Source organism: Cupressus sempervirens, chromosome 2, assembly GCF_028749045.1.
Source record: "Cupressus sempervirens isolate cs-2001-9-10 chromosome 2, ASM2874904v1, whole genome shotgun sequence".
Classification (NCBI taxonomy): domain Eukaryota; kingdom Viridiplantae; phylum Streptophyta; class Pinopsida; order Cupressales; family Cupressaceae; genus Cupressus; species Cupressus sempervirens.
The window spans coordinates 47,092,708-47,164,796 of NC_143119.1; the positions used below are offsets into that span (position 1 = coordinate 47,092,708).

The window sequence follows — 72,089 nt, forward strand, 5'->3', positions numbered from 1 at the left end:
CACATGGCATGTTGCACTTCCTCGTACAAGAATCTGTCAATCTATTGGCCTCACATGAAAAATAGGGGGTATCTAGGATTGTCTAAGAAAATTTTGGAAGTTGATTTTGGACGCCCTTTTAGGTTTTACACCTTCCTAGTTCAAATCATATTTCCTATAGGGTGGGTATGTGGGCTTGTCTGAGAAAAGTTTGGAAGTTAGTTTTGGACACCCTTTTAGGTTTTACACCTTCCTAGTTCAAAAAAAACTTCCTATGAGGTTTAAAATATATCATTTATGTATAAGTTGAATGCTTCAACTTATACTTAAGATATATTTTAATATATGCAACAAGTCTTTTGAGATAGGTTCTAGACCTATGAGCTAAGATAAAGATTCTAGAAAATTTTAGAGCTTCAAGATCTCAGACTTAGCCAAATTTTAGGAGTCAACTCTTGGCCTTCAACTTGGTGTTCAGTAGTTGAGTTGTGCTTACTTTGCATCCTTGACATGTGTGAGACCATGATTTGTCTCTACTATTTTCTTGTTTATGTTTTGGTCAATGGTGACGCTAGGAGATCTTTGGTGTTTGGTTGTTTGCATAGTCTTTTGTTGCGATCTTTATGATCTATGTATGATGATTGTCTTGTGCTTTTATACCTTTTATAAATTTTAAAAAAATCTTGGCTTATATTTGTCCTTGTTCCAAGGATCTCCAAGTGGGGTATTATATTTGGTATCAGAGCCCATGTTGCAAAATTGGGATCTTTGTGTTATGCTTCTACTATGGTTTTGTTTTCCATTATGTATTATTATATTATGGTTGCTTATTTGATATCTTGTTAGTTCATGGTTTTGACTCTTATGTTGGTGATTTGAGTGTTTTGATATTATCTTGTTGTTTCCATAGTGATGCCTCCTACACATAGACCTGGTGGCCATGGTGGTACCTGTAGTGGTAACCGAGGAGAACACTGTGAAGAGGGACATCATGAAGGTGAGGGGGAATAGGGTAATAGTGAACAAAATTGTGTGGGGGCGTTGATGCCAGTGCTTTGGGAGATTCTTTCTTAGCTTGGCCCTCGTGTAGAGGAATGCTGACAGGATCATAACCAAGAGGAGAGGTCCCATCATGGGGATTCCCATTACTCAAAGCATAGAGAGGAAGAACATGAACATGAACATTCTCGTACTCCACTAGGTGGAAGAGGGCACCATCAGGGTGGTAGGGACTGCAGCAATGAGGATTCCATCAGGTTGGATATCATGAAGTCTCTTCATCAATCCAAACTACCATTGTATGATGGTAAGGGAAGTGGTCTCAAGGCAGAAACTTGGCTATTGGACATGGAGCATTGCTTCACCAAATATGGGTACCAATTTGAAGGGACATTGTGCCATTATGCAAATGAGGGACCATGCATCCGTATGGTGGACTATTCAGAGTCAAAAGCTTTAGATTAGTGTTGTAGATCTCACCTGGGAGATCTTTGAGGAGAGGTTCCAAGAGAGATTCCTATCTCCTCAGTTCAGAGAGGCTCGTGCTGATGAGTTCCATACAATATGGAAAGGAAACATGTCTATGGATTAGTATGAAATTAGATTCTTTGAGCTTAAGTAGTATTCTTGCTACAATCATGATGATTTACTCCTGGCTCATCATTTCATCTAGAGGCCTCAAAGATGCCCTCATTGGAGAAGTTTATATGCATTAGCCTCGAAGTCTTGTTCTTGTCATAGAGAAGGCATCTATTGTAGAGGAAAATTTGGCTAGAGGTTTTAGTAGTAGATCTGTTTCTTAGAACCAAAGTGCTCAATTCAAGGTAGGATGCATAGTATTCTTAGTCCTCAGGGAAGGGCCAAACCCAATCAACACCCTCTCATGGTGGTTATCACAGTGAGGATAAGAAGAGGTTTTGGTATAAGGGTGACCAGTCTTTTGGTACCACCAAGAAGAAGGGAGATAACCAGAATTGAGGATAGAAATCTTAGTAGGATCCTCCTCCTCAGAGTGCTCAATAAAATTCTAGTAGGGGTAGTGCACCTTACCCTAGTGCTACTCAGGGTGGTCACAAAATAGGTTCCAGCTTCGTGGGAAACTATTTTTCTTGTGGAAAATTGTGATGCTAGTGGTACTACAATAGGAATTGTTTTGAGCCAAGAAGGTAGACCTATTTCTTATTTCAGTGAGAAGTTGAATGATGCAAAAATAAAATATTATGTTTATGATTAGGAATTTTATGTTATAGTTCAAGAATTGAAGAACTGGAGACACTATCTTCTTCCTAATGTGTTTGTTTTGTATAGTAATCATCAAACTTTCCAATATTTGAATAGTCAAGGAAAATTGAACCAAAGGCATTTAAAGTGGGTTGAGTTTTTGTAGAGTTACACATTTATTTTGAAACACAGGAGTGGGAAGTCTAACAAAGTTGCAGATGCTCTTAGTAGAAGACAACTTTTACTGACAGAAATGCAGATAGAGATGGTTGGATTCAAGGAACTCAGTACTTTGTATCCAAATGATTCTAATTTTAGTGAAGCATGAAAGGCTTGTACAAAACCTGTTACACTTGACAGAATAAAGTGGTTGGATTTCATGATCTAGGATAATATGTTGTTCAAAGGAAGCCAATTGTGCATTCCCAAAAGTTCAATGAGAGAGAATCTCATCAAGGAGAAGCATAGTGGAGGATTGGCTAGACATTTTGGTAGAGATAAAACTATAGCTTTGGTTGCTGAGAATTATTACTAGCCACAGTTACAACAAGATGTGACGAAGTCTGTACAAAGTTGTCGAGTATGTTAGATGGTGAAAGGAATGAAGTAGAATACATGGTTGTATCAACCATTACCTATACCAGAGAAGTCGTGGGAGGATGTTAACATGGATTTTGTTCTTAGATTATCGAGGACACAGCATGGGCCTGATTCTATTTTTTTGGTAGTTTATAGGTTTTCAAAGATGGCACATTTTATTTCTTGCAAGAAGACTAGTGATGTTGTTCATGTAGCAGAATTGTTTTTCATAGAAGTTGTGAGACTACTTGGTTTGCCAAAGAGTATAGTTTTAGATCGAGATACCAAATTTTTGGGTATTTTTGGTGTTCATTGTGGAAGAAGTTGAAGACAGATTTGAAGTTTAGTTCATGACATCATCCACAGAATGATGGATAGACAAAAGTTGTGAATCGTAGTTTGGGAAACTTGTTGAGATGCTTCATTGGAGATAAACCAAAAGGGTGGGATATGGTTTTGCCACAAGAAAAATTTGCATATAATAATTCTATTAACAAGAGTACTGGTAAATCACCATTTTAGATTATACATGGGAGTAGTCCCAGAAATGCTTCTGAATTTAGGTAGTTGGATAAAGGAGAGATAAGTAGAGCTAAAGTAGAAGATTTTGCTAAACATTTGAAGAACATCCATGAAGAGGTGGGGAAGAACATCATAAAGATGAATACATGGTATAAGGCTAAGAAAGATGTGAAAAGGAGATATAAGGAATTTTAGATTGGAGATGAAGTCATGGTTTATTTGAGAAAGGAGTATTTTCTAGTGAGTACATAGAATAAGCTAAAGATGAAGAAGTTTGGACAGTGCAAGATAGTGAAAAGGCATGATTCTGAAAATGCGTATGAAGTTGAGTTGTCTACTGAATTGAATATTTCACCAATATTTAATATTTTAGATTTGATAGAGTATTATGAAGGAGATGATGGAGATGAAGTTGCAAAAGTGCAATAGAATATTCCAACAGCTAGTTCGGCTACAAAGGATTGAGGAGATACTAGACAGTCATGTTGGTAAAAGTACATGAAACAAAACTTATGAAGAATACTTGGTCAAATGGAAAGGATGACCTATAGAGGATTCATCATGGCTAGCAAGGGAGGAGGTTAATTGTCTTGGTTTTCCACTGAACACCTGAGACATGACAGGGTCACTTCTCAAATTACCTCAAGTGTTTGACACAAGAGCATCCTAGGTGTAAGGGCAATCTTGCATCATCCAAAAATATTTTATTTTCAATCTTTTCAATTTTAATAAGGACTAGTAGATAGGGTGGTTACTATTTCTAGGAGCTTTCTATTTTTAGTAAGTTTGTCATATGAGCTCATAATGTTCTCATTTTATATAGGATGGTTCATTTTAGAGTTTTAAGCCTACCATAAAATTTTCATTTCTCAAGCATAAGTATCGGAGAAGTTATTGCAGATTTTCGGTGGACAAATTTGTAGAAAAATCTTCAGAATCACCATTAAAGGCCTTAGGGTGCCCAGATGAGGCCCAAAAACTTGACAGAATGGCACTAGCATGGCTATGAGCTTGTAGATCAAGAGCTATCATTTCTAAAAAGTGGTTATAATAGCCAATCAGAGCAATGGTTTATGAGTTATGACCTTCCCAAGTTGAGATACGCAAAATTTCTAAAATAATTGTCAAAGATGTATTTGGCTGACTCTATATGTTTTGTTAGGGTCTATTGGCCCTAGGTATTGAGTTTCATTGTCTAGAACCTTCCTCGGTGACATATAACTATATATTTAAGAAAGGCCCAAACATTGTCTAAGACAGCTCTGGGTGATAGTTCACAGTTTGTCTTGCAAATTATTGTACTGAAGGCACCCATGTGGGTTAGAATATTGTACCTGTGAATTTTGTAATACCACATTTGTGGTGCAAATAAGAAGTCCATATTTATTTTTCACATTTGTTGTTATTTCCTTGTTTCTGTTATGAGTTTATGGTATTAAGGGGAGCACCCTTCATCATACATCATCACTAGTGATGGAATTACAATAGATTCAGAGAAGATCTATGCTATCATGGATTGTCGGTACCCACTAATGTTTTAGAGGTTCATAGTTTCATGGGATTTGCAGGTTACTATTGTCACTTCATGAAGGATTTCTCACAAATAGCTCATCTCATCACTTCTCTTCAACAAAAAGGGAAGAAGTATGTTTGGTTAGACTAGTGTGAGGCATCATTTAATGCTCTTAAGGAGTGTTTGACTAGTACACTAGTCCTTGCAGTGCCTAATCCTATAGGTGATTTCATGGTTTGCACAGATCCTTCATTGGAAAGTGTGGGTGCGATGTTGAAGTAAGATGGTCGAGTGATTGCATATGAGTCCAGGAAACTCAAGGACCATGAGCTTAACTATCCCACTCATGATTTGGAACTTGTGGCCATGGTTCATGCCCTTGTCCATTGGAGGCATTTTCTTTTGGGACACAAGTTTGAGTTGCATAGCGATCATAGGAGCTTGCAGTATATCTTTACTCAACCAAACATAAATGCACAATAGCGTCGTTGGATGGAGTTCTTGTGTGAATATGACTTTGATGTTCATTACATTAAAGGGAAGTAGAATTTCATTGTGGATTCCTTGAGTAGGAGGTGACATGAGGTATTAGTGATGTCATTGGGAGTGGATTTGCAAGCTTGTATCTTGGAGGCTTTTCCTAATGACACTTGGTATCAGGAGTACAGGGCAAAGATCGAGTTTTTTCATACCCTTGAGGGGAGATTTTCACATTATATTCTTGAGTCCAATGGACTACTATGACACTTGGGGTGTATCTATGTAACCATGTCAAGTGATCTTTATACCCTAGTTTTGTTAGAAGCGCATCGTGCACCATATTTGGCACATCTAGGTGTTAAGAAGATGCATGTTGATCTGAAACAATTGTACTTTTGGGAAGGGATGAGACATGATGTTGCTAATTTTGTTGCTAGATGTCTTGAGTGCCAAAGAGTGAAGGTAGAGCATCAGCATCTAGTAGGTCTTTTGTAGCCACATACCATTCCAGAATGGAAGTAGGATACAATATCCATTTATTTTATCATAGGATTGGCCATGTCATCTTAGAGGCATGATTGTATCATGGTGACAATGGACAAATTATCCAAGGTAGCACATTTTTCACCCATGAGAGCATCCTACACACTCCATCTATAGCGCATGTTTTCTTGGAGGATGTTGTTCATTTGCATGGGATTCCTTGTATGATTATTTCAAATAGAGATCCAATACTTACTTCTACACTATGGATGTCTCTCCAACATGCTTTAGGCGTATAGCTCAAATTTAGTTTGGTTTATCATGTAGAGATCGATGGTCAAACTAAGAGAGTGAATAAGGTTCTAGAGGATATGCTTTGTATGTATGTTATGGATAGGCAGGTGAAGTGGGAGGACTATTTGTACCTTGTTGAATTTGCATACAACAATGGGTATCATAGTTCTCTTGACATGTCACCTTTTCAAGCCTTGTATGGTAGACCATGGCATACCCCTTTGAGTTGGGATTGCTTAGAGGACTAAGTTCTTTTGGGTCTAGAGATGCTTTAGGATATGGAGCAATAGGTTGTTCACATTAGGGAGCATTTGGTTACTGCTTAAGATAGGTAGAAGAAGTATGCAGATGCCCATAGGTTGGATCGTCACTTTTTTGTTGGTGACAGGGTGTTTTAGAGAGTGCATCCAAGGAAGAGCCCCATCCATTGTGGGAAAGGCTCTAATTTGGTACCACATTTTGTCAGACCTTTTGAAATCCTCAAGAGGATTGGTCTTGTTGCTTATTGACTAGAATTGCCACCTAGCCTATCATGCATCCACAACGTTTATCATGTTTGTATTTTGATGTAGTATATTCTAGCCATGACCCATGTTCTTGATTGGGATGCATTGCAAGTAGCAAATGGGCAGCTTACTTTGGAGCCCATTTGTATCCTACAGCAGTAGAGGTTGACCTTACGAGGTCGAGACATCTAGCGAGTAAGGGTCCAATGGGTCCCGAGTGATGACCTCTATGACTTGGGAGGATGCTACATGATTGAGGGGATTGTACCCCTACCTATTTGTTAGCTTCCAAGAGTAAGCCTATGCTAATGGGGGAGGATGTAGTGCCTCTCATGTTTATAGTTTGTACCTTGTCTATTTTGATTTGAGAGATACTTGATACTCTTATTATATGTACTCTGAGAGGACCTGAGGGTCGAATGTTATACTTTGATTTAGTGCCATACATGCTTTACTGCTATGATGTTCAGTTTATCATATTTGTATGTTGATGCCATTTTGAGATGATAGTAGATCTATGATGATATTTGATTATCTGGTACTTGGATATATATTTTCTGATTATGTCATGTGATGGATTTTATGCTATGGTGATTTACTTCATTCTTGTCTCTTTATGATTTATGCGAATGTCAGTGATGTAAATGAATTTTTAAATATAACTGAATAAATAGTTAAATTAGTTGTTTAATGCATTTATTGCTTTAGCTATGTTATTAAATGCAATTGCACTTGATCATGTGTTTTAGTGTGCAGGAATTATATCCCTGGCACTGGCACATGGAGTTAGTGATTCGGCTATTCATATTTTACCAATGTCATCCTTGTATGGTTGACGTGTCCTTATTTAATTGTTAAATTAAAACCTTTTGGTGATTATTGAATTCAAACTCATCTGCATTATGTGATTTGACCAGTGAGCGTATCTATGCATTTAGAGGTTCACATTGTCGCAAAATTTGTTAAGTGATTTTTCGTGATTTTGGATTTTTAGGCTTTAAATCTTCTCAAATTTAATTTTTGGCAACTTTTCCTTAAGTGAATTCCTGTTATGAGAAATAACCTATTTTTGTTTGGGTCGATTCAGAGTCTAGCTAGTCTAATTGGCTAATTTCCCTAATTGATTATTCACTCGAAAAGTGAATAAGTTTGGAAAGAGGAATTTAATTCCTCACTTTTTCTAGTTTGGAATTTAGAAATTTAGGGAGCTTTTCTAAAATCCTCTTCTGAAGGATTTAATTTTTGTTCATTTTGGGAGCTGTGAGCATGGGATTTTTGTGAGATCAGTCTTGTTGGATCTGGCTTAGGGAGACCTTGCTTTGCCGTCACTTTCAGTAGCTTCGACGGATTATTTATTTTATTATGTTATTTTTAGTTTCACCCCTTTTTGCTAACAGATAGGGCTTTCCTATTTTCTTGTTTATGCTTCATTATAGCTTTTATTTTTGGTAGTTATTTGTCTCGAGGCTAAGAACTAGTGTTCCCCTCCATTTTTTTGTTGATTCTAGCCGATTGGTCGAATATGAATATTTTCCCTATTCTTGGGATGGGGGTTTAGGGTTTTGTACCATTATGCTAGCTATTTTTGCATACAATGTCTGAACCCAAATATTATTGGATTTTTGGGGTTTTTGTACCAAAAGGTCAAATGGGTTTTAATTTTGAAGTTTTCCAATTTTGGGGGGGTTTTTACCTTGTTTTGTGTGTTGCCCTATTTTCTCAAGTTTTCATGGCATGAGTTTGGCCGTGGACCTAGATTATCTATTTGGATGTCGATCAGACCTTTATTGCACTTTTATGTTGCATTGGGATGCATGTTACATCCGTCCTCTCGAGTCTATTTTCAGTTGAGTGACTATTTGCCTTGTGTTCTCATCCAATATTTGTGTTATGATCTTCGTGATGGTGGTGCACCACACACAAGTACGTACGCAAACATTTGTCAAGTGACTTGCGAGTCTCAATCTTTCGTGGTACTTCCAGAAGTTTTGATCATTGGGGTTGGGTTGGGAATTTGCATGCCTTCAGGCACTCATCATTAGATGAGCATGGGTAGGGTAGGGTAGTATATGGAGGAGGCTTCTATCTCATAGCTTGGAAATCATGGTGCCATAGGTTGGCAGAGGGAGCTTTAATTAAGTAATAACTATAGAAAATATTGGGTGGTAATAAAACATAAGATAATAAAATGTGTGAGCACCCAATTAAGTTTGAGGACACAATGCTAAAGCCTTCCATCAAGGAGTTGAATTTGCATGATCTAAGCTTGGGCTTGTCGATGCCAAGAGACTCTCTATGATATTAGACCCTACTTAGTAATCCATTGAGTGTCTGACCGAGACCTGTAGTTTATGCATTGTTTATGTCTTGGTTTCAGTCATCATACTACTTGATGTGTGTGTTAGCCATGGATGCTTGCTCTGTGTGTGGTTGTGGTTGGATCATTATCTCCATCAGCATGGCAGGAGTGGGCCTGTGGGTTCCATGTGGTTGGGAGGTGTAGCTACCTATACCATTGCTAAGGACTAGTGTACAGAGATGGTCTTTTGTCCTAGTGCGACCATTGTTGGATGTTTTCACTTGGTGCTTCAAGTTCTAGAGTATGCTTTCATTGGGATACTTGTATATCATGTTTAGATGACGTTATTTATTGACACATTTCCTTATTTTGATTATTAGCATATGATAGATGATGTTATCTATATTTGAAGGATTACCTTATGCTTTACTTTTATCATGTTAGATTTCTTTATGCTTATGTTGTAGCATGTTTTAGTAGTGATGTCCTTTTATGATAGTACCAATGATCTGGTCAGTAACTTGGGACGTTATGCGTAGGGGATGGCTAGGGCCCATGATGGTCTTATGATGCTATTATGGTTGGGATCAACCACATACTTAGTTTGTTTGTACTATTCATTGCCATGCTATTTTTGTTTATTGTGATGTTGTTTTAGTACACTGCAATGTTTCCTTCTACACTTTCCGTTCACTGCTTGTTAGATGGTTAGTTGTTATTTCCATTTTTCAGTATTCATTTGAGTGTCTTTTCCTCAATATGTGGATTTGGTACTCCCTCATGTAGAGGAATTCATTTTCTAGTTTTCTTCCTTTAATGTTTTTTGGCTTGTTGTTTTGGATGCTCGCGTGAAATTATAGTTTCTTGTACGAGAATGAAAGTTCTTGCATGGTGTGTTGGGTTTCTTCACACAGGTTCTGGCACTTTCTCGTGTGAAACCCAACACCAGTTTTAGGTGTCTTGGTTGTTGGGGGAAGTACATTCTTGCACCATTTGGTGCACTTTCTCACACAGAAGGCAGATTCTCACATGGCGTGTTGCACTTCCTTGTACAAGAATCTATTAGTTTGTTGGCCTCATGCAAAAAATAGGGGGTATCTAGGCTTGTCTGAGAAAAGTTTGGAAGTTGGTTTTGGACACCCTTTTAGGTTTCACACCTTCCTAGTTTAAAACAGATTTCCTATGGGGTTTAATTTCTTATACTTAATATATATTTTAATATATGTGATGAGTCTTTTGAGATAGGTTCTAGACCTCTACGAGCTAAGATAAAGATTCTAGGAAATTTTAGGGCTTCAAGATTTTAGACTTAGCCAATTTTCAAGATTCATCTCTTGTCCTCAGCTTGGTGTTTAGTAGCTGAGTTGTGCTTACTTCGAATCCTCAATGTGTGTAAGACCATGATTGGTCTCTATTATTTTCTTGTTTATGTTTTGGTAAGTGGTGATGTTGGGAGATCTTTGGTGTTCAGTTATTTGGTTAGTCTTCCATTTTGATCTTTATGATTAGTGTATGATGGTTGTCTTGTGCTTTCATACTTGTTTTTTTTAAAATATTATCTTGGCTTATATTTATCCTTGTTCCAAGGATCTCTGGGCAGGGCATTACATCCTCATAGCTACCTTCAGTGCCCACATGCCTAGGAACACTACCTAAGGCACTCACAATTTCAAAAATCATGTCACTCTTCATCAACACAATCTCATATCTAAATGTTTCTCTAATCTTTTCGGAGATCCTTCCTCCACAACATCACTAAGATCATCAATTTCCCTAGGTTGCAATCTTCTTGAAGGCATCTTAAGGCCTGGCGAAAACACAACAACAATGCAACACAAATGCAAGATTTGATACCAAATCATAACTCTTTATTCATAAAATAACTAAGTATATGCAATATGCCCAACTGTAAGGCCTTCCGGGTTAGGGCCAAATACAAACAAAAATTATAATATTAGTTTTGCAAGATCCAACTTACAATCTTAATCCCAACTAGTCTAGACCCACAATTGGATAAGAACACTAAGAAGATTCCACACTTGTACCCTCAGGTCCACCAAGCAATCCTCTAGTTCTCAAGCCGCAGCCATAGCTCTTCAAAATTTGCATATACACTCCATCCCCTTCTCCAAGTTGGATGATAATAACTCTCATATCCCTCCTAAAGACTACACAAACCCCTTACTTGTACCCAAATAAGCCACAAGTCGACCTAGTTAATTGCACACTAAATTAAATCCCTTACATTAAATATATGTTGAGTAAAGAAAATATTGGGTGGTAATAAAAGTTAAGATAATAAAATGTGTGAGCACCTGATTAAGTTTGAGGACATAGTGCTAGAGCCTTCCATCGAGGAGTTAAATTTGCATAATTTGAGCTTGGGCTTGTCAATGCCAAGAGACTCTCCATGATGTTAGCCCCTACTTAGTAGCCCATTTAGTGTCTAGCCAGGACTTGTAGGTTATGCATTGTTTATATCTTGCTTTCAGTCATCATATTGCTTGGCGTGTGTGTTAGCCATGGATGTTTTCTTTGTGTGTGTTTGTGGTTGGATCATTATCTCCATCAACACAGTGGGTGTGGGCCTATGGGTTCCACATGGTTGGGAGGAATAGCTACCTATACCACTGTTAAGGACTGGTGTATAGAGATGATCTTTTGTCCTAGTGTGACCATTGTTGGATGTTTTCACTTGGTGCTTTAGGTTCTGGAGTATGCTTTCTCGTGATTTATGCTTTCATTGAGATACTTGTATATCATGTTTAGATGATGTTATTTATTGATGCATTTCCTTATTTTGATAATTAGCATATGATAGATAATGTTATCTGTATTCGTAGGGTTATCTTATGCTTTATTCTTATCATGTTAGATTTGCTTATGCTTATGTTGTAGCATGTTTTAGTAGTGGTGTCCTTTTATGGTAGTACCAATGATCTAGTTTATAGCTTGGGATGTTATGCACGGGGCATGGCTAGGGCCCACGATGGTCTTATGATGCTATTATGGTTGGGAAGAACCACATACTTAATTTGATTGTATTATTCATTATCATGTTATTTATTTTTATTGTGATGTTGTTTTAGTACATTGCAATGTTTCCTTCTGCACTTTCCCTTCACTGCTTGTTAGATGGTTAGTTGTTATTTCCATCTTTCAGTATTTGTTCGAGTGTCTTTTCCTCAATATGTGGATCTGGTACTCCTTGGTGTCAAGGAATTTATTTTCTAGTTTTCTTCCTTTAATGTATTATGGCTTGTTGTTCTAGATTCTTGCATGAAATTACAGTTTCTTGCACGAGAATGAAAGTTCTCGCATGGTGTGTTGAGTTTCTTCACACAACTTCTAGCACTTTCTCACACGAAACTCAACACCAATTTTAGGTGTCTTGGTTGTTGGGCCAAGTACATTCTCACACCATTTGGTGCACTTTCTTACACGGATGATAGATTCTTGCATGGCATGTTGTACTTCCTCATGTGAGAATCTGTTAGTCTATTGACCTCGCGCCAAAAATAGGGGTATCTAGGCTTGTCTGAGAAAAGTTTGGAAGTTGGTTTTGGACACCCTTTTAGGTTTCACACCTTCCTAGTTTTAAAAAAAAATTCTATGGAGTTTAAAATATATTGTTTAAGTATAAGTTGACGTTAATTTCTTATGATTTAGATATATTTTAACATATGCGATGAGTCTTTTGAGATAGGTTTAAGACCTCTACGAGCTAAGATAAAGATTCTAGGAAATTTCAGGGCTTCAAGATTTTAGACTTAGCTAATTTTTAGGAGTCAGCTCTTATCCTTTAGCTTGGTGTTTAGTAGTTGAGTTGTGCTTACTTTGCATCCTCGACATGTGTGACCATAATTGGTCTCTATTATTTTCTTGTTTATGTTTTGGTCAATGGTGACATTGGGAGATCCTTGGTGTTTAGTTGTTTGGTTAGTCTTTGTTGTGATTTTTATGATCTGCGTATGATGGTTGTCTTGTGCTTTTATACTTGTTTTAAAAATATATATATATCTTGGCTTATATTTATCCTTGTTCTAAGGATCTTTGGGTGGGGCATTACATCCTCATAACTACCTTCAGTGCCCACATGCCTAAAAACACTAGCTAAAGCACTCACAATTTCAGTAATCATGTCACTCTTCATCAGTGCAATCTCATATATAAATTTTGCTCTAATCTTTTCAGAGATCCTTTCCTCCACAACATCACTAAGATCATTAATTGCCTTAGGGTCCAATCTTCTTGGAGGCATCTTAAGGCTTGCCAAAAACACAACAATGCAACACAAATGCAAGATTTGGTACCAAATCATAACTCTTTATTCATAAAATAACTGAGTATATGCAATATGCTTAGCTGTAAGGCCTTTCTAGTTAGGGCCAAATACAAACAAAAATTAAAATATCAGTTTTGCAAGATCCAACTTACAATCTCAATACCAACTAGTCTAGACCCAAAACTGGATAAGAACACTAAGAAGATTCCATAATTGTTCCCTCAGGTCCACCAAGTAATCCTCTAGTTCTCAAGATGCAGCCCTAGCTCTTCAAATTTTGCATATACACTCCATCCTCTTCTCCAAGCTAGATGATAATAACTCTCCTTTCCCTCCTAAAGACTCCACAAACCCCTCACTTGTACCCAAATAAGCGACAAGTTGGCTTAGTTAATTACAAACTAAATTAAATCCCTTACATTAAATATATGTTGAGCCACAAGTCGACTACAATGCAAACTAAATACCAATACATAAATTCAATATCAAAAGTCATCTCATACACAACTTGGCACCAACAAGAACCAAGACCAAGTTGAGTGTCATCAAAACCAAGAGAAGCACCAGTAAATTCACAAGCATCACCAAGCTCATAGTGCAAACTAAGCACCACAGACCATGCCGACCTCCAAGACCATGCCAAGTTCCATAGACCATACCAAGCTCTAAGACCATGCTAAGCACAATAGTGAGTATTGAGCAACAATATTTGTTGAGCTCTTTAGTGATCGAGACCCTTCAATGACCAAGTACCTTAGCCAACACTACTTTCAATAGTGACCAAGCACCACTCCTTTGGTGACCAAGTCTACAACTTCTAAACCAAATACCCCCAACATGTAGGATTGCAAGGAATCCTAGGATGCACCTGCTCAATTTCATTGACTCCTAATAGGGTTCATTCTTTCAAATTAAACTTTTATATCAGTACATCATTTTATGGGAATCACTCCTACTAGGGTTTCCCTATGATCAAGGGTTTTACTAGTTAAAAATCCTAGTGTATTGTGTATGGTTATCTTTCTATGGTTGTTGAATCTCTTGTTTACATGTTTTAGAATTAAATAAGACACAGAGATTTGTTTTAATTGTATAATTGATTCACTCCCTATCTTAGTTATCTTGGTGGACTTTACTTTCTAACAATTGGTATCAGAGCATCAAGTCCATAAAGGAAAATCTTAACCACTTAAGGTGATCTATGATGAGTCATTTCAAAAAAGATAGTCTAAATTTTGATTTAGTTAACTATAATTATTGGAAAGAAAAGATGAGGACACATCTGCTATGGATGGGTCTAGATTTGGTTGATTACTAAAAATTGCAAGGTTGTGATCGAAGAAAAAGATCTCAAGGGTTGTGAAACAATGTAGAAAGATACATTCATGTACAAAATTCTTGCTAGAGAAGCACTATTATCAGCTCTTCTTGAAACTGAATTTGGTTAGGTAAAATCTTTGAGACTTGCTCATGAAATTTGTAATGCTTTACAAAGTACATTTGAAGGTGATAAACATGCTCAAAAAATTAGGTTATAGAGTTGGATATGTTTATTTCAAGATCCTAAGATGATGGAAGATGAATCTATAAGAAGTTATTTTGGTAGAATATCAGAGATTCTTACAGGTATTAAGACTTGTGGAGGAGAGAAATTGGAAGATAAAGTTGTATGAAAAATATTGAAGACTTTGACACCTATATACAAAAAGATAATACATATAATTGAACAAGTTATTCCTTGCAAATATAATTTTACAAGAGAGACTCTTCTTGAGAGATTACAATTAGCTGAAATGTGGATGAGACAAAGTGGAGAATTGCCTAGAGTAGGAATAGCTTTCAACATACTAGGATACATACCTATGTGACATAGTGCAAGGCATGAGAATCCCCAAAGGAGACGTCCTAACCCCCAAAAAATAACCACACAATGGAAACACAACAACAATGCAAAACAAATGTAAGATTTGGTACCAAATCACAACTCTTTATTCATAAAATAACTGATTACATGCAATATGCCCGGTTGTAAGGTCTTCCAGGTTAGGGCCAAATACAAACATTAATTACAATATCAGTTTTGCGAGATCCTACAAGATCCAACTTACAACCACAATCCCAGCTAGTCCAGATCCACAACTTGACAAGAACACCAAGAAGAATCCACACTTGCACCCTTAGGTCCACCAAGTAATCCTCTAGTTCTCAAGCCGCATCCCTAGCTCTTCAAAATTTGCATCTACACTTCATCCCCTTCTCCATGCTAGATGATAACAACTCTCCTATCCCTCCTAAAAACTCCACAAACCCCTTACTTATGCCCAACTAAGCCACAAGTTAGCCTAGTTCATTACAAACTCAATTAAATCCTTACATTAAATATATGTGGAGCCACAAGTTGACTACAACACAAATTAAAAATCCATACATAAATTAAATACCAAAAGTCAACTCATAGACAACTCGGCACCAATACGAACCAAAATTGAGCCGAGTACCAGTAAATTCATAAGCATTGTTGATCTCATGGTGCAAACCAAGCACCATAGACCATGTTGAGCTCTAAGACCATGTTGAGTTCCACAGACCATGTCGAGCACAACACTAAGTGTCGAGCAACATTATTTTTTGAGCTCTTCAATGACCGATCCCCTTCAATGAATGAGTACCTCATCCAACACTACTTTCAACAATGACCGAGCACCACTCCTTTGGTGACCAATTCCACTACTTTTAAACCAAATACCCCCAACATGCAGGATTGCAAGGAAGCCTAGGATGCTCCTACATCAAATACCCCGAGTTCGAAAAGATGTTCTTAGTAGCTGGAAGACCATCTTCTGGGATTCAACACATAAATCCCAAACTAGTTCTTCACATACGTATCCTCCAAGTCTTCAACGTGTACACTCTTTCCCTTGCTCTTCTTTTGCTTCTTTACATCCATCCATGGTGTGCTACAAGTCTACTTTCCATGCTAATCTCCAACCTTTTTAGAATCTACTAACTCAACTCAGCTACCAATACTTAGGTTCCTCCTACTGAGCTCTTTATTCTACAAAGGAATCAAGGAAAACTTCTTGCCACCTTTCTCAACAATAAACAAATCTTGACACAATCATGCACAACCCTGCAATCATACTGCTAAAGTCTACTAAGCAACACATGACAACTATTCATATCCACAATATCACACAACACTTGATCCTTATACTGCCCAAACTAGAAATTAACAAGGCATTGCTCCCTCACCTCCAAAGCATGCTCACCTTGTAACCAACATATCCTATAAGGATAAGGATGTTTCACTCTCTTTAAACCAATCTTCTAAACCATCTCCTCAGCAACAAGGTTATCAGTACTACCACCATCCACAATTGTCTTGCAAACTTTACCACCAGACTTACAACAGGTCCTGAAAAAACTAGTCCTATGACAAGAATCAAATGTCCTCTGACTAACCAATGCTCACCAAACTAGTAAACTCTCTCCTTGCTCAGGCTGACTATCTTGGATTGCAACCTCATTCACAACAATAGTTGTCCTACCATGCTGACATTCAAAATATCTATGCCCTTCTTTCCCACATTTGAAATAATTACCTCTAAACCCACCTCCACCTATCCTTTTGTTATGATCAATAGGTTTTGGTTCACCTTCTCCATTTGGTTTAGCTTCTGCCAAGTTATCCTACTTCTCCTTCCCTCTAGCATTACCTTGATTTTTCCTCTTCAACTTATCTTCTACCTTCAGAGAATACTAATAAGCATCCTCAACTAAAGAAATATTTAGCATACCAACCTCATCCTGAATATTGAATATCAAACTATTAATGTACTGAGCTACCTTTTCCTTTGACAAATTCTCCATGACCAGACTGAATAGTCAACTTGTAGAATTCCTCGATATAATCCTTCATAGTTATATCTTTTTGTTTCAAATTCTGCAACCTTTTAAACAACTCAAGTTCATAATTAGCAGGAATGAACTTATCCTTCAACTTAGTCACCATCAACCTCCATCTAGTGATCTTCATTTCATTTTCTTCCTCTCTGTCTCTTTGCAATTCTTTCCACCAAAGAGAAGCATGGCCTTTCAACTTATTTTATGTCAATGCCATTCTAAGTGGATCCTCAATATCCTCAAGCTCAAAGTAGTCTTCCAATTCACCAATCCAATCAATTAGGTCTTTAGGAGTCAAAGTACCCAAGAAATTAGAAACCTCCATCTTATGCTTTAGCTTCGACTAAGATCTAGGTCTCTTGATACAATCAATTATGTACTCACCACTAGATCTTGTAACTTCAAAGTCTTCGACAACTTCCTTATAACTACCTTTAGTACCCACGTACCTAGGAACACCACCTAAAGCACTCACAATTTTAGTAATCATGTCACTCTTCATCAATGCAATCTCATATATGAATCTTGCTCTAATCTTTTCTAAGATCCTTTCCTCCACAACATCACTAAGATCATCAATTTCCCTAGACACCAATCTTATTGGAGGCATCTTCCAATTTTTTTGTAAACCCTAAGCAATAGATCCACCAATCCAGAAGATCAATCAACTCCACTAGATCAACCTTCTCTAACCCAAGATCCTGGTACAAATTGCCTCAAATTTGGTGATTTGTCCACAAACATAGAAACAACCTTCACTTTGATACCACCTAATGCAGTACAAGGCAGGAGAATCCCCAAAGGATATGTCCTAACCCCTAGAAAATAACCACACAACAACAATGCAATACAAATGCAAGATCTGATACCAAATCACAACTCTTTATTCATAAAATAATTGATTACATGCAAATTGCACGACTGTAATGCCTTTTGGGTTAGGGCCAAATACAAATAACAATAACAATATCAGTTTTGCAAGATCCCACAAGATCCAACTTACAATCACAATCTCGTCTAGTCCAAATCCACAACTAGATAAGAACAACAAGAAGAATCTACGCTTGCACCCTCAGGTCCACCAAGTAATCCTCTAGTTCTCAAGTTGTAACCCTAGCTCTTCAAAATTGGCATCTACTCTTCATCCCCTTCTCCAAGCTGGATGATAACAACTCTCCTATCCCTCCTAAAGACTCCACAAATCCCTTATACAAAACTATGCCACAAGTCGGTCTAGTTCATTACAAACTAAATTAAATCCCTTATATTAAATATATATTGAGCCACAAGTTTTCTACAACACAAATCAAATATCCATACATAAATTAAATACAAAAAGTTAGTTCATAAACAACTCGACATCAATAGGAACTAAGATCAAGCCAAGTGTTAGAGAAACCAAGTCGAGCACTAGTAAATTCACAAGCATTTTCGAGCTCGCAGTGCAAACCAAGCACCATAGACTATACCAAGCTCCAAGGCCATGTCAAGATCCACAAACCATGCCAAGCTCTAAGACCCTATCAAGCACAATAGTGAGTACTGAGAAATAGTATCTACCAAGCTCTTAAGCGATTGAGCCCCTTCAATGGCCGAGTACCTTAGCCAACACTACTTTCAAAAGCAACCGAGCACCATTCCTTTCGTGACCGAGTCCACAAATTCTAAACCAAATACCCCTAACATGCAAGATTGCAAGGAAGCCTAGGATGCTCCTACATCACTATTATTGATCTCATATTGGTTTTGACAAGTGAGTGTCTACACACTTTAGTCATTTACTTAGTTCATGTCGAATAAGTAGTTTATGACGAGAAAACATGTATATAATAGAGCATGCCAAGTCCACAGTGAGTACTGAGCCACTCATGTGCCAAGTCACTCAAGTGTCGAGTAGACAGTATATGCTGAGTAATTTAGGAGCTGAGTAAGCAGTGCATACCGAGTGATACAAATATCGAGTCAAAGTATAGAGAACAATATATGCCGAGCATCATAGACTTCAAGTGTCGAGCAACAAAGTTTTGTTATAGTTGTTTGTAATGGCACAAACAACTATGTAAACCATTCTTGAGTTGACTTAAGGATTGAATTATGATATTCGAAGATAAGGATGAATCCTAATTTGGAATCCCAATGCATTACATGTAGCCAATCAGAAAAAGGGAAGGTTTAAGTGGCAAAATGGATGAATCACAATTGTTGATTCATACCTAATCCTAAGTTACCAAAGTCTTCTTAAGGAGGACAAACCTTAAACTATCTATGATGTAAAGAAGGTGTCCAAAGGAGTGAAGAGATAATTTTGCATGCGCAAATAGAGGATTCATGGTGGCTAAGGAGTTATGGTTTGAGATTGCATTGCAAAATCAGTTAAAGGAGAATAGAGGAAAGAAGATAGCATACAAAAATGAGACATATAATCAAAAGGATCAAGAATACATCAATATGGAGGTGATGTCATCAGGCAATCAAGTGTTAACCACAAGATCATTATTGAATCATTCTAGCAGGGTAAGACCTAACAGTCTTTGTAAGCCTTTGACAGGGCAGACCTTTCACAGGGTAGATCATGTCTCGTGATCAAAACATTGTAACCTTCATTGGATACACTTATTACTATAGTAGTGAAGATTTTTGGGTGTCATCCCCACCCCAATTTTACCTTATTGGAGGGTTTTTGGGTAATCATATTTGGTGTCATACATGTGTGAATTTTTACTCCAGATGAAACAAATAAAGGAATTTAAACTCCAAATGAATATAAAAGGCATGAAGGAAGACAAGGATGAAGAAGTAGTTAGTCCTTTTTATATAACTCAAGTCGAAGCCTTCCCTTTTCCATAAATAGATTGGGATTCTCTCGAGGAGAATGACTTGCAAGCCAGGACTGACCTAGTCATTATGAGGACTAAGAACTAGTTAAAAGAGAATAGGAAGTCTAAGTCAAGAGATGTAGAGAAAGCTCCACAAGAAACCCTCATCAACTCTAGTTTACTTCTGCCTATTCATAATACTAACAAAGGTGTCAGCTTTTCCTCTGTAGGTATTTTGAACCTTGAAGTTGAGGTTGAACCTAAGGTTCAAGGTTCAGTTCAACCTTCAAGACCAACAAGGTGGACTCGCTCTCACACTAAGAGAGAAAAGGCCCAAAGGGCTATTAAGGAAGATATTAGTATAGATCCAATTGAAGTCAAAGTTGTAGTTGAATTTTGAGAGAGAGAGAGAGTGTGTGTACAAGAATCCATGGATCAAGGTGATCAACAACCATCAAGAGATATCAATGCCCCATGTTCAATGATTACTAGTTTTCTCCCCCTATTTTATAAACCCCTCCGCCCAAAGGTACTCCCTTAGCACCAAATTGGTTTGATTTACTAATAAACAAGAAAAGGGGCTTAGTGTGCGTAAACATTTCAATGGAGGACATGGTTAGGGAGCATTTGGGAAAAATGCCCAATATTAAAAAGTCAAAGATAGAAACCATACTAGGGGTTGATGAACAACCATGAGACTAAGTTGCCAATGTGTTCAAACCATTTGAAGATAAGACTTTAGACAACATCACACCACATGATTACACTATAAAGAAAAAGGTTCTTAGGCCGGTTTCAAGAGCTGTGGATATGAAAATATTGGATGCAAGACATGCCAAGGTCACCTGTCACATCTAGAAGGACCGAAAGGAAAAGAAAGAGTTGAAAAAATCTATCTACCTACTAGTAGAATTCATCCATTATCCACATAATGCAAAACCCAAAAGTCAATCTCAAGCTTTCTCCATGATCGATGTGACTTCTCTAGCTAGCCAACAATTCATTGCCAAGTGAAAAGAGATAGGTCAGTCTCTCAAGCATTTGAAAAATGGCTTGAATCTGTTGTCTCCTATGAAATTAACTACATCACCCGCTTAGCTGAGACAAAAGTGAAAGATGAACAAATGATGACTAGTTTGGGAATAAAGCTTGGGGCTTGGGTTGAAGAAAAGGAGAAATGGGAGGATGTCGTGGTTCATATCATCGAAGTCCAAAAGTATGGGGTAGATAAGTTTCTAATGGAAAAATAGAACTCTGATATTAATGTAGACTTTTTATATGTTTCTAGGACTAATCTAGAATGGAGAAATATGGTCATCGAGCAATGCTTAGAGGAGTCTTCAAAGTTAGTTAAAGAACTTGACTACTTGAAGGAAATCCTTGATAAAGATGTGAAATGTATCAATGTCGAGATTTTAGGCAGTAAGGATCAATCTAATAAGAGTTTGAAAGAGATAGAAGTGGCCTATCAAGATAAGCTATGAGCTCTTAAAGACACCAAAGAGGTATCCACAGCGAACTTCACCATCATTGCTCTAACAAATTCAATGATCATAATCAGTAATGATCATTTGATTATGCAAATTAAGAAGCTAAAGCATGCTCGTAGGGTCATCACCATCTGGCAGTTGAGAATAGAACAACTAGGAAATTCGCAACATAAAGAGATCATGGATTTTGAAGTCACCTACAAGGATGGAAAGATGCTGGAGGAAACACAACTTTTGGACAAGGATAGCGAGGAAATCCAGTTAGCACTACAACTACTTAGCTTAGGACTAAGGCTTTGTTCGTTCAAGAATTTCAGTTTCTTAAGTTCATTTCTTTTTAGTTCTGGGCTTAGCTTTATCAACTCCAGTTGGAGTTAGTTTTATAACTATTTTTATAAGCCTTGCATGACTATATATTGGCAGACTTTTAATGTTTTTGGTTATGATACTCAGGTGATTTTTCTATAGGAACTTAAGTTGTTAAAGCAAGTTCAAACCGAATCGTTTTGGTGGTGCCATTTATTGGGATGAAGAAATAGAAACACAAATCTTTTTGTTTCTTGCGATATGCCATTTGTCATTTAAGATCATATGGTTTTGGTAATCTCGATTCATTTCATAAGGAATGCTTTCTTGGTTATGATTAATGATAGTGTGCTTTGTTCTATAAATGGTTCTTAATTTATCTTGTCCAACTGATTCGATCACCTCTTGTTCAAATTCATATTATACATTGATTAAGTCTTTTGTCTTAGTATTGAACCAACAACAATTTTGTAATACTTTTGGATAAGAGATGGAAAAGTGTTTTTAAAGCCTTAGTTATTTCTGGTTAAAAGATCTCACCAATTCAATTCTTTTGAAATAAAGGAAATTATTGTTCATCATTTAAGGAGGAAGTTGTGCCTCAAAACTCAGGGAGTTCAATCAAGAGAACTCAATTGTGGTGAAAGTTTTTCTTATTAATAATTTTTCATATTCCATTGTAAGAAGGAAAAATTGTTCACTAACATGATATAACGTGTAATCTGATATCTTAAGGATGTCCTATATTATTATTGTAAATTGGGAAAGCCTCAAGGACAAATCAATAATTTATTCTAGGGCTTGTTATAAAGGAAAGGTCATTTTCTTATGGATAGGTATCCATTGCGGATTTCGTAATCACTGAGATCATATTGTGATATGCAAGCTTGAATGCGAATATCTTTTGGATTAGAGCAGAGATTGGTGCAGTTGAGGGAAAGTGAACTTACAAGGAACTATATTTGGCAAGATAAGTTGTTGTTGGACAATTATTGTTGGATAGTTGTTGATGTACACTTGTATTATTCAGTGAGGAGAGTACTAAAGCTATTTGGATAGTGGGCCCATCTGTCTTCCCTTCAACTCCTAATAGGGTTGGAATCTCCTAATAGAGATTCAAAGTCTCCTAACATGGACTAAGCTGCATTGATTGTATTACATTGACTCCTAATAGGGTCCATCCTTTCACAAGGAACTTTAATATTAGTACATCATCTTGTGGGCATCATTCCCACCAGTGTTTTCCCTTTGATCAAGGGTTTCCCTAGTTTAAAAAATATGGTGTTATTGTGTATGGTTATCTTTCTATAGTTGTTGCATCTATTGTTTACATGTTTTAGAATTAAAGAAGATATTGAGAATTATTTTAATTGCATAATTGATTCACCCCCCTCTCAATTATCTTGGTAGGCTTTACTTTCTCACAATACCATCCATGGTGATAATGCATGACATTGTCTTCCTAAAATTAATTGCATACTTTGGATTTCTCACTCGGATTTTTTCTTTCCATAGTGTAACTTAATAAGGAAAGGAAAAAGCTTTGAAAATTGACTCTTTCAATTTACTCCAACAACTTAAGAAGAAGAAGAAGAAGAAGCAGGAGGAGGAGGTGAAGAAAAAAAGAGGAGAAGAGTGAGCCAAAGTGAATGAATAGGGAGGTAAGAAGAAAAAAAGGATTGAGACCATATTAAGAAAATATGGGAAACCTCTCCAATTTTGTCACCACAAACAATTAAGAGATGATAGATGAGTGTAAGATAAACAAACCAATCTATCCATGTTATGCAAAATCAAAACGCTACAAAACACTTAAAAGTGAGTCCTAAATGCATTGCCTAAGTGTCACTAAATAAAAAAACATTATACACCAAAACAACTTATGTAAAGAAAGATAAAATGGAGATATAACAGAAATTAACAAATAGAAAGACTTTCAAATATCGTTGACAAGTACAAATGAGATCAAATTGTTGTTCCTCAAATTTTACTTCATATGATTTCTATTACAAAATCCCAATGACATACAATAGACAGATCTAATTTTGTATATGTTCCACTATCACTTCTTTGGTGAAATGCTAGTAGCTTTTTGATCAATAGTCCCTTTCTATTAATAAAATAATATACTACTCAACAAATTTCCACTACAATATATCAAAGCCAAAGACTTACACAAGAAATCCTCCAAATTAAAGGATATCCTTGAAAATCCCAAAAAAAATGTCGAAGAGTGGTTTAATATCTTCTAAATTTGTTTGAAGTTGTTAAAGTTCATTTTTAGCTGCTTCATATGAGATTTTGCAAAGATGAGTGGTAGAAATAGAAGGACACTATGTGAAAGGTTGCATTGCATACAAGAACATTTGTAACAAAGGACACTTTATAGGGAACTAACATAAAAGAACTTTTCGAAGGGGCAAGATTGCACAAAGGGCAATCTTGCTTATGCAGATTCACAACAAAAGAGACAACCTAAAGATAACATAGTAATTTAACTAAGAGTTCTTTTAATTGTAGACATCATTAAAAACTTTCATTTCATTTCATAATCGCTTTCTTATATTTATAATTAAGGTAATGAGTTAACTTTATTGAGCCACTCTTCCCCATTTTAACACACCCGGGCTTAAATTTTACACTTCCTCTCGCAGGCACCACCAGTACATTTTTGTGAGAATTTTTTAGTCAAGGTCAAATTGGAGTTTGAATAAAATAGAAAAACCAATTCCATAGAAATTCGCACTAATTTTTTTGAAATCTAAAATTAAAATTTATGCGGGATATCCCCGAGGGCTGAGAGCTACCCGGCGCATATATACTACTTTCTCCCGCAGCCTGTTCATCCTAGCTTGAATTTTGATCAACTGTGCCTAACATGCAAGCATTGGCGTCATCTGATGCCATGGAAGAAGTTGCTGAAGCTGATTTGGAGTTGATAAATTCCATTGCAAGTGATGAAGAAATTCTTAGCGTAATATTAGCCTGGATTCAATCTCATCCACCGATTGCATCTGCATCCTCTTCTGTTTCTAAGGCCATTGAAGATAAGCTCAATGCCACCTCTGTTTCTTCTTTTGCAGTCTCATTTTTGAATTACATAAGGTCCCAAGCATTCCCTTTTCTACAGCCTGCTACAGATCTGTCGGACCCAAGTTTGACTTCGTCTAAACCAGAGGAAATTTTAGTGGAACAATTTCCCAGAGAGCAGAAGAAGACTAATCTCAATTTTGGAGATAAAATAAAGGTTTTGCAAGCAAGGACAAATGGAAGAGGGAGATCTGCTATGAATTCTACTATCAAGGCCAGTGTTGTGTCTCCGCCTGAAGTTAAGTATGAAGACGAGTATCCAGCACTTGGTTCTATTCCTTCCAAAGAAGCTAAGAAAAAGGGAAATCTCAATGCACCAAAGCAGGTAGGTGATAATGGTGTTTTTGAGTTCGATAGATTGTTTTGGTTTAGTTTGAGGTTTTGCGTCACCATTAAAATTATGTGGAGTATTCTTGGCCCACAATTTACTTTCTCAAGGTTTGTACGCATGGGCCACGCTGAAATGTACCCTATAATTATTTGCCTAAAACCTCGCCACATGTCAGGGGTGCCTGCCTTATTCTGGCTACAAAAATTTGATCTCGTATCATGCTCATTCACGAATACTATTCCCTATTAATTAGGTCAATATTCCACGGACTATCATACGTTAAGACAATCTGATTTTTTTCGTCCTGTGCTTCTGGCTCATATCTGATTTCTAAGGTGTTTCGTATGTTGAAGGCTTAACATGAATATAAAAGTAAGGGTAATGTTTCAGGTCACTTGATGTCATGGCCTGCGTTGGTGGCAATATGTGAACTATGATGTACAAGAATTCCCATCTATCATCCTACCACTATCCCTTGAAATGTTTCATACATCGAACGATAACATATTTTTTAACATTTGTTATCTGTTTCTCGGTCATGTTTCGTTTCTCAGGCGTTTCCCATTTTCAAGGCTTAATATAAAGGAAATGATAGTTTTATTAAATGTCACCTGATTTTTGGGATGCCTTATTATCATGGCAAGGTTTGAACTTCATCGTGCTCATACAAGAATCCTTACTACACTAAGTTATTAGCCCGTGGAATGTTTCATACATTTACTAAGAACATGTTTTTAACTGGCAATCTGCTTCTTGAAAATGTTCAATTCCTGAGTGTTCCCAGTTTTGAGGCCTGATATGAAGGTAAGGGGCGAAGGGTAAATGTTGTTTTAAGGTCACTATCAAGCTGAGATACCAATTTGTTGTATGAGAGCACATCATAGAAGTTCTGTACAACGGGATTGTTTTTTCATTTTAACTTTAATCTTATTCCTTGTTAAACAAGGAACCCAACCCTAACCTCTGAAGTCTACCGTGGAATATGCATGCATTCACCATTAGGTCAGCTCAGTTATACCATACAAACGGAGAATTTTTAAAAATGAATAGGTTCTCTATTTGGACAAGTTTTGCTTCCTTCCGGTGTCTTATATCCCACATTTGCATTAACACAGGAAGGATGCCCGATCGAACATCAAATTGGCAATCATCAATGTTGCTGCTAGACGTATCTTTTTTACTCTCTACTATAGATATCAGGTTAAGTTATGTGGAATGTTTAACAATGCCAACACCTAACTCGAACCATTCAATGTTCGATTGAGTTATGAGTTGCCTTATTATGGCAAGGGCAATTTAAACATGGGTCATTCTCTTACATGTCTCTCTCTAGCATTACATCACACCACATCCTCTTCTACACAATTTGTTGTAATCTAACCTCACTGCATCCAAATGAAGCCACTGACATGCCAAACTAGAGGTTGAAAGGAATGTGATATAATTCTATAATCTATATGTAATATCTACCTCTGTCACACTCCAGCATTGCGTCACACCACAGCTCCCTCTACACAATTCATTGTAACCTAACTTCACTGTATCCAAATGAAGCCATGGGCATGCCAAAGTAGAGATTGAAAGGAAATGACATAGATATGCAATGTCTACCTCTGTCACATTTCAATATTTTGAGGCTTGCCTTTAAGCCAAAGAATTCTCGATGATTGCTTTATATCTGTCTTTAGTAATTTTCCTTGTTCACCTTAACTAAAAGGAATGGCCTGAATCTCCTCTAGCTCAGTTTTGCTGCTGGTAAGATGCGATAGTTTACATCTAGTAGAATGAACTTCATGTTATTGACATAGGAGAGGTCTGATAACTTCTTGAAAATTCCAAAGACAAGAAAACATTGTTCTTGTAGCAAACACACAACCTGCAAAAGCATCCAAACTATTTAATATCTTATCTGGGCTGTTTAGTTCTAGGAAGGTACCTCTGTGAATAGACACATTTTTCAAGTTAGCTTTCTCAGATCTATTCAAACTGTAAGGAAGTTCCTAGTGTTTTTACTCTCTCTGTCATTTGGATTATGATCTATAGACATACTACAGCTCTTAGAAAGAAAGCACAACTTACAAAATCATGTAACTATTTAATATTGTATTATGGGTTAGTTATTTGTGGTAGCTGTATGGACAATCATTTCTGCATGCTACATTTCACAGTTCCATACAAACTGAAAGATGGCCTTCCCACTATCTTACTTTCATACTATTTGGATCATGGCCCTGGAAAATATAAAATGTTTAGTATTTTACCCAAGATTCTGGTGCTATTTCTTTTTTTCGATCCTTTAATTTGAAAACTTCCAGCTTTTGGCGAATCCCATTGGAAGTCTAAAATATTTTTGCTTGCTTGTGGAATTTTGTTAAGGGAAGTCGAAATGTCTGGTCCTTCTAGTAAAATTTGGTTAACTAATCATAAACTTGTTTGCGCATATGTACAGTCTAAATTTTTTGGGTTCTACTTGTTAATCCTAAATTTCAATTATTTTTTCCTGGCAGGCACGGCGAGTGAATCCTACACCATCAGCAATGCTTGCTGTGGACAGTTCTTTTGTTCTTGCTAATATACAGCCATCTAAGGAATCAGAACTTGATACCAATAAAGATTTAGCAGTGCGCAAGTCCCTTAAAGTTGATATGGATGTGCTCATGGACCGTTGCAGTCAAACTAGGAATCGCAGGCACCCAGATAGAGAGGGTCCAACTGAGGATATCAAAGCACAGAAGGCTTCACATTTGACAAGGCCAATGGATTCTTCCCAAACCAACATCATTATTAATTCAAATTCTAAGGTCAAGGACCGTTTGCCACAGTTTTCTGTTTCTGATGAAGAATCTCTGTTGTATTCAGAAGTTCCTTGTATGGACCCCAGCCTACATTCAAAGATGTTTTGTAGCAAGCTTAAGAGGTTTGCAGAAGTGCATGCAAAGCTTATCATGAATAAGATGGTCCCCTCTTTGATTGGGGAGCTCTACTTTCTACTGCAGCTTCTGAGTTTGGGGGGTGTCTGTAGTGAAGGGCATGATAAGCTCACCACCATTCAAGAGAAGCCAGATATAGCTGGAAATTGTTTCAAAGATGAAAAGAGTTGTTCATTTTATGCCTGCAAGACACTTGAGCAAGCAGCAAAACTCCTAGATTGTGGTATAATAAACTAATGGGCCATGCAGTGTTATCCCAAACATTGATGTTCAAAAAATAAGACAGTTAAATCTAAAAGCAGACACACACAAATACGGACCATGGAAATATTGTATCTTTGGGAATTTGCATGTTACAATTCTAACAAAACTTTTTATCGGTGTCTAATAACCTAATTGTTTTATTTGTCTAATTACATTGTATAGCTCTTTACTTTTGAGTTTTGTTGAAAGTTTGTATTCATTTTCTTTTGTAGTTGGAGAGCAACTCCTTGCTACTCTTATTGAGCAACCTGCGATTTTGTGTTTTTCACCATCTTTACTTCCCCGATTAAGGGGTGCTCTAGCAGAACATCAATCTGCAGCATTACGTTCTTTCAAGGCATACGAATCTGCATATGGAGCAAAATGTGCCTTACAGGAATCACCCAACAAATTGAGAGAGAAAAGAACACAAAAGCAACTGCCTATGGCCGTGCCTACATCCTCACCATTTCAAGCTGCTAGAGATTCTCGTAATAACTTCCGGACTATAGTAAGCAATTATTTGATGTTTGCAAGCTACAATATTTTTTTCGTTTTCCACATATGGCTTGACGATTCTCAAGTTGTATACTTGGACAGGCATTTCAACGAATATACAACAACCGGGAACAATGCAGGGATCATTTTTTTGAAATAATACGGGAGGCTGCCTCATCACAAAGTGCCTTTGGATTTGCCGCATTTGGCAAGGACAATGATGCCTACATAAAGCTACATGAAAGTGTGCAAAGTTTGTCAAAAACATTGATGGTTGAGAACTATCCCTGGTTTTCTGGTAAGTTAATGGAGTGTAGTGAGAAGGCTTTTGACATTCCAATCCTTCAATGGCGATTCATGCATTTTATAGCAGGGTCTAACATCTATTTTTGGTTTGAGCATTGCAGAACTCTTCATTGAGCAGTATTTGCAGGTAATAAGTATGAAGAAAATCTGTCCTTCAAAATTGTGTTTTTTTGTTTTCAAGTTAATATACAATACAAGAAAGATTTTTGAGTTTAGTTTTCTATTACTTGTCAATTTTCTGATCAGATGAATCTTGTCTCATAGGCATCTTCATATGGTGAAACAGACCCGGAAGTTACAGGTTTAGCACGACATAATGCTGCAAAGTTGCACAGGCTGCATGATCGTCTAACATCTGAATCTAGTAACCAGTCTCTGGTATTTTTGCCTCAAAGAGGATCTCAAGGGCCGGATGCTTCTGATAAATATCAGGTTCTTTTAACTGGTAATACTTGGAACAAAGCTAAGCTCTCCCAGTCTTCCAAGGTCCCTTTACCACAGGCAACCATCCAAAATTGGGAGGATGTTAATAGTAAGGCTTGTTTGTCTGAATTCTCAAAAGCATTTCCTCAGTCAACAAGGACATACATTTTGTTTCTTGAAGCAGCTGATAGTTATCGACTAAATAGCCAGTTGTTGTGCAGCATCAGATCAAAAATGCATAAATTAATAAAGTAATTTTTATCTACCTACACCTTGCTTACAATTTTGATGGTTTAAGTCTTCTGATTGCAGAATTAAGGTATCAATTTTCTGGATTCTATTGCAATAAGACTCACTACCAATTGAAATACAGGCTTCCACTTTACTCTCAGGATGTAGCAGATCTTGGGTCGAGTTTCACACAAAGAGTTCTTTCTCTAAAATCATTAGGCTGCTTGATGGGGTAGGCATTTGCAGTTTCTTGCTGCAAATTTAATGGAGCATTATTATAACTGTCTATTTTTTAGTTAAAGCCTCTGTAGTTCTGTTTCCTAAACCATTGATAATTGCTGTATTCAGATTCATTTTCTTTTATCCAGAGGCAGGATCATTGCCACCTATTCCTCCAGAGATAGGATGTGAGCTTTCTTGTTCAGAGTCAGATATATCTCAATGCCATCCTCCCATTGATTTATTGGAAGAGCTAGATAATGCCAGATCCCATGAATCTCTGTTGTTAGTATTACCCTGGATCCTTGATTTTCTAGGGATATTGAAGGTAAGGAACAGGGAATTATTTTTTTGATGGATTTTTTTAATAGCAATTGAGTTTGTAGCATTTTGTTGCTCACAATATTTTAAATTTTATATGGCAGGTTGTCCCAAGTCAGGCAAGACAGCCTTACTTTGGAAAAGTATTCTGTTCATTGAAGGCTCTGTATTCTTTACCAATGCTGGACCCATCCAATAGTGATTTTGGGGTAACATTCTTGCTTATTTCAGTGGCTTGATTCTAATAATTGTTTATTTTGTTAAAGCTCCAAGAAAGTGTCATTACAAATGTTCGACGGCTTAATATTGTTTTATGTGCTTTGGTTTTCCAGGTGAGTAGTGTTTGCATCCTTGCGGCATTGGATAGCTTCTTTGAAGATATGAGTATGCTAAATATTCATTGCAATTCTCCGAACAAAGCTATAATGCAAACAAATGAGACTGGTAAAAAACAATTGAAGGAGGACAACAGAATAAGCATCAAAGGTGAAAATCATCATAAAAGTGTAATTTGTGGTGGCATTGACAGAATGCTTGGTATAATTGATACCAGTTACATTCAAAATTGTTGCCCGCTTCTGATGGTGAGAAATTCCCCTAGACCTGTGACAATTTTTTACCAACAGCAGTATAAAGGGATGATTTTCAGAATACTTCAATGATTTCAATTTTAAATACATACATCTGTTGAAAAGGTTTTGTGCTTGTCAGGCTATGAAATCTGTTCTTGTAGTAGCCAAAGGACGGAAAATGCCACCAGCATGTGCTCAGACACAGCGTAATAATTACATTCGAAAAATCAAACCAATCCAAAATTTAAAGCAGAGCCAGTCTCATGCATATAACAACATGCTTGGTGAATCCATCATTGTGAAAAATGTAGTGGATAATGATAAGGATCAACTTAAACTTAAACTCCAGGTTTGTATCCCATAATCCATCTGGGTTTGTGAAGTTCAGTAATCTTTGTTTTATAAGCTTTATGTTCATGTCATCAGTGTTTGAGCTGAAATCTTGAACTCCTCTATGTTCATGATAGAATATAGACTTCATGATCAAACTAAACTCTAGAATTTCCAAATATTTGCTGCAGCATGTATTTCTTGAACAAAGACCTAATCTGCAGAGGCTAGTAGATTTTATAGTGGATACAAACACAGTTAATGCTGCACATGCAGCTTCCCTTAAGTGTGTACCACAAATTTTAGAAGATATGATGAACAAATTGCAAGTTGCCATAATGGATAGGTTCCCAAATCTCTCGGAACTACATAGTATTGAAGAGTTTGAGAATATGCTCAACGCAAGCAATTTTGAGGAAGCTACAGAACATGTAAGATTTTGGTTGAATCCCTTGGAAAGCATGGAATGCCTTTTTTAATTGACCAATTAATATTATTTTGTTACTTTCTTTGCACTCGCTACTTTTCTTTCACAGATAGTCAACACTGCTATTCAAGAGGTTTTCCCGACAGCTACTGACTATGCAAAACAATACTCTGCTGATAGAACAGTGGAAGCTTTATCTGCTTTAGCTGCACCTGATGAATCTCCATATGTTTTGAGTGTTGCCGGTGGTAGGTTTTAATCCCGTTTTTATTATTTATTTCATTCACGTTTCCCCTTTTCTTTCTTGAAGCCTACATAGTACAAATATGACAAATGTTTTTTGTATTTGAAAAATGATCTCATATAATATGTAATGATTTGGATGTTTGTAATTTTACATATGTGTGCTTTGATCGAGGCAATATTGTGCTGAAGTCTTTTAATTCATTTCCTTGCCAACGACTTTTTCAGGTATTGCTTCTGAGGCAGCTGCTATTGCGGTTAATAAAAAAACTCTTGCTAATGTTTCCAGTGAGATCAGAAAGAGAACAACTAAAGCAATTGATGATTGGCGGAAAAGGATTCAAAAGCAGATGAAGGATAAAAAACTTTTGGAAAGAGAGGAAACCAATGTTTTGACTTCAAGATGTATGAATATTGTCCCTGACTTTAGAGAGAAGGATGCAACTTGTAACTCATCCAACAGTATGATTTCTGTGCAAAATGACCCTTCAGGTATTAAAGAAAAGAATATTTGTGGTTTGGAACAGACAGAGAGAGATTCTAAGCAAAATCGCTTTTCAGTTGATGGGGTAGATTTCTTTCGCTTACAACATACAGAATTGAACATGAATTATATGGCTTTAAAGTCTGAGAAGATTGCTCACTCTAGCCATAAAGTGTCAGATTGCTGCTCACAGGGCACACTTTTAGATGGAGCAAGAAATTCACTGAGGTTGCATTTGGCATCTCTGTGTGTTCTTATTGAAAGCATCCTGGCCAAATCAGAGAAGGGGCTTCCATGGGGAGGTTTTGATGCTATTGTTTTTGAACCTGATCAAACATTCAATAATACCTTGCTGGATGAAGAAAAATCTGATGCACATAGGATTGAAAATGGCTTGGTTCGTCGTTCTATTGCGCTTGCTGCCTATTGGTGCCTTATACTTCCATCGGCAGCATTTGGCTTCCCTTCTGGGAAATTGGCAGAATGCTCTTCTAGTATAGCACAAAGCACTGATATTGGAGAAGACTTAATTCCATTCCTGGAGTTGGACATGTCTAAAACTTGTGACATGACTTTAGAATGTCAAAAAGAAACAGTTAAGTTAAACAAGGCAGGTTGTGATCAACACATAGAGAATGGATCTGTTGAATCTGGCTGTGGAGTTGATGAACAGTTCACCACAGGAAGCTGTGATTCTTTAAGTCAATCTGAGTTTGATCTTCAAAGGAAGAATAATGAGGATTGTCCCATGAAGCACCTTGTATTCATGTGGAAATCTTTAATTAAAACAGGAGTATGCAAACTAGAGACAGTTATTTCAGAATTCTTATCTCCTTGGAGATGGCAGTTAGCTTTGCACAAAAAACCTTGGGATGGTGCACCTTCATGGTTTGGAGCTGCAGCACATGGCATATCCAATACCATGATTGATATTGCTGAGATTGTGCCAGAGAAAACAAATGCATTGAAGCTTTTGTTAGACTCATTCGGGGGCATAAATGGAAGTAGTTTTTGTAAACTTCAGAGTTCACATGAAGAAATGTGCCGAGAGAAAAGGGAGTGCCCTTCAATAGAAGCAAAAAGACTTACTGAGTGTATTTCCACAGAATTGACGAAGAGGTTGAAATCAATTAAATGCAGTTCTCAATTAGGTGAAGGTGCAGGCCAGCAAGATCCCCTGTAAATCACTCTATTACAATGTATCTGATGTGCATTATGTTCTTTTTGTAATATCTTGATTTCTTGGGATATTTAGTCTATCAAATAGGGCTTATCATGATATGGCTTCATCATCATAATCGTGATGAAAAAAGGTTATGCTTTCCCATAAAAAAAATTTGAGTGTTACAGTGGTTTATATTCAAGTCATCTGAAGGATATTCTCTAGCATAGAATTTCCTATCATCACGTAATATTAAATAATCTAAGATACAAGAAATAAATGAGGTATGTAATTCCATTATCAACTAAAACTTTATAGAAAATCACCTAAGACTTGAGGGCCCAACTAGCATAGAATTTCCTATCATCATATATCTCTATCGTTAAGTGCATATAATAGAATTTCCTCCTCAATAGTCCACTTGAAACCCTCACCAACAATGTCACATGCAACCTTTCAGCTTCTGTTTTGCGTTGTCTATGTTTGTTAGTGCAACCACAATTTGCCTTTGCCTCTATGGATTTCATTGGAAAGATGGAGAGAAGTTCAGTGCAAGCCAGAAAACCAGCCTGAACCGGGGTTTGAAAATCTATATTCATGACTACAAGAATACCTCGACCAAATCCACACACTAAGTCACAAATATAAACCAAAATAATGCAAAATCCGAAAATCGAAAAGAAATTAAAAAAACCCATCTTTAAAACAACTAATAGATGGTCAAATTAGATGCAATAATGTGCTGACACAAATCCCTGTTATTTAAAACGCTCCAAATTTATTTAATTTAAAATAAGCCCACGAGTTGAACTACACATGAAACACAAGTTATCAAACATTTCCACTATTACTAGAGGAATAGATAGAGCACATTGATTTGCCACGTAGAGAAAAATATCTCTTATAATGAACGAAAATAATCTTCCAGCTCTGCCAAAGCCATGTTAGTATCAAGGGTTAATCCTATGTTTAGTCCGAAACTACAGACATAAACAAACACAAAATTAGAACAAATTTCCAACTATTTCAATGCATGGCCACCACCGTTCTACTGTCCTTACAATTGCCTCATTCCTCGTGGGAACCCCCACTAATCTATGCAGCTAATGCCGTAGTTGTCGGTCCCATGCTCGCTTGCAGGATTAGTGGGCCATTGCTGAGGAGAGCTTTCAACAGGAGAATATTAATGAGGGTGAGATTTAGCAGAATAATGACCATATTTCATTACAAGTCCAACATATAAGATTATGTTATCTTTAAGTTCTCTTTATAAGCCTGGCAAGTCCTTCAATCTTCTTTGCTTCTTCAACTTTAGTTCGACTCTTACTAGTATAATTTTCACTTGTACTTGCACTCCTTGTCAATATAGGTCAAACATTCAATGCACTGAAAACAGTTTCAACATTAGACAATTCTCCACTCTGTCTCATCCACATCTTTACTAATTTTAATCTTCCAAGAAGAGTCTCTATTGTAAATTTTCGTAATAAGGGAATAACTTGTTCAATCATTTGTGTTGTTCATTTGTATGTTGGGGTCAAAGTCTTCAATATCTTCCATATAACTTCATCTTCAGATTTGTTTCCTCCACAAGTCTTAATTCTTTCAACAATTTATGCTATTCCACCAAAATAACTTTTTATTGATTCATCTTCCATCATTTTAGCATCTTGATATAGGCATATCCAATTTTGTACTCTAACCTTCTAAGTAGGGTTATCACCTTCAAATGTAACTTGCAAGGCGTTCCAAATTTCATGAGCAAGTCTTAAAGATTTTACCTAGTGAATTTAGTTTCAGAAAGAGCTGATAATAGTGCTTCTCTTGCAAGCATATTGAACAAGAAAACATCTTTCTGAGTTTCACACAACCTTCAAGCTTGTCTTCTTCAATCACATCCTTTTTACTTTTAGTGATTAACCAATAACCCAGACCCATGTATAATGAATGTTTCTTCATCTTTTCCTTCCAATTGTCATAGTTAACTCCATCAAACTTCAAACTTTCTTTCCTGAAATGACTCACCATAGATCTCCTTAAGGTGTTAAGCTTTTCCTTCAAGGACCCGATGCTCTGAGACTAATTGTTAGAAAGTAAAGTCCACCAAGATTACTTGGGGGAGGGGTGAATAAGTTATGCAATTAGAATGACACTCAATATTCTTATTTATTCCAAAACATGTAAATAGTAGACATAACAAGCATAGAAAGATAACCGTACACAATAGCAATAGATCTGTTAACTAGGAAAACCCTTGATCAAAGGGAAAACCCAAGTGGGGATGGTACCCACAAAATGATGTTCTATAAAAGTTCCTTGTGAAAGGATGGACCTTGTTAGGAGTCAATGAAATGCGATCAATACACGAGTCCCTATTAGGAGACTTTGAATCTCTATTAGGAGTTGTGCCAACCCTTTAAGAGTTGATCAGGAAGATAGATGGACCCATTGTCCAAACAACTTCAATACTATCCTCACTGAATAATACAATGGTACATCAAAAGTGTCCAATAACAACTTCTTTGCTAGATATAGTTCCTTGTCAACTCACCATGCCTCAATTGCACCAACCACTTCTCTAATCCAAAATATATTTCCATATAGGTTCACAGAATACAATGTCTCACTGATTACAAAATATCCGCACTGGATGATTTCAACCAAGGAAATCATCTTTCCTTTATACCAAGCTTTAAAAAAAATTATTGAGTTGGCTTGAAGCTTTCCTAATTTACAATGATAATATAGGACCAACTTAAGATATTACATTTACATGTTACATTACAATAAGGTATCATTTCACAATTACACACAAACTGTCGACCTACGGTATTCATAACCCTTCATGCACTGATCATTTGGATGTGCGTGATTAACCAAAACATCTTCATCATGTCTTGTACATCTGTCCAAGTCCACATAAGCGGGTTCAATCTCTGTTAGGGTATACAATCTAAACAACAATAACTGCTACCCATAAACTCTATCTGAATGCTGCCTCCATCACAACTATTTCCAGTCTTCATATTTTCATACATGGCATTAACTATAGTATCTATATGCTCTCTAGAACATAATCCCAACTAAGTATAAACTTTGCATTCTTCAAACCACGTGAAGCCAAACTTAGTATGTTGCTTTGCCGATCTTCACATAATAACTAGTATGCTAACATCAATGACAAACTCTGTCATGAATGCAACGCACAATCTCTGAATCATGTCACCACCATTGCTAGGATAATCTCTCGTAAGAATATCATCAACATTCATGCTTAACAAATCTCACACATTTGTGGAATGTTATAACAACTACCACCACTTAAAGTGAGATTTCTCCTATACAATGTGTCAATATAGGTGCAAACTCTTACGTGTCTCATATGTAAACTATTATGCAATGCATTATTCTCAGTAAGCTTAAAGAAAATGTAATTAGTGAATATTTAATTACTCCGACACCATGGTTTCACTCCCCACCATTTTTAGTGAAGGACGTCTAGAATTTTAGTGAAAGACATAGAATGATTTAATATCATTCTTATTTGCAATTTGTGTAAGCGAGTTACAATGGAGTTGACTCAAGTATTGGAGAATGACTTTAATCTCACAGATTTCACCCTTGGATCAACATTCTATAGGTTTTCTCTTTGCTATATGGTCTGACAATAGGTATCTTCCTTTTCAATATTGTTTTCTATTTATGTGTTAAAATGTAGCTTCTATCAAATTGAAGATTACACGTTGTATGTGTGTGTAATCTTCAATTTGATAGAAGCTACATTTTAACACATAAATAGAAAACAAAATTGAAAAGGAAGATACCTATTGTCAGACCATATAGCAAAGAGAAAACCTATAGAATGTTGATCCAAGGGTGAAATCTGTGAGATTAAAGTCATTCTCCAAATATATATATATATATATATATATATATATGTATATATATATATGTATATATATATATATATATATATATATATATATATATATATATATATATATATATATATATGTATATATATATATATATATGTATGTATATATATATGTATATATATGTATGTGTATATGTATATGTATATATATACATATATATATACATATATATATATATACATATATATATATGTATATATATACATATATGTATATATGTACATATATGTATATATATATATATATATATGTACATATATATACATATATGTATATATGTACATATATGTATATATGTACATATATGTATATATATATATATGTACATATATGTATATATATACATATATACATATATGTATATATATACATATATGTATATATATACATATATATATATACATATATGTATATATGTACATATATATATATACATATATATATATATATGTATATATATATATATACATACATATATATATACATACATATATATATATATATATATATATAGAGAGAGAGAGAGAGAGAGAGAGAGAGAGTTATAACAAATGACTAAATCAAATCAAAGTTAATTGTATCAAGATTGCATTCATATATGCGTCCATTTGGCAGATGTGCAATTAGTTAATAACATGTTATAAGAGCATGTATTAAAATCCATGTAGGGACATGGCTTTACGTGGACTTGACTCCACATAGAGTCATGTCCCTATGAGGACTTAACTCCTCAAACCATACTTATATGCAGTCATTTTTTGGCAGAAGATATAATTACAATACAATCTTCATGTCTACAACAACAATCAAAGTTAGAATTAATTAAAGTTACAGTTATATCATTGGTGCAATAACATATCACTCACTCATTTATGTATATAAATTTAGTCTATCCACATCAGACTTTAGACAAGTATTTTCAGGGAATATTTATATAAATAAATATTTCTCTCTATCAGATATCCTAAAATATTCACATGGTATCAGAGCCTAACTGATAGAGAAAAACATTCAGTTCAATTAGATTTTAGATTCATTAAATTATCTCAAATCTACAACTATGGTGAATCATGTAAGACTAGAAGATAGACTTGATCATGCCTCCAACTTTGCACCATGGAAAACACAAATAATGATTATCCTTCGAGAAATTGAATAAGAAGGATATGTAGAAGAAAATACACCAATACGTGAAAGTGATCCTGACAAAATGATACGAAGAAGACATAATAATAAAGCTATGAAGATCGCTATAGATTATGTCCAAGATCATATACTCCCATCAATATCAAGTCTCAAAACAACATATGAGATGTTCACCACTAATAAAAATACTTTCAAAATTAATAATACCAGTAGACTGCTAACATTGAAGCAACAAGTACTATACATCAAAATGAACAATGGAGAGGTTGCAGAATTAAAAGACTTTCCTAACTCCACTGGATGAGTGAGTCCCTTTGTGCTTCACCTTGAGGGATAATTATCATTAGGGTGTTTCAATTCTTCACTCTTCCTTAGTTGATTCAATTGGAAACTTCATCAAATGACCTTCACTAGTGCTGCAGGGGGTGTGTCCATCACTAAACCACTTTCTTGACTCCCAAATAATTCCATTTGAACAAGGCATCTAGGGTTTTCCTATCGAGTTTAGGATTTGCTTTGGTTTTGGCCTAATAGGCCTAATTGGTCAATTAGCCCTAGTCAATGGGTTTTTCCCAATTCTTTTATTAAAACTTCTAAACAACCTCAAAAAAAAACTAGATATTCGGATACCCTTTTTAGAAAAATTGAATATTTTGGTGGTCTTAGGTTCCTAAGTCATTTGTACAATGGGTTCCTAAAATGTAGGGCTAATAGGGCTAAAATTGTGTTGATTCTTGATTTCTACTTGGAAATCTAACTCAATGGATTGGCAAAGTCCCAATCTCACTCCTAGGTGTCTATAGGACATCTAGGCTTACAAAACCATACTTGGTTCAATGCCCTCACTCTTTTCCCTACATAAACACATTATTTTTGCACTGTCATGCACCTAGCCAGGCTTGCTGATCTCGTCCACGGCATGAGGTTAAAAATAGCTAAACTTTATTTTAGAGCTCCTCTGTTCACACACATGACCAATAGATTCCCTAACATATTCCTCTAATCCTTAATGATTTTTACGGTAGATAGCTATGTGGGAGCCATAAAACCAAAAACATTCAACTAGTGTCTATTTACAAAACGATTTCTCAACCTACTCTAATAGATTCAATCAACTTGGTTACTGAATAGAAAATGCTTGAATCCATCCGCTCTACACAAATCCAACACTAACTCACACAAATCAATCCATGAAAACACTTTTACTCTCAATGGAAGATGACTGTCACTTCCAAAATAGAGTTCTCAATTTTATTCACAATAACATGGGGTCTAGAGAAGGCTAGGTCTAGAATAGCCTAGTCAGTAATTGTGCAAGCACACCTTGAAGAGATCCTATCAAGAGACAATGTCACAACATGTCAACACTTCTGAGGCTATGACTACCATGTATAAAGACAAAGACAAAGTTCCTCCTTTCTTGCTCAGTCTTAGAATTTTTGGAAGAAACCTTCATAATTGTCTTATAGATTCAGGAGCTTCTTGTAATGTCATGCCACTTTCGATGACTCAAAAGTTGGGAGTCACCCCACAACCCTCGAATCGAATAGTAATTCAACTTGACAAAATAGAAGTGAAGGTTATAGGGGTATTGAAATGTTTTCATATACAATTGACTACCGAACACTGAATTCAGGATATCATAGACATGCATGTGGTTGAAATTCCAGAAACATATGGCCTATTGCTGAGTAGAGTATGGACCCAATGCCTAAGAGGATGGTTCTCAACTAATTTCACTCAATAATGGTTGCCTTGGAATAACCAGTTCAAGATTGAAGTTGAGCCAACATTAAAGACAATGATCATAGAGTACAATGCACTACATAAAGTAGCATTTCTTCAATCAAACTTAAGCTCTTACGAGGTAATGACTCTAGACATAACTTTAGTTGGAAAATTAGATGATCTAAGTAGAGAATCAATGAACCCTACCCCACGGGAAGAGATGATAACTTAATTCATAGACAACATAGTTGCAGATTTGCAATGCTTAGGGGAAGTGTAAGGAAACTTGCAAGAAATAATATAATCGTTTCCACATAACCCATAATAGATCTGAAATAAATATGCAATTGAAATCCACATGCAAGAGAATAAACAACATACCCAAAAATGTGACACAAGATATACTCTGGGAAACCCTCACTGAGGGAAAAAACCTAGCCTCCAAAAGCATCCATGACCATGTATCATGCAACAAAAACACCATTGCAATACAACCATGGAAGCCTTCAAAGCCATAGCCACCACCGAGCAATCTATGTGAACAAGCATGAATCCACACATCACATGTTATGCTTTCAACCTTCACAAATGCTCCCTTGGCTAACCTGTCAAGTGTTGTCCTTCTCGACTCTTCTTTTGCCTTCTTCTTCTCACCTCTCTCTTACACCAACAACTACCTTTGTGGCTGCTTATATAGTAGCAAGTCCCACAAAACCACCAAGTGGTATTACATAAACCATGTGCTATCTAACCCGTTAACCCCACATTTAATATTGGAAGTTTAATTCTTTTCCCCAATATTAAATAATTACATGAAATATTATCACAATGTTACAATACAAATCATCAAGAATATCTCATGGGAATCTTTACATGTTGCACGTCCATCTAGGTGCAACATTACATAATAAAATAAAATAATACAATATAACAATATTATGCAATGTGTGCGACACACATTATCTCAACAATCTCCCACTTGTTGTATACATTGCATAGGGTCAATCTGTAGTCACATATATGAACAAAGGAACAATCCCTCCTAGCATATCCACCGTCATGGATCAAAATACACCATGTCCTCCATCTTGGTACCGGCAACAAAATCAAAGTATCCAGCATCTCTAACATAAATGATCTCACCTCCTATTATGCCACTACCATCAAACATACATAGAAGTCATCCAAAAAGAAAGCCACCCAACCTATTAAATTAGAAGATCATAAAATCTTGTACCAACTGAAATGTGAAGCACAAAAATCTGATCTAAAGGTAGTTACATGTATCTGTAGTTGTCAAAATATCCATAGCTGAAATAGCACCCACAACAAGTGTCAAATCCATCCAACTATCCATACCTTCTAAGGCATACTAAGTGAATCTTACATCATCAACATATCCAATCTGTAATCTACAATCACAAGCCTCAAGAGCAATACCTGCTACATATATACCAAGAAGCTCCCATTGCAAAAGATAATGTCAAATCTATAACCAATCCACTCACAACATCTCAAAGAAGTGAATCAATGTAGTCTCAAGGACATCCACAACACATAAACCAATAACCTACAAGAACAACTCTCATAACAAGTCTCCAATGCTCTCCCAAGTTCTCCACAACCAACAGAGGAAAGAGATAAAGGAGTAACCATGTCATCTCTCACATGACATACATGAACACAAACTAGTCTTTACAATCTCTAACCAAACTCAAATCCAATGTAATTGAAATCGAACATCCAAGAAGATAACCAAGACCAAAGAGAAACTATGCAAATCATAACATGTATCATGTCCTACACACACCTCTAGATGTAAACTATGCAAGTGTGATCTCCTCCATAAAACCCTAATAAGAAGCCTCAATAACACCCAAACCATACCATATAACTCATCATGGATGTAAACCTCTCACAAGAAGATCAAACTCATAAACCATTCCTAATATAAGGAATATGCCCAATATAAAACCATCTCCCAAACTCAACCTGCATAAAAACATATGCAAATGGAGATAACCAATGCTAAACCATCTCTCAAATGAATCCTTCAAAACTAACTCATCTACCATAGCTCAAGATCCATATCCATGAAAGACAAGCATAAATATAATGCACTTGAGAGAAAACAATGGGCTATACCTCTCAAGTAGCAAATTGTCGAGTAGACCAAGAGTGGGAAATGAGAATGCTCATCAAGATATCCAAGTCTCCAACCAAGACTCATATAAGAACAATCTTCTCACAAGCCCATATTAGGTGAATGCCCCTCGGACTTCCTGCTGAAACCATCGACTGTCCCCACAAATACTTCTCTAATCCAAGAGTAATCAACATCACCACCATCTCTAAATATTCATGAGCACCTGTAACCAATCAATCCATGCCAACTCCAAATGCAACATAGCAATATCATGAAGTATCCAACAAATGATCAATGTACTCAATCCCAACATGCTAAACCAAGATCAATGTCAAAGTTCCAACCATGGCCTTAGGAACATAAACATGACAGCATGATCTAACCATCTCAACCAAAGAGATAACATGCTCCATATGAACATACTATAACATGTCACAACTCTAAACATGTATCAAGAGTATACCATGACATAATAATGAAACCATCCTCACACCAAGGATAACATGTCAAATAAAAATATAAGCTACACCTTTTACCAAGAACCTTGTGAGTCCTCAAGATGCAACCATCTCCACACACCATGAAGAAAAACCATCTCCACATACCATGAAGAACCATCTCCACACACCATGAAGATAACCAAGAACTCCATGAGTCCTCAAGATCTAACCATCTTCACACATCATAAAGAAAAACCATCTCCACATACCATGAAGATAACCAAGAACCCAATGAGTCCTCAAGATCTATCCATCTTCACACACCATGAAAATAACAAGTGCACTGTACAAATGTCAAAAGGCGCTTCTGCAACAACAGGATCTAAGACAAACCTCCAACATCTACAAACACTAAATAAATATATCAATGTCAATAACTCCCACTCAACCGGGGTACCAAGTCACCTATGGCATCATAAAATTCATCTCCTACATGAAGATCCTCTAGGTCTACACCTACACAACCAAAGTATCAATACCAAGTGAAACCAAGAAGATACAAACCAAACTAGGAACTAATCTTGCACTGTCACCCCATCACTGCCACAAGCTCCTACTAAATGTGTATTCAAGCTATCTATGACATCATGATATAAAACCATCCTCTAACCATGAGAATCAACCAAGGCATCAAACCATCGAAGAACTCAAAGTGCACATCATGAGCTCCTCAAAAGAAACCAAATAACCATGATCCTCCACAACCAAATCATGAATCCAAGCCAATAAACATCAAGGATGTACCTGTCTATCCAATCATGTCATACCAAAATCCATAGCATCATGATCACATCCATGAATCGAGCATCTGACTCTCAAAGTGTCTAACCTGTCAGCATAAAATAGTCAACCACAATTATCCACCATGACTATACTTGGTAACAACATCTCGTACCTTCTACATGAAGAAAAAATTAGAAAATCATGTGACTTAGGGCATAGACAACCCAAATCCAAGCCACCAATTTGAATATACACCAATAATGAAAGATCAATGGGCAAAGACAACCATAACCAAGCTATAAATGCAACATGCAAGTATGGACCGCTTACAACACTGCACAACTTTTAGACCCAAGAAGTCATCATACATATCCAAACCAAATATTGATAACTATATGATCATGAGACCAATTTGAAATATTAAGTAAGTATACAATGACATCAAATCTTAAATCTCCAAATATACAATGTCATAAACTCACAATGCTACCATAGTCAATATATACCATAAAATTTTCAAATTAATAAATCATCAAATAAACCATACCAAACTAGCACCAAATCTAAACCAATGTGTAGAGCTCTCCAAGAGCTTTTCGTTGACTACTTGAAGTCCAAAATTTGACTCCATATGCCCAAGTTATGTCCTAATCTGTGTTCAAAATAAACAAAATCTGACTTTTGGGCTCTTAAAACCTGACAAAATGTCAAAATCACAAAACCAAAGCTACAACAAATTGTAGTCCTCTGAATTAGCTTTCCAACACCTGTAAAAAGTCTGAAATCCAATATCCTAAGAGAAAGTCATGACCATTTTACTAAGACAATCTTTTTACCATTTTCACTATGATTTTTTTTGATGAAAATTATGATGGGATTAAATTTGACAGCCATCACAGAGTAAAACTAAAAAACTCTTTCATTTCCTTTGAACATGGCCAAACTAGGGCATATTATACATCAAAATTTATGAAAATGTCAATCCGAATCTAATGGTGAGGTTTGTTTTTACCTAGGAGGTTATTTCTACAAGCTCCCCACTAAAACCCTTATTTAAATGAAACATCTAAAAAATATTTTTGTCCAAATCTACCAATATCCCATCATAAGAGAAAATCCAAAACCCTCATATCTGTAATAAACAACTCATATATCTTGCCCTTTCTTTTATCCTCTCATGCATTCTCATGGATCAATCGAGGGTTACAACAACAAAACCATAGCTCTGATACCACTTGTAAGAAAACTTGCAAGAAATAATATAACCATTTCCACATAACCCATAATAGATCTGAAATAAATATGCAATTGAAATCCATATGCAAGAGAATAGATAACATACCCACAAATGTGACACAAGATATACCTTGGGAAACCCTCATTGAGGAAAAAAACCTAGCCTCCAAAAGCATCCATCATCATGTATTATTCAATAAAAACACCACTGCAATACAACTATGGAAGCCTTCAAATCCATAGCCACCACGAGCAATCTATGTGAACAAGCATGAATCCACACATCCTATGCCATGCTTCCAACCTTCACAAATGCTCCATTGGCTAACCTATCAAGCCTTGTCCTTCTCGACTCTTCTTTTGCCTTCTTCTTCTCACCTCTCTCTTACACCAAAAACTACCCTTGTGGCTGCTTATATAGTAGCAAGTCCCACAAAACCACCAAGTGGTATTACATAAACCATGTGCTACCTAACCCATTAACCCCACATTTAATATTGGAATTTTAATTATTTTTCCCTAATATTAAATAATTACATGAAATATTATCACAATGTTACAATACAACTCATCAAGAATATCTCATGGGAATCTTTATATGTTGCACGTCCATCTAGGTGCAACATTACATAATAATATAAAATAATACAATATAACAATATTATGCAATGTGTGCAACACCCATTATCTCAACAAGAAGAAGCAGATCCAAACAAGTTGCACAAAGTGAGCCATTTAGAATTTGAGTTCTAACATTACCAAAAAGATCTTTCTCAAGTATTTGAAAAATGGTCAAACCCCAAGTGAGATACCAAAGGGAAATTCAAGTCTAGTGTACATGTCTGAAGTCCTAAATAATGATGAAGAGGAAAAAGAAGATCTAGATGTGTCATGTAATGACACCTCTTCAAATGGTGGAGCTTTGTCTTTCCCTCCACTAGGGATGATTAAAGTTTTAAGGAGAAGATGCTTTATGAAAGGTCAAGGTTGGACCTTAGTAGTCATTCAACCTAAACCACAAATCGATAAAATCACATAATTGATTGAGGAAATTCAAGATGAACAAAATAAATGGACGATCCTCATATCAAAGGTAGATAATAGTAACTCATCAAGTCCAACATGTGAAAAAATGCAATTGATCCCTAAGAAATAGTCATTCAAAGTCCAAGTGAAAGAAAAGCTTCAAACAAATAAACACAAGTAAAGGAAGCCGAAAGAACAACCAATATGGACACTCAAGCTTGATGGCTCTAAATGAAAATTAGGAGCTAGACCAAGTATTGAATTAATTAATCCCAAAAGTAGGCATTTTTATGTTGCATATCATTTACAATTTAGGTGTACTAACAATGTTGCAAAATATGAAGCCTTGATCGGTGAACTTCTCTTTGCATTAGAAAAGGACGTCAAAGCTCTCATAGTCGAAGGAGACTCTCAGTGATTGGACAAGTTAAATAAATCTAATATTGCAATGATAAGAAACTACTCACTTATTGAAAATGAGTTTGGGACTTGATGGAAGATTTTGAGGCCCTAAACATAAGGTCTATTCCAAGGAGGAATATGGTAGTCAATGCCCTTGCAATTTCATCCAGTGCATTACAACCCATTGAAAAAACAAAAATCAAACGGTTTCTAGTTGAACTAGTGGTTGCTTTGTCTATTCCGGAAAATATTACTAACTTCAAGGTCTTCCAAGATGATCAACATATTATTGAGTTCATTATGTGCAATGATCTATTCAAAGGACAAGGGATTGATGATACTCCTAGTGAAAAACCCAAGGATGATGAACTAGAAGATGAAGATAGGATCATAAATTTGAAAACCAATACTATTCCTAAGGGGATGGTAGAGTTGGAACATATTTTAGGCTGGGATGAATTAGCACATAATAAGAGAATTGCTGAAGAAAAGGGGATTGAAGAGTGTGATTCATATAATCTAGGCACAAAAGATGACCCTAAGTTGGTGAGAATTGGAAAGGCATGTAATCCCCAAGAATAAGAAAGTATGTTGCAATTACTTACAGAATACAAAGATGTCATTGCATTTATGAAGAACTCAAGAGTACGATCATGACATTATCACTCATGACATTTCATTGAAGCCTAATGCTAATCCTTTTCGTAAAAGGCAGAGATCGGTGAACCCCATTATCGAGCCATGAATAATGAAAGAGGTCCAGAAGTTGCTTGATTCTAAGATTATCTTTCCAATCCAATATTCTACATGGGCTGATAACTTGGTGCTAGTAAGGAGAAAGATTGGAGAGATTCGCCTTTGTGTGGACTTTCATAATTCTAACCAAGCATCCTAGAAAGATAACTACCCTTTGCCTTCATTGGATGAAGTATTACAGATTGTAAATGGGTCTAAAATGATGTCTTTTCTATTGGTAATATGGATAGGTAGATAGTGAGTGTTTTCATTTATGGCAACATACATATTTTGGTATTTCATTGTGAAATCATAGATAGAAAATTGTCTAAGTATTGGATAGTTTGCAGCAACACAGAGACATATTTGGTATGTATGATTGATCAAGTTCAAGTTAGCACATGCACAGTTGAGGACTGACAATTGACAGTGTCATGATTTATACATATGTCAATGCATAGATCTATATGGACAGTGCGACAATAGTAACAGAAGAATTACCAGTATAGATAATTAGAGCATAATAGAGTACGACAGTAAAATGAATTGTATGACTTAAGAAATTATTTTAGTAACAAAATTATTACTTAACTATGATGGGCCAACATCCTAGATGTTAATCCCAAAGTTATTTTATAATTAGCTAAGTGTGTGGAATCTTCAAGGCTGACTAATTAGAGTTTTGATAATTTGCAAGGTATAAGTAAAGACCATATCTTGCATAGCTAATGAGATGTGAATATGTGATGGGAACTATTGTGAAGGAAGTGTATGTGATATGTGAGCCTTGTGTGATGCGAAATATGATGAATGATTAGAACAAGTTGTAATGAGCACCCTGGAAATGCCCAAAAACTGAACCAACTGTTGAAAGTGATTTTAATGTCTTTGCATAGATTTCAATCCACATAACATGAACAAGAAGGAATTTATGCAAATTGAAGATTAAACTAGTGCTAAAATAATATTAGTTCTCAAAATGATAAAATCAAATACATAACAATGGATTCCAAAGGCCAAATCCCAAGGGAATGACATCTAGAATGTCACAAGAGAGGATGAACGTCCTCTAATGCCAAGAACAAACCATACATCCAAGTTCCTATCAAATGAAATTCACCATCATCCGATGCTAACAATGAAGCTCCCACCTCTATTTATACTTTCCCTACACCCTTCTAGAAGGAAATCAAATATTAATTAATTGCAAGTACTAGAAGCTTCCCCCTTCCAATAATTAATATACTCTCTAGAAACTCCTCCCTTGCAATACAATAATTAATTGTGCTTTAGAAAATTAAATTACTAGAGGTTTTCCCCCTTCCAATAATTAATACACACTCTAGAAGCTTCTCCCTTGTAATACAATAATTAATTAAATTAATTAAATATAAAGTCACCTTTTAATTTTATTTATTTAATGAATTTATAAGAAATTAATTTAATAGATTTCTTATTTCTCCACTTAGCCTTTCGAGAACGTAAAGGCTAAGAACTCCATTAAGTTGCTAAAAAAATGGGGACATTACACAAGTGAAATAGAGTATTGAGACAATATTGTATGTATATCTATTCCTGTGAAGAAACTTATTTTTATATTGCATGTTAGGGCAGTGATCTCTTCTTGCATATAGTTGTATTTTCTCTACCAACTCCTAATAGGGTTGAAGCAGCTCCTAACATGGTTGAGGCTTTTAATCTAGTCCTCTAACGAGGACTGAAGACACTATATGTATTTGATAGACTTCTAATAGGGTCACTATATGTATTTGATGGACTCCTAATAGGGTTAATATCTTTAAAAGGATTCTTTTGTTTAGTGAATCATCTTGTGGGTATCATCCCCATCAAGGTTTTCCCTTGGCTAGGGTTTCCCTAGTTAACAAATAATAGTGTTATGAATTATCTATGTATATGGTTTTATTTACTATTCAGTCTTGTTGGTTTACTTTCATATGCAAGTTGTGAAGTAATTATTAATATTCAGTCGTGAGCAAACTTTTGTAGAATATTGATTCACCCTTCTCCCCTTTCAATATTATCTATTTCTAATAATTGGTACCATAACACAGTTACTCAAAAGAGGCCTAACAACTTGAATAAGATCGCTATGAATATAGAATAGTTAAAGAGAAATCTTGAAGAAGCTCTTAAGCAAATTGATCTTCTTACATAAGAAAGAGATAACCTGAAAGATAGGTATGAAGATGCAAAATATTACATTGACAAACTAAAAGATAAGATTGATAATTTGAAATCTAGAAATAAATCAAATGAGCAAACCAGTGACAAAGATGAAGTAGGAATCCTCAAGAAAGAAAATGAAATCTTGAAAAATTAGTTGAAAATTGTTGAACTTAAGTTAAGCCTTAAGATGGATGAGAGTAAGAGTGAACTTGATCTAAAAACTAAGAATGTAGACCTTAGATCCCAATTGACTCAAGTAATATCTGAGTTAGATTTTATCAAAATAGAGCATTCAAAATCAAAAATTGCAATACTATTGTGAAAGGATAACTAGCACAAGCTATGCAGCAATTAGAGTTGCTTTACTCCAGTAGTGAGAAAATTGATGAACACTTATTTTACCAGAGATCCTCTTATGATATGACAGGTCTTGGATATTTTATTGGAGAGAAATCAGCCAAGAAAATTGAAGTTAGGAAATAACCAGATCCAGTTCTTGAGAGCCCTAAGTCGAAAGAAATTGATCTAAGTAAAATTAAATCAAGCATATCTACAAAAGTATCTAAAAAAATTGAACTAGTTGATTTGTCTAAGAAACATGATGAACCAAAGAAAATAGAGAAATTTGATGAACCTAAGCATGTTGAATCACCTAAGGAAGTTAGACATGAATTCAAAGGTAGATGTTCTATAGGAAATGAAGTTAGTCATATGAAGAGAGATTGAATAGGTAAGTCTTTTAGACCTATTACTAATTTCTATTGTTATAATTGTCATGGTTATGGACATAAAGCAGTAGATTGTGAGAAACCTAAGTTTGATAGTAGTAATGGAAATAGTACAATGCTTAGGAATACTAACCCTGTAGGTAATGAAAGAGGGAGATCACAAAGTAGATCCAATAATGAAGAGAGATATAATGGAAGAAGGAACTAGATGTATGTTACAAATGCAACAACCTTGGACATATTGCAAGGAATTGTAGAGCACTTGAAAGTCCAAATGGAACCAATCAGAGAAGGAATTCACTTGTATGTCAATTATGCAATAACTTTAGACACGCAACAAGGATTTGTAGAATGGATAGATGAATTTAAATAGGAATCCTAATTACAAAAGGAACAATAATAGAAATGACAAAAGAAATGGTAATGGCAGCAATAATGGTCAGAAGGAAGCAATTAAAGAGCACGTTGACAAATTCAAAGAAGTATTTGTGAAAGTGAGTAACCCAAAAATTCTCATATAGTTTTGGAAGAGTAGTATTTTGATGCACTTGATGGAAGATTGAAGTCAGAAATTGTTTGTGACTCATCCTATTTGAATTAATAATTTCAAATACAGGCAGAGAATTAGTTGATTAGAACTGATGTTAGAAAGCGAATTAGAAGTTGCACAATTAGCAACATGTAGAGGACATAGTGAGGAAGCTATGGTTAAGTGCACAAATGTTTTCATGATTGTAATAAGTTGTATGGAAGAAGAAAAGATTACTGGTAATTAGAAACAACTTTTGAAGATGAAGTAGATACACATTTAATTCGAAGTTAAATTTGAAATGATTTAAGGATTGTGAACAATATTTTTATTACCATTTGGTCATGTAAAGAGTTTAGAGAATTTGTGAGTGGTTTGATAGCGAATTAAGAGTGAAGTGTCTGAAGTGTGAAGTTGAAGAAGCCCTAATATGCAATAACTAAGGTATTTTTGCGAAGCTTTTAGTTGGAATTTTTAGTATAATTAGTTAGCATAATGGCAAGCCAGTCTGTATGTGATGTTAGTGAGAGACCAAGGTACAATTTTAAAAAGAACTTGTTTGTTTCTCTTATAAATGATCCTTTGGGAGCATTTTCTCAAATGCCACCTAATGTACTTCATATAGAAGATGTTAGAAGCTAAATTAACTATAAATTTGAGAGTATTGGTCATGAGGACATTCACAAGGATTTAGGTGTCATGTGCAATGGAAACCTAACCTTGAAACCCGACGATGCATACTTGAATGAGTTGAACCTGATCAAGTATATGTTTTATATGGAATTTGGTAATCATGAATGAAGTAGGATTATATTGAGTGGAGTACATGAAGAAATATTTTTGGTAGGAGATATACTTGTTGTAATTGATAATGACCTAATTCATAAGGTCACAGGACTAAGTAACAAAGAATGTAACCTAGTGAATGAAAGGAATGTCAGAAAGATTGTTGAAACAAATTTGAAGACAAAATTTGATGGAAGATATATGAGATTTCACCTAATTGAGGATATTGGAGTCAGAGTTTTGAACAAGATTATTGGATACAAGATCAATCACAATTCTGGAGTAAATTTTGTGCCAACAAGATTTCTCTGTACAACATATGTGATGGTTGTTGAGAATAAAAAGGTGAACATGTGCAAGATTGTCAAAGTTAAATTGTTGGATAACATTGCAAAGCTAAAGAAATCTAAGAATGTAATTTTTTTGATTTGAATTTTTATTGACATATTTTTTTTTCCATGCAACCAAGAAATTTCTTGGAATGACAAGTTGGATAGTAATGAGTGTACCATGCAGATGATTACCCAGTGTTACAAGACCAGACTTGGAGATGTCAGAGACAAAGAAATAGATAAAATGATGAAGAATTTTCAATTGGAAATGAAATAGAGATATAGAACCCCTCCTTCTATGGTAGAAAAATACAAGGATGAAAAAAAATTTATGGTAAAAATTGATACAACTTGTATGGAGGTAGTAGATCCAAGTGTCAATTTATTGAACCTATGGGTTATGAAATGAGTGAAGAGATCATTAAAGGTTATGCAAAGATAATATTTGCAATTAGAAAGAGACACTAAATGTTCTAGATGCAGAACATATGAAGAGAAGATGAAGGAAGTTAACCCTAAACTTCATAGCAAGGAAATCAAGAAGAATGTGGAGAAAAAGATAGAATCCATTCTCAACGAATCAGGTATGACAAAACATGAATTTATTGAGATCAAGGGTATAGCCTTAAAAATGAAGGTCTATAGTCAAATAGAGGTATTGGAAGCTACTCCTATTGTCATTGTAGCACCTTTAGAGGGAGTGACAATAGCATGATCTACCACTTAGATACCTATTGCACCCTATGCCACAGTTGCGCAAGTGCAACTTGTTAGAGAGAAATCTAGACTAAAGAAGAAACCTAATGAAGATGTGGTAGTTATAGCATTTTTGCAGAGGAAATCTGAAAGGTTTGTGAAGGTAAAGCAAGAACCTATACCATCCCCTAGAAAGATGACCAAGCAAACCAACAGTGTTCTAGGAAAGAGAAGGAAAACATTGTAGATCAGCGAATTTGATGAGTTTGAGGAAGAGATTGAGGAGAAAACCATGGAACAAGTAGTTGGTGAAGATATAACATCAACTGGTAAGAAAACATGGAAACCTAAGGTTGAAAATTTGAATATGCAAATCATTAAAAATGACAAATTTTTTCAGTTAAATAAATATTACAATGTGTACAGTAACATGGATAGAAGGTAGTTAGAGAATGCTATAGTAAGGAATATCATTCTAAGGAATAAATTTTTTGATAGTATTTAGAATAAGATCCCTGAAGACTTGTATAATAGGCTACTAAATAGAAAGAGAAGAGTTGTAGAGGAAGATTTGAAGTTAAGAACAAATTTGATTGAGAAATTATGTAAAGAAAATATTGATGATGATGTAGAAAGTATTTTGAAAGGTATTGAGCCTTTGTTGAGAAATAAGAGAATAGAAAGTATTCTTATGGGAGGAAATTATGAAAAGTTAAATAAGGAAATCGAGGAAGCCATAGTTAGCTATATGACTTCTATGCCAAAAGCAACTACAGAGAGTGCACAACCAAAAAAGGAAATCCTTGTGTATGTTAAGGCTAGTACACCTACTGATGATGACGAAGTAGATGAGGAAACTTAGCAAATTGACTCACCTCCACATATAGTTATTGGGACTGAATCCACACAAGTTGATAGCACTCATATAACTGTAGATGATAAAGAAAATCCTTTTACAGAATATGGGACCAACATTGTTGTCAATATTACTACCTATTCTATCTTTGATAAAGAGGATAATGAGGAAGAAGACAAAAGGAAGACCGAAGAAAAGGAAAATAAAAGGTTAGAATAAGAAAAAGAAATGAAGAGGATTGAAGATGAGAAAATAAAAGCAGAAGAAGAAAGAAGGAAAGAAAGAAGAGAAGGAGAAAGAAAGAAAAGATGAATAAAGGAAATTTACTAAACTACAATAGAAATGGAAGATTGTGATGCAAGAATCATCATTCTTGTCCAATCTAAAACAAGTAGATATAGAATTTGGGAGGGTAGACTCTCAACGTGAGGCTGACATACCTTATGTTGCACCAGTAATTACTTCTATACAAGTAGTTACACCTATTCCAGTAGTTACCCTAGTAGCAGTAGATACTACATCGTCATTAGTGTCTAATGATGATGATCATTAGAAGGGTCTAATGACTTATTTGAGCAAGTTATTGGAGAAGAACAAATTTGTTAAGAATTTAGAGAGAACTTTGGCAGAAGTTCTGGAAAGAATGCAAATGACAATACACGCCATTGTTGCAAAGCTTGACATTCAGAAGAAGGATAAGGAAATGATAAGATCATTTGATGTAGAGTTCACCACTTTGTCTGATATTGCTTTAGAGCAAGCTCAAACAAAGCATGATGCATCATTGTATGACATAGTATGTACAAATAGTAAGAAATGACTTGCAGACTCTAAAATTTTGCATAAAGGAGTTGACAAAGAGCATAGATGGAGGAAATAAATTGTATGGACAATGTACAATGTCATACAATTACTTATCAAAATTTGATAACCTGATCAAAGGAAGAATGAGTGAGCTTCAAACACTCATTATCAGACTACAACAACCAGATGCATGCATGGAGGATATTGAACAAAAATGGAGAAAGTTCACAATATTATTAGAGGCATTGGATTTGAAAAGGAAAAGATAATTAAGAGATTCTCTATCCTTAGAGAATATTTATCTCCTAAAGTTAGCATTTTATAGAGGAAATCAACGGAGTTTCTTGCAGCCAAGGCGTCCTATGAAAAAAACTACCTATACAGACTTGACCATAGTTGAAGCAACATCATATGCACTTTTCACACTTATCAGTATATCTAATATAGTAAAATATAATTGGAAGAAACTTGAAAAGCTAAAAAATGGTTTTGCAGAATTTATATCAAAAATATCAAGTTGAATAGAGAAAGGTAACCCAATTTTGTTTTGTACATATTTTGGCACCTTTTTCATTGATGTCAAAGGGGGAGAAGAATGTAAAGAAAAATTGTATTAAAATGTGTGTGTGTGTGTGTGTGTGTGTGTGTGAGAGAGAGAGAGAGAGAGAGAGAGAGAGAGAGCTTAGCTATGTATATAGGAAATCATTGTAAAAGGGGAGATAAGGAATGTAATGATCCATCAAGACATGAATAAAATTTTCAAATTTTAAAAGCTAGTTTTGAGTAGTATTTTTTTTCTATTTATTGTTATTTTGTATGACATCATTTTGGGAATTAGACAATTTTTCCAAATATTGTCATCAATGCAAAAGGGGGAGATTTTTGGAAATAAGGTTAGGTAGATAAATGAGTTTTGTCATTTATGGAAAAATACATATTTTAGTATTTCATTGCGAAATCAGAGATAGAAAACTGTCTAAGTATTGGACAGTATGCAGCAGCACATAGACAGATTTGGTATGTACGAATAACAAAGTTTGAGTTAGAACATGCATAGTTGAGGATTGACAGTTGATAGTGTCATGATGGCACATGTTAGTGCACAAATCTGCATGGATAGTACGGTGATAGTTACAGAAGAATTACTAGTATAGGTAATTAGTAGAGTAGAACAAAGCACAATAGTAAAATAAATTGTACGGCTTAAGGAATTATTTTGGTAACAAAATAATTACTTAATTGTGATGAACTAACATCCTATATGTTAACCCTAAAGTTATTTTATAATTAGCCAAGGATGTGGAAGCTTCAAGGCCGATTAATCAAAGTTTTGATAATTTGCAAGGTATAAGTAAAGATCATATCTTGCACATCTAATGAGATGTAAATATGTGATGCAAACTATTGTGAAGGAAGTATATGTGATATGCGAGCCTTTTTTGATGCAAAATTTTATGAATGATTAGAGTGAGATAAATACAACAATGAGATAGTATGTATGTATATCTAATCTTGTGATGAAGAAACTTATTTGTATATTGCATGTTAGGGCAGTGAGCTCTTCTTGCATACAGTTGTATTTTCTCTACCAACTCCTAATAGAGTTTAGGCTTTTAATAGGGCCTAGTCCTATAACAAGGACTCGAGACACTATATGTATTTGATAGACTCCTAACGAGGTCAATATCCTTAGCATGATTTTTTTGTTTAGTGAATCATCTTGTGGGCATCACCCCCACTGGGGTTTTCCCTTGGCCAAAGTTTCCCTAGTTAACAAATAATTATGCTATGAGTTGTCTATGTGTATGGTTTTATTTACTATTCAACATTTTTGGTTTACTTTCATATGCAAGTCGTAAAGTAATTAACAATATTCAGTTGTGGGAAAAAGTTTGTAGAATACTGATTCCCCCCCACCCTCAGTATTATCTATTTCTAACATTTTCTAGGTGCATATTCAAGATATAACTAGGTGATGTAGATGAGCAAGACAGGTTAAAGACAACATTCACAAAAAAATGGGAAACATTTTCATATAGGAGAATTCCCTTTGGATTAATCAATGCATGAGCTACATTTCAAAGAGTGATGGATAAATCATTCAAGGGGATGATAAATAAATTTATCGCTATCTATATGGATGACCTATCTATCTTTTCAAAAGATTAGAGTACTCATATTTTTTATTTGAAACAATTTTTTGACCAATGTCAGAGATACAACATAGCTCTTAACCCTAAGAAACGTTCATTTAGGGTTACCAAAGGAAAACTTTTGGGTCACATTATTTCTAAATGTGGGATATCCGTTGATCCTGAAAGGATAGAAGTAATTTTGAAGTTGTCAACTCCCCATAGTCGTAAATAAATTAAATCTTTCTTTGGGAAGATCAATTTTGTACAAAATTTCATTAGTGGGTTTGTCAAGATAGTTCACCCCCTCAATGACTTACTAAAGAAGGGAGAAAAAACTAAATGGGTTCCTAAGATCAAGAAATATTTTGAAGATATCAAAGTAGTTATCTCCATGGCTCTAGTACTTGTTAGTCTCAATTATGAGTTGCCTCTCAAAATCTATTATTTTTCTTCATAACACTCATGTGTAGGGATTCTCGTGAAAAATAAAGATAAAGAAGATGAGAGACCTATCAAACTCACAAGTTGTACATTAAATAATTCTTAATTGAATTATTCCAATCTTGACAAATAATCATTCGCCCTGATAAAGGCAGTCAATAAATTTCACCATTACATACATAGGAGTAAGGTATATGCTATTGTGTCAGATCCTACAATCAAATCATTACTGATGCAAAATGAATTAGGTGAAAGAAGAGGAAAATGGATAGCTATATTACAAGAGTTCAATTTGGAAATTCAACCAATGAAGCTAGTGAGAGGACAAGGGCTGACTAAGATGATAGTTAACAATGAAATCAAAACTGACAATGAAGAACTCATCATAGTGTCTCAAGTGGACATTGATGAAGGGATAATATCATATGTGTGGTATCAAGATATTATGTATTACCTCTTGCAAAATCAATACCCTCAATGGACGAATAGTTCCCAATGCAAAGGACTCATGATTAAATGTGAATCCTACATGCTTCAAGACATGACACTTTACAAAAAGAATGATAAAGGAATTTGTCTAAAACTTTTGGAACATGAAGAAGCAAGAGAGGTATTGGTATAGTATCATTAAAAGTATGGCACTAGACATGAATCAGTAGAGGCTACGACCCATTAGATTTTGAGATCATGTTACTTTATGAAAATTTTGGCCTACAATTTTCAAGGACATGTTTGAACATGTATGTTCTTATCACATCTGTCAAACAAGTTCCAATAGAGAAAGAAACCCAACTATGTCACTAGAACCAATGTTTGAGGTATGCCCTTTTGCCAAGTGGGGGTTGGACTTTATTGGACCAGTATGTTGGATACAATTGTTAATTGTGTATTGTCTTTTGATGTTACACAAATGTCATATCAACCATTAGACAGAGTCTACCGATCTCAGATGGTTAGCAAAGCAATTTACAGTGACTACCGAGCATTCCTAAACATTACACAATAAGTTAGCTTTTACCGAGCTCACTCGGTAAGCGAAGGAAAGTTAGCTTTTATTGAGCTCACTCGGTAAGCGAAGGAAAGTTAGCTTTTACCGAGCTCACTCGGTAAGCAAAGAAAAATTAGCTTTTACCGAGCTCACTCGGTAAACAAAGGAAGTTCAGTATTTATCGAGTTAACTCGGTCTTCGAAGGAAGTTGCAAGGTTTGCAGTGTTTATCAAGCTCCATTTGGTTAACACTGGGGAAACCATTATGAGCAATGGTCACCGAGCTAGGTTGGGAAAGTGAAGAATTTTATTGTTCTAAAGAATTAAGTTTAATTGTTTTATGCAGCTGACTGATTTATGTTTTTCAATTGATTGAGCCGACTTGACAATCTGTAAGGTATATATGAAAGGTCAAGTTGTGGATTCAAAAAATATAGAAGTGTGTGGATACATAAAAGTGTGAATGTATGAATAAGCAAATATATGAGCGAATGTTGAGGAAGAATTAGACATCCCTATGAAGCTGCAAAGTTGCATTCGATCAGTGAGGATTTAGTGAAGCAGAACAAAGATTTGTATTCAGCAAAGATAAGTTGCATATATTTCAAATCACTTCATTGTTTCTTTCTAATCATTGTAATAGTGATTCAAAATCTCTTAATAGAGTTGGTTTGACAGCCATTTTGTAAATCCTCTAACTAGGTGACAATTCAGTTGAATTGTTTTAAAGACCTCTAACAAGGCCACTTCTAACAAGGTGATCAAATCCTCTAATAGGGTCACACCTAACAGTGTGTTTTGTAACCTTTAACAGGGTTGGCTCCTAACAAGGCTCACTTCAGAAGAGTGAAAATTGGTAACTAGTTACTTGGTGGTTTTTCCCAAATTGGGTTTCCACGTTAAATCTGGTGTCTCTTGTGTTCATGTTATTGCTTTAAATGCTAAATAAGTTATCATGATGAAGGTACGCTCTGATACCACTGACGAAGGGTCACACCACCCTTACCAAATCACAACCAAGAATGCAACAATGTGGAGATAAAGGGAGAATAAATGCTTCCCAAGACATTTTATTAAATTTTAAAATCCTTAGCAATTACAATAACATTTCTACAAGATCTCTCAAGATCCAATCCAAACCCAAGCTAGCCCAGATCCACACTCTGGTAGAAACCTCTAAGTTCTCAACTTGTGCTCGCAAGCCACCAAGCAACCTCCTTGTTTCTAAACCACAGTCACTAGCTCTTCTCCAACTTTATCCAAGATCCAAGTGTAAACTACCTCACGTTCAGCACTCTGTCTACACTCGTAACTCCACCATAATCCTGCTATAAACTGCCTCACATTCGGCGCTCTGTTCACAGACTCAGGAAAACTCACTATTCACTTCTTCCTTCTCTTTCACACCTTGAAGCCTTCCAAGCTTTCCAAGCTTCACCTTCGACAACTTTTACCTTTCCAAGCTTTCCTTCCAAAGATTTCACCTTTCCAAGCTTCTACTTCTCAAGCTTCTCCTTCTCAAGCTTTCCTTCCAAAGCTTCTACTTCCCGAGCTTCTCCTTCTCAAGCTTCCACCTTCTTCTCGAGCTTGATTAGAAATGCTCATATGCCTTGCCTAAATAGGCACTTACCACCCCATGCATGGTTATTCACAACCTTCTAGAATTCCTCCTACACAATATCCACAACCTTCTACAACTTCCATAACCTTCTACAATATCCACAACTTTCTACAATATTCATAACTTTCTAGAATTCTACCCACACACCTCGATAAATGGAATGACAACCATTTTTATTTTATTTTTTCTATTATGCCACCATGCACCTCGAAAATAGAAATTCCATTTTCCTTTCTTTTCTCCTTTTTTTTCCCTTTTTATTATTTTTTAAAATTATTTCTCCTCTAATTTTCGTCACTTTCTCTCTCCTCCAGATTTTTTTTTTCTAATTTTTTTTTTTTCCAATAATTTTCCCATGCAAGATGCTCCTGCATCATATCAGAACATCTACCAAGTTTCAGATTTATTTGTGAGATTGTCAGCAGCTATATTTTAAGACATCTAAGGATTTGTGGATTTATTTTTGTGGTAACTAATTCACCCCTCCCCTCTCAGTTACTCCATCTCTATTTCTAACAATTGGTATCAGAGCTTTTGGTGCTTGTAGGATAAGATTTCAAGGATCTAAGCCAAAGATCAGGATGTCTTACAAAAGAGAAATCCCAAGACTTAACAGAAATAACTTCTCAGCATGGCAAGGACTGATGAGACTTCACCTAGCATCCATTGGTGATACAGGATTGAAGTACCTTGATGAAAAATATGCAGAACCAGCTGGTACACTATCTGTCAATGATATTGCTGAAAAGAAGACTCACAACATTATGATGATAGATATAGCATCTGCTCTGAGTTATGAAGAATTTGATGATATCAAGGACTACAAATCTGCCTTTGAAATGTGGGAAAAGCTGAAAGAGATCTATGGAGGAGATGATAATGTTAGAAGAGCCAAAGCAAAAAGTCTGAGAGGACAATTTGATCAAATGAGGATGAGAGAGGATGAAAACATTGCAAAATATGTTGAAAAATTTAAAGCATGTGTTAGTGCAATCAAAGCTTCTGGAGGAGATATCAGTGAAGAGACAGTTATAAGTAAAGTTCTCAGAACTCTACTTCCCATTTATGCAATCAGAGTTTCTGCAATTCAGGAAAGAAGATGTGAAGCAAATCATAAGATAAATCTAGAGGCTATGGAAGATTGACTGCATTTGAACTGGACAACTTTGATAACTATATTCTAGCTTCCAAGAACATTGTATCAGCATTTGAAGCCAAACTTTCACTCAAGGAGAAAGGCAAAAAGAAATCTCAGTCAGAAAGTGAAGATGAATCAAACCAAAGTTCAGACAATGATCTTGAAGTAATTGAAGCCCTTCTAGCAAGGAAATATTCTAGAGGTAGAGGAAAATACAAAGGTAAAGTACCCCTAATCTGTTTTTCATGTGAAGAAGTTGGTCATATTGCTACTAGATGTCCAAACAAGCAGAATAAAGATGAAAAGAAAGATCAAAAATGGAATGGCAAGAAAGATTTCAAATCATTCAAGGACAAAGGTAAGAAAACATGTTTTATGGCTAAAGATTCTAATGATTCTAATGATGAAGAAGAAGATGAGATTGTCTATATTGCTGTGAAAGATGAATCTGATAATGATGAAGAAATGGCACTCATTTCTCATATGAGAAAAAATGATACATGGATCATAGATAGTGGTTGTTCTCATCACATGACTGGCGACAAAACTAAGTTTGAATACTTTGAAGACTATGATGGTGGCAGTGTAAGATTTGGTAACAATGAACCTTGTTGTATAAAAGGAAGAGGAAGAATCCCTCTAACCAAAGCACTTATATGTGATAATGCCTATTGGGTAGAAGGACTAAAGCATAATCTATTAAGTGTGGCACAACTACTCAATAATGGAATCAAAGTAGAATTCATGCATGGTAAAACAAGACTGCTGGATGGGAAAGGAAAGCTGATTGGATCAGGTACTCAAACTAAAGGTAACTTGTTCTATCTTGAACTAGGTGAATGTTCATGTTTCATTGCTCAAGTTGAAGAAAGTTGGTTATGGCATAAAAATTTGTGTCATGTAAACTTTGATAATCTGGTAAAGATAAGCAAATTCAAAAAAGTAAAAGGCATTCCCAACATAAAGAAACCTGAGGTCGATCTATGCAAAAATTGTCAAATTAGAAAGATGGGAAAGACTAGTTTTAAAAGTAAAAACTATCAATCTGAAGACATATTAGAAATTGTGCATACTGATTTATGTGGACCCATTGGAATTGAAAGCTATACTGGAGAAAAGTTCTTCATTCTTTTTGTTGATGATTACTCAAGAATGATGATAGTCATGTATCTAAGAAATAAATCATAAGCATTTGAAAAGTTCAAATGGTATTTGGCCAGAGTAGAAAAGGAAACAAGGAAAAGATTAAAATGCTTGAGGTCAGATAGAGGTGGAGAATTCATTTCACATGAATTCAATAACTTTTGTATTGAAATAGGAATCAAAAGACAGGTATCAGCCCCTGGAACACCCCAGCAAAATGGAATAGCTGAAAGAAGAAATAGATCCATCATGGATTATGCAAGAACATTAATGATTGAAAAGAGCATTGCTATCAAATACTGGAAGGAAGCAATCAGCACTGCAGTCTATACCTTGAATCGAGTATAGCTGAAGAAAGACTCATTCAAAACCCCCTATGAGTTATGGTATCGATATAAACCTAATGTAAGTTATCTTAAAGTATTTGGAGGTAAATGTTACATTTTGAAAGAATCTAGAAAAGGAAAATTTGATGTAAAAGGTGATGAAGGTATATTCTTTGAATACTCATGCACAAGTAAGGCATATAGATGTTTGAACTTGTCTACTCACAAAGTCATAGAAAGTGCACATGTGAAAGTTGATGAGTTTGCAGAAAGGATTGAAGAAGAAAGCAAAAGGGAACCAAAAGATTATAAAAGGTTTGTCTTCAGTGAACCTGATACAGTACTAGTTACATCAGAGAATCAGGAAACTTCTACTCCCGAGTCATCTGTAACCAAGTTACAAGAAGTTCAAACCGAGCCACAACAAATCGAGTTAAATTCAGTATCTATTGAACAAGTATTTACCGAGCAAATATCTACCGAGCCAGAACAAACAGAGCCTGAAGTTGAAATGCAAAAAGATAATAATGAAATCCATTCAAAAGGCAAGGAACCTGTTTTAGCTAAGTATGTCAGGAGACATCATTCACCAGATCATATCATTGGAGATAAATTTGAAGGAACCATGACAAGAAATAAGCTGAAAGGTACTTGTTTACTTGCTGATTTTGAACCTAGGAATATCAAAGATGCATTGGAAAATGATAGCTGGATTGAAGCTATGAATGAAGAAATAAAGCAAATAGAGAAAAATAAGACATGGACTCTTGTACCCAGACCTAAAGACAAAAATGTGATTGGAACTAAGTGGGTATTCAGAAACAAGTTAGATGAAGATGGTAAGGTATCAAGAAACAAAGCTAGACTAGTATGCAAAGGATATGCTTAAGAAGAAGGAATAGACTATGGAGAAACTTTTGCTCTTGTTGCAAGATTGGAAGGAGTCAGAACCTTACTAGCATATGCTGCTCACAAGGGATTCAAAGTTTATCAGATGGATGTCAAATCAGCATTCCTCAATGGTATACTGGATGAAGAGGTTTACATTGAACAACCTGAAGGTTTTGTTAATCCAGATAAGAATAACATGGTCTGCAAATTACACAAGGCATTGTACGGTCTGAAACAAGCCCCTAGAGCATGGTATGAAAGATTGCATAAATATCTTATTCAAATTGGTTTTCAAAGAACTAATGATAACAGTAGCTTGTATATTAAAGAAGGACTAGATAATAAGATTGTCTTGGCAGAAATATTTGTAGATGATACTGTTTTTACAGGGAATGATGATCTGTGCAAAGAATTCTCAGAACAAATGAACAAGGAATTTGAAATGTCTATGTTTGGTGAGATCAAATTCTTTGTTGGTCTTCAAATTCAACAAGATAAAAATGGTATCTACATTACTCAATCAAAGTACATCAAGGAGATACTAAAAAAATTTGGAATGGAAGATTGTAAACCAGTTGGGACTCCTATGTGTACTAGATTAAAACTTACCAAGGAAGATGAATCAAAAGAAGTAGATCAAACATTGTATAGATCTATGATTGGAAAGTTGCAGTATGTAGTTCATACTAGACCAAATATTGCCCTTGCAGTTGGTATTGTAGCAAGATTTTTAGCAAAATCAAGAGAAAACCATTTGATGGCAATCAAAAGAATAATGAGATATTTGAAAGGAACTGAAGAGTATGGTTTATGGTATAAGTTTGGAGGAAATTTGGATTTAAAAGTATTTACTGATGTTGATTGGGCAGGAAACCTTGATGACAGAAAAAGTACAAGTGGAGGTACATTCTTTCTTGGAAAAAGGTTGGTTTCTTGGACAAGCAAAAAACAGAATTGTACATCTCAATCCACAGCAGAGGCAGAGTATGTTGCTGCAGTAGTAAACTGTTCTAACAGTGTTTGGTTTAAACAGTTGTTGGAAGGCATGAAGATGGAAATCAAAGAAACAGTTGTTATGTTCTGTGATAATACAAGTGCAATCAACATATCTAAGAATCCAGTGATGCATTCCAAAACCAAGCATATTGCAATAAAATATCATTTTGTCAGAGAATTGGTGCAAGATAAGGAGATTAGATTGGAATATATTCATACAAAGGACCAAATTACTGACATATTCACAAAACCATTACCTAAGGATGCATTCTTGTATCTAAGAGGTAAGTTAGGGGTCACTCCCCTATCTGAAGTTCACTAAAATAAAGTTTTAGTGATGCATCAACTCATACCAGACTGAAGATCTATCAGTTGATGCAGCATAATCAAGAAACATTGCATATGAATCAGTACTAAAGGTACACTAAAATTCATTTGAGTTTGAGTTGTCTTTGGCATGTGTTGTCAAAGAGGGAGAGTTTATTACTGTCATATCTCTCTGAAATTTGTTCAAAAGATTTTTCTATGCAATTTTTTCACAAAAGGAGATTACTGTAAGAGGGAGAGTTTTCTATCTTAGAGGGAGAATTGTTATATTGACATGTTGTGTTGCCATATAAGTGAAAGACTTATTTTCAAATTTTATTTTTTCTATGACATGTTGTGTTGCCATCAATGCCAAAGAGGGAGATTTTTAGATACAATTGTTAATTGTGTATTGTCTTTTGATGTTACACAAATGTCATATCAGCCATCAGACAGAGTCTACCGAGCTCAGATGGTTAGCAAAGCAATTTACAGTGACTACCGAGCATTCCTGAACATTACACAATAAGTTAGCTTTTACCAAGCTTACTCGGTAAGCAAAGAAAAGTTAGCTTTTACCGAGCTCACTCAGTAAGTAAAGGAAAGTTAGCTTTTACCGAGCTCACTCGATAAGCGAAGAAAAGTTAGCTTTTATCGAGATCACTCGGTAAGCAAAGGAAAGTTAGCTTTTACCGAGCTTACTTGGTAAGCAAAGAAAATTAGCTTTTACCGAGCTCACTCGGTAAACAAAGGAAGGTCAGTATTTACCGAGTTAACTCAATCTCCAAAGGAAGTTGCAAGGTTTACAGTGTTTACCAAGCTCCATTTGGTTAACACTGGGGAAACCATTCTGAGCAGTGGTCACTGAGCTGGGTCGAGCAAGTGAAAATTTTTATTGTTCTAAAGAATTAAGTTTAATTATTTTATGCAGTGAACTGATTTATGTTTTTCAGTTGATTGAGCTGACTTGACAATCTGTAAGGTATATATGAAAGGTCAAGTTGTGAATTCAAAAAATATAGAAGTGTGTGGATGCATAAAAGTGTGAATGTATGAATAAGAAAATATATGAGCGAATGTTGAGGAAGAATTAGACATCCCTATGAAACTGCAAAGTTGCATTCGATCAGTGAGGATTTAGTGAAGCAGAACAAAGATCTGTATTCAGCAAAGATAAGTTGCATATATTTCAGATCACTTCATTGTTGCCTTCTAATCATTGTAATAGTGATTCAAAATCTCTTAACAAAGTTGGTTTGACAGCCATTTTGTAAATCTTCTAACTAGGTGACAATTCAGTTGAATTATTCTAAATACCTCTAACAAGGCCACTTCTAACAAGGTGATCAAATCCTCTAACAGGGTCAGACCTAACAGTGTGTTTTGTAACCTTTAACAGGGTTGGCTCCTAATAGGGCTCACTTCAGAAGAGTGAACATTGGTAACTAGTTACTTGGTGGTTTTTCCCAAATTGGGTTTCCACGTTAAATCTGGTGTCTCTTGTGTTCATGTTATTTCTTTATGCATGCATGTTATCACTTTAAATGCTAAATAAGTTATCAGAACATCTACCAAGTTTCAGATTTATTTGTGAGATTGTCAGCAACTATATTTTAAGACATCTAAGGATCTGTGAATTTATTTTTGTGGTAACTGATTTACCCCTCCCCTCTCAGTTACTCCATCTCTATTTCCAACACAGTATTCCCACCATCATCAACAAGACACATGTTCATCCTTACAGCTATAGATTATTTCACACACTAGACTAAAGCTAAAACTTTTTGAAATTGTATAGCAAAAGTGGTTACTGATTTCTTGGAAGAGCACATTGTGACTAGGTTTGTGTTACCCCATTTTTCACCCTGTAACCATTTTGCAGAAGTGGAAAATTTTGTGTCTTAGTTAAGCCTAGGTATGTCTAGGTCTAGTTTTAATTCCCCTTAGGTGAAAAGAGTCTCCATCGGATTTTCCATCTTTTCCTTCTCCCACATTTCATGGCCGAGTGGTTTTCCTTGATGTTGTAAGTTTATGGGTAGCTTAGTACCTAGTTCGATGGGGATTCTTGCAACATGTGAAGGTTATTCACAAAGCTGGGATTTTTTGTGGCTTATCATGTTTTCAATGAAAGAAGGAAGCTTGCAGAAAATTGAGCATCACCTTCTCCTCGGTGGGTTTTCAACCCATGAAGGCAATTTTCTGCGAAGAGCAATAAATGATGTTTACAGGCCTATATAAGAAGACAACGAGCTATTTTATGGAAAATACCTATTTTCATTACAATATTCTATCTTGGGAAAAATTCAAGATTCATTACAATGCTCAAAATCATCTTAAGTGGAAAACTCAAAAATGACTTCTCCTTAGCGAGCTTTTGACCCATGAAGTCTGTTTTCTACCAAAGGTAGTTGTAAAGGAAAGAAACAAGGAAGTGGGTCCCTCTTCGACTTTCACAGTCCTTTCAAGATTTTTTGAACCCAAAGGAAATATTAACTCAAAGGATAAAGTTTAAAGGAAAGCCTGTGCGGCAAAATGGGAATCGTCTTCTCCTCGACGAGTTTTCAACCCATGAGGACGATTTTCTGCATTCAAGAGAAAATCAACTTTGTAAGCGAATTGGGCCCACAAATTACACACAAAACATCTTAAGATGATAATGGAAACAATCTAACCATTGTAGGAGATGTATACTAAGCATAATTCAATTAGGCAAATATTTCCTTACTGGGTAATCTATTCATAATTCTCCAAAACTTAATGGGAAATGGAAAAGTAAGTATGAAAGAAAGGAAAGTTACCATTGGGCCAATGGAAATAGTGAAAAGACACTGAAATATCCATTAGAGCTCTCGTATTTACTATTTCAATGGATTTATCCTTTAATTTATTTGTGTGGTGTGAATCCTGAAGATCAATGGATGAATTAAGACTCATATATAGATGGAAACATAACAATTATTCAAACTACCACTTTTTCTTGAACTATTATTTTGTTAAATTGCACAACACTTTCAAATAGTCTGTATTTGTGAATTCAATATCATGTTCTTCATCTAGATTCAAAATTTCAATTTACTTCTTTCCCAGATATAATGGCAACCAGATTTGCAAGGTTTGATGGGCTAAATGGAATCAAGTCCACATTGCAGAATTTCACGTATACTTCACTTCATTTTTATGATATGCAAGATTTCCAAAGGAGGTTGATGTCGGAGCCAATTCATCCCATAACTGAGAAGCTCCAACGAAGTGGACTAACAGAAGCAGTTGGTTTCGCGATGGCAATCCAAGCTCCAAAATTGATTTATGAATGCATAAATCACTATAATCTGGATACCAAATAGATTACGTTACCTGATCATATAGTATTAATCTCCATTGATAGGCAAACTGTGGTGAATTGCCTCCAAGTTTTAGAATGGGAGGAGTTTTCAGACTTGACAGTAGGAGGAGCAGTCTCTGAGTTCTCTGCGAAGAAGATGGTGTGGAGGAAGGAAATTATGCAATCCTAGTTTCAAAAGTCGTAGAGCACCAAGAGTAAGGTCCCCAAAACTCTATTTGGTACTAACCTCAAACCTAAGATTCTAAACATTCTGGTTCTCTTGCACAAACTGAAAGGTGAGGTAGAGGCTCCAAAATTTTGTTGAACAATATTTCTTTTTGGTACAAGTTATTTGTTCAGATACACAATATATTGATTGGGCTCATGAGGTAAGTGAAAATCTTTCCAAGGCTCTCAGCACCGTGAATTTTTACAACACTTTCTATATGTCTTCCTTTCTTATTTACATGCTAGCATCTCTACAGTTATGGTTGGGCCTTCCAAGAATGGAAAACTTTCCTGATGATGTGAAGTGTTATGAATTTTATCCATGTTTGCAATTGAAAAATAGTTATGCAGAGTATGTCAAAGTTAATGACGCATTCACAATGAGAATTTGTAGGGAACTCCAAGGATTCCCAAAGAGGAGATTCAGCCTGAAGGCAATGGCGGCTATTAGTCAATTTGGAAGCTATTTTATCTAGTTCTCATCTTTCTCATATTTTTGTCTTGCAGCTTTCGATGGATTCCCCTTGAAGCTGCCCATGTATCCGAGCAACATGATCGTGCTGATAGAGATCGTGAGGTAGGTAGTCCAGGTGAATGTGTTAAGTGGAAGCTTGAAGAAGAAGGGATATGAGTTCCCTATGAAAGTAGGAGCTTTCAATTGCGAGTCCCAATCTAATGCAAAGAATATGTTCAAAGTGTTTAGGATGAAATAAAAATTGGAGATGTATGAGGTCTTGAGACCTATGATCCACATGGATATGCTAGGGAGGTGTTGTAGATTGGGAGTGTGATCAAACACACTACCACTGTTGAAGATTATTGGGCAGATTGTAAAGATGAATTTGAAAGTTGAGATCATGTTTTTGCCAGGCTCACAGTGGAGCAAATAAAAACATATAATATCAATCTTAATGTTGAAGGATTGGAGGATGATGAGAAATATATGTATAATACATATCTGACTAAGTTGAGAAACACTCCTATCAGTTTAAAGCCTTATGAAGGTGTTGAGGAAGATTTAGACACTATAATGGCTCGAATCATCAAAAGGACTGGGAAATGGGTTGAATGGACAGCCAAAAGAAGTTGAAGTAAAGGCACAACCACTCAAGCTTCTCCAGCACCAACAACTCCCTCTTCCTCCTAGAGTACTACACTGGGTGTAACACTAGCTATCACTCAAGGACCAGCTCAACCTTTGGGAGGAGGTGACCAACCTCCAGATAAGAGCATCCCCATAGCTAAGACTTGTCATGATGGCTCCCTCCCAGTTATTGGAACCCAAACTGATGTTGAGGAGAAGAAGATAGAAGAGCCAAAGAATAGTGTTTTTACCTTAGTCCCCTCTCCTCATGTTACACTTGTCCCCTCTCCTCATATTACCCTAGTTCCCTCACCTCATCATAGCTCAATTTTGCCAGTAAGTGCTACACTTTTGCAACCAAGTGGCTCCCCAGTGCAGATAGTAGATTTGGGAGATGGACAGAGTAGTAGTAGTGAATCTACTAAATCTGATGAGGTAATGAAGAAAACCTTAGAGGTGGAGAAAGGCTAGATCTCTTCCAAGCTCATTTCTCAAGTCCTAAAGAATCCCTTCTCTTCAACTGCGATGACAAGCACTCCAGTTAAGAAGAAGATGTTTAGCATAGAATCACTTGGGATGGCCTCCAAAGTGATACACATTGATTCCTAGTTAGAGGATACTCTGGAGAGAAAGAGAAAAAGGAAAGATGAAATCACCCCTTCCAAGGATACCATATCCCTTGCAGTTCATTCTAGATTTACATTAACCAAGGTGAAGAAGCAAAAAACCTTGTCTATACTTGGGCAAGATCCAAAAATAGGGCACCTAACAATGGAGATAACCAAGCCCAAAAAAGATGGAAGAATTGAAGATATGGCTACTGATGATTTTGCTATGCACTCGGTGGACCTTGGAGAGGCCAGACATGACACCAAGGTTGGCTTGTGGAACTCGACCAATGAAGTAACTGAGGGACAATTGGAAAACCTGAAGTTGTCAAAAGTTAGGATGAAGGCTGAGATAGAAGAGTTGAATAGATTCATCAGACAATTGGTCGCTCCAATGGCAACTATCTCTGGAGTGCTAGTAACAAGAAATCCTACTACTACCGAAGTTCAAGCCCTTATCTCTCAACTTCAAGAAGATAGGCACTTTGGCCGAATTGGTAAAGACTGGACTAGGAAGCTCAAATTAGAGGGAGTCTCTATTATAGAACAAATTGGCAATGTTATCTTAAGATTAGAAACAGAGAAGGATAACATCTTAGAAAATAGTAGTACTTTGGCTGGAGAAAGAGCGAAGAGCAATGATTGTATCTCTCTTCTAAAGATGATCATTCAAATGAAGGTGAAGGAAGTCATTGAAGCAAAAATATTACAAAGGGAGACTGACCTCTTTTTGAATGGCTTCAAAGCATGCAATTCAAGTCAAAAATGATCCTATTAGCAGAAAAATGACTTAAGGAAGTAGAGGATAAAGTGAAGAAGACCCAAGACAGAGGATTTGAACTCATGAGGGGGCTAGATACAGTTTCACAGACTAGTGGCCAAGGGAAAGCACTGACTTGGATAAATGTCATGAAGGAGAATTTCTCCAAATTCTTAGATAGTCTGATTGATGTGTCTTCTAGTAATCAAAATAGAGTGGTGGAACTCCAGAAACTTAGCGGATGCATACACGTGGCCATGGAGGAATTGTCAAATCAATTGAATGTTGCGAAGGATTTGGCCAAGGATAATTCTAAGTGGCTCTTGAGATACGCCAACATACACGTGCCTAGGCATGAAGAGATAATCCAAATCATAGTTGTTGCTAAGGCCTGTAGAAAAAAAGCAGAAAAGGGAAAGAAGACAAAGTTATTCATATTCTGCCCCCTTTTCACCTTCTTATGTAATTATTGCAATATGAAAAACTAGTTTCTTGCCATTTTTCATTCTTTGAGGAGATGAACTGATTGAACTTCTATTGTAGCGGTCATCTTAGAATCCTATATGTATGAAATTGAAAGATTAATAAAAGGTTAACAAATTTTTGGCGTGAAGTACTTGATGTTGCAGAGTCAATTGAATGGTATTTTGTATCAACTATTTTTTGTTCCATTTATGTTAGTCATTAGTTATATGTTTTCTCTTTTATCTAGATTGAAGCAAGGAAAGAACAGAGTTTTATTCCCCTATTTCAAGGCAGAAAATGGATGTGATAAGTAGTGTCATTGCATGTTCAAAGAGGAATCTCTTAAACATTTGTCCTTTTCAGTTAACTTCTTCCTCTTTGTAGTTTAGATCTTAGTTAATTTAGTTTAGTATTACTTGTTGTGCTTTGTGAGTTCATGAACTTAATCAATTTTTCATAAACCTTTTTCTGCCTAAGTTAGATCATGTTTAGGTATGGCTCGGTTTTACCTCTTATGTTCTTGGGTCAAGAACATACCCCATATTAGTTTTAGAAATAAAACATAATTCATTGCAAATCTACCATAGGGATTTGTACCTATTAATTCAGAGAAAAGCCAATTTATCCATAAGTGGCCTTTGAACTATTCGTAATTAGATATTATTCATAATTTGGGCATTCAAGAGTCATAATCAAAGAAGAAAAAATCTATTTACCAACAGTTTGGAATGTCATTCTTCCTAGTTTGTGATAATGGGTCATATTTTGTGTCCATTTTTCTTACTCAATGGGCATTGGACAATCAAATTATAATCAATTCATCCAATTATTGTCCCCATGGGAATGGTGTGGCTAACTCCACCAATAAGAACTTGATTACAGTCATTAAACACTTGCTCACAGAAAATCTCAAAGATTGGCACACTTAATTGAAGTATGCATTATGGATAGACAGAGTTAGGATAAAGAATGATTTGGAAAAATCCCTATATCTACTTGTCTATGGACAAGAACTAGTATTCCCACTCAATCTCAAGATTCTAGTGTTGAAATTTATGAGAGGGTATGCTGAGGATGCTGACAGAGTCCAAATCAGATTGATGAATCTCTTGGAATTGTAGGATTTGAGCAAAAGCGCACAAAAATTTCACGAAGCCCAAGAAAACCTGCATGCAGAAAACCTGTCATAGAGAAGAAAAAGACAAGAAGAGGCAAGGGTTTGATCTGAAAAACTCAGACGAAGAAAATATTATTCAACAGATCTTCATAATGAAAAATACAAGGAGATCTATCCTTATAAAGGAGATTGAAACCTAAAAAGGGTAACCTAAAGCCTAAAAAAGCTAGGGTTGCACATTATAATTAATAAAATATTAATTATATGTACCTACAAGATAGCTTAAGCAAACTAGAGTAATAGGAAACTTAATTAATTAAATCAAAGTGATTTAATTAATAAGTGTGAACAAATAATTACTCTAACACCCCCCCTTAAGCAAAGCTCAGGAGGTAAGCTAACCGAGCACAGTTATGAAAGGAGGAAAATTGGGTCCTGGCAACAAGGTCTGATCAGGTACCCAATCACAACAAAATCTCTATAAAGAGGAGAAATAGAGAAAACCACATGAGAAAAACCCTAATCCAAAAAGAGATAG

General features: G+C 35.7%; 1 protein-coding gene across 1 annotated transcript; it reads left to right on the forward strand.

The window, feature by feature from the left end:
• The first annotated feature begins 24,339 nt into the window (after positions 1-24,339).
• Positions 24,340-33,680, forward strand: LOC149570999 (uncharacterized). Its single transcript, XM_089812557.1, has 14 exons — positions 24,340-25,090; positions 27,604-28,249; positions 28,503-28,780; positions 28,870-29,065; positions 29,175-29,200; positions 29,338-29,747; positions 29,870-29,959; positions 30,076-30,274; positions 30,372-30,476; positions 30,600-30,851; positions 30,979-31,188; positions 31,361-31,600; positions 31,706-31,844; positions 32,068-33,680. Exons 1-14 carry the CDS (start codon positions 24,554-24,556, stop codon positions 33,504-33,506), a joined length of 4,767 nt encoding a protein of 1,588 aa, XP_089668683.1. The 5' UTR covers positions 24,340-24,553; the 3' UTR covers positions 33,507-33,680.
• The last annotated feature ends 38,409 nt before the right edge of the window (positions 33,681-72,089 follow it).

Excerpts from the sequence above, each read along its gene's own strand:
- LOC149570999 (XM_089812557.1), top strand. The coding sequence starts at position 24,554 with ATGCAAGCATTGGCGTCATCTGATGCCATGGAAGAAGTTGCTGAAGCT. Across the intron at positions 29,066-29,174 it reads GAACTATCCCTGGTTTTCTG|AACTCTTCATTGAGCAGTAT; the intron begins GTAAGTTAATGG and ends TGAGCATTGCAG. Across the intron at positions 29,960-30,075 it reads TCATTAGGCTGCTTGATGGG|ATTCATTTTCTTTTATCCAG; the intron begins GTAGGCATTTGC and ends TGCTGTATTCAG.